The sequence below is a fragment of the Neoarius graeffei genome, chromosome 9 (genome assembly GCF_027579695.1).
Source record: "Neoarius graeffei isolate fNeoGra1 chromosome 9, fNeoGra1.pri, whole genome shotgun sequence".
In the NCBI taxonomy this organism is placed as follows: domain Eukaryota; kingdom Metazoa; phylum Chordata; class Actinopteri; order Siluriformes; family Ariidae; genus Neoarius; species Neoarius graeffei.
The window spans coordinates 32,928,665-33,000,753 of NC_083577.1; the positions used below are offsets into that span (position 1 = coordinate 32,928,665).

The 72,089-nt window shown below is 41.7% G+C and overlaps 2 protein-coding genes across 3 annotated transcripts; one reads left to right on the forward strand and one right to left on the reverse strand.

Moving 5' to 3' along the window:
* Positions 1 to 32,725: 32,725 nt before the first annotated feature.
* Positions 32,726 to 59,045, reverse strand: mrasa (muscle RAS oncogene homolog a). 2 transcript variants are annotated; one of them, XM_060929316.1, is made up of 6 exons: positions 58,628 to 59,045; positions 48,608 to 48,814; positions 43,815 to 43,968; positions 43,596 to 43,695; positions 40,374 to 40,453; positions 32,726 to 33,332 (listed from the first exon to the last, which is right to left on the reverse strand). In XM_060929316.1, exons 2-6 carry the CDS (start codon positions 48,798 to 48,800, stop codon positions 33,233 to 33,235), a joined length of 627 nt encoding a protein of 208 aa, XP_060785299.1. In that variant the 5' UTR covers positions 48,801 to 48,814; positions 58,628 to 59,045; the 3' UTR covers positions 32,726 to 33,232. The 2 variants fall into 2 exon arrangements, with proteins under 2 accessions (XP_060785299.1, XP_060785300.1); XM_060929317.1 differs by lacking the exon at positions 58,628 to 59,045 and adding an exon at positions 50,096 to 50,158.
* A 5,009-nt stretch (positions 59,046 to 64,054) lies between these two features.
* Positions 64,055 to 66,468, forward strand: tmem177 (transmembrane protein 177). The gene is made up of 2 exons (XM_060928658.1): positions 64,055 to 64,116; positions 64,574 to 66,468. Exon 2 carries the CDS (start codon positions 64,597 to 64,599, stop codon positions 65,527 to 65,529), a length of 933 nt encoding a protein of 310 aa, XP_060784641.1. The 5' UTR covers positions 64,055 to 64,116; positions 64,574 to 64,596; the 3' UTR covers positions 65,530 to 66,468.
* The last annotated feature ends 5,621 nt before the right edge of the window (positions 66,469 to 72,089 follow it).

Here is a 72,089-nt window from a genome sequence, read left to right on the forward strand (position 1 = left end):
CAGGGTGTACCCCGCCTTTCGCCCGTAGTCAGCTGGGATAGGCTCCAGCTTGCCTGCGACCCTGTAGAAGGATAAAGCGGCTAGAGATAATGAGATGAGAATTTTAGAAATGAATTTGTAGTGGCCTACATTTGAAACGCTCACCTAAAGGCGATTCGGTACTGTAACTATTTTGGGGTGCGTGTACAGGGCCTGTACCGGTACTTGTCCGCACCCGGAACAAATGCCGCTTTTCCACTACCAAAGCGGCTGAGTCGGGCTGAGCCGTGCCATGCTGAGTTGGGCTGAGTCGAGCTGAGCGGGGCTGTTGGAGTTGCATTTCGACTACAACCACGCTGAACCTTGCTGGCTGGAAGTGGGTGGACACATTGGGTGGAGTTAGCGAAAGTGGGTGGACATCAGGTGATGTCGTTATGCAGCGCAAACAGTGACATCAGTGACCTTTTAAGCGGTAGTCTCACAACCCGGAGAGTAAACAATAAACATGGAGGACATGGTGTCGTTAGTGTTGCTGGTCTTGGTGCTGTGGTTTGTCGTCGCCGACAACGCCAACAGATACTGGCAAGAGCGTATAGATGAGGCAAGGCGCATAAGGCTTCATAATTCTCGTAATTCGTAATTCTCCTTCTTCCGGGTTTACGGTGTTTACAGATCCCAGCGTGCTCGCGGGGCGTGTGTGGGCATGTGAGGTCACTCCTCCTCACCAATCAGTGCACAGGGGAGTGTCTCCTCACGCCCCTAGCCTCACTCAGCTCGGTTTGGCTCGCTTCAGCCCCACTCCAAAACCATGCGAGTTTTGGGGGTTGAGCAGGGCTGAAGCGAGCTGAGTCGTGCTGTTCTTAGATAGTCGAAACGCGAGCCGTGTCGGGCTGAAGTGAGCTGAAACGAGCTGAAGTGAGCTGAAAAAGGGTAGTGGAAAAGGGCCAAAAGTGTCCCTCATTTGGATATGAGAAAGTTGGCAACCCTACGAACATCCCCAGCAAATAGATACATTGTAGATAATCAGAGTGTGAACGTGGATTTAGCGCCATGAATCACATCCTTACTGATGAGCGCAACAGAATGAATGTATCCACACTGAACAGCCTTCTTTTCCTCGCTGTCAATGGTCCAGACGTGCGTTCCTTCCCTGCTGAGAAATTCGCAGAAATGTGGATTAAAGAAGGGCAAAACGCGGCGGATAGCGCACCGACGGGAAAGTAGAAAAGGCCACATAAACTGCGCCATCAGAGCAAACTGTTCATTTAGTATTCATGTATTTCAGTGATTTTCGAGTCACTGTCCATTTAATCTGGAGGGAGAGAAACATCACAGCAATGCGACAAGCAATGCGAACTTTGTTGTGTGTTAGCGTTCGTGTATTTAGTCAGAGAGATAGGAAGATGAATTTACTATCTCTGGTTTAGTGTTCGTTTTATTTTTAGTGTTATTCATTTGATATCATCGGATGTTATTGAGCTGTTAGCCTATTACCTTAATTTTGTGACGTTTCATGATTTTAAAAAAATCCATCCCCCCTTCTGGTTTTTTGACAAATCGCACCCTGCTTATGACCATACTGGTCCACAGTGATCAGACAGGTTTTATACATCAACGTCAAACACAAGATAATATACGACGAACTTTACATATGTGGCCACTGCTATAACAAAAGTGACTACGCCACTCTCAGTTTCAAGGATGAGAGAACCCTACAATAAGGCACCTGGATTTACTTCCCCACAACAGTTCAACATAAATAACTGAAATACAACTGTCATATAGTCATATAAAAAGCTTTTATTTTCTTTTAATTTCTCTTTTTAATTTAAAACAAGACTACTCATGGGCACTAGGCTCTCAGCCACATAGACAGAGGGTAAGGTGACAGTGTGCCTATTGGCAACAGGAATGTGCAAATAGCAAAAAATAAATAATGTATGGTATAAATAGTATAGGTGTTCATGAGAGGAAAACCAAAAGACAATACACAGCAAATGTATTAATCAACAAGGCACAAGAAAAAAAATAAACAAAAAATACAAAACCACAAACCCAAAAAAAGAAAAAAAGTTACTGCCACGTGGGCACAGTCTAATTTGTTAAATGGTAACACAACACACACACACACACACACACACACACACACACACACACACACACACCTGCACACACACCTGCACACACGTACTACTCTAAGAATACTTAATTTGGTTTCCCCCAATGGTAGCCTAAATACTACTAAAAGGATGGAACTACAGCCCATAGGCTGCACACTTTAAATGCACAAACCTAATACCTAGTCACGACACACAGGATCACCAAAGCTCAATTTCCTAATTGCCCAGAGTATTAAACCAACAAAAAGAAAATTGATTAAAACTCAATAAGGAAAAAAACAGTGGTGCCCCATCTACCGTTGCTGTAGCACCAATGGTGATGACGATGTGTTCCTGCATGTTTTTAACAAGAAGGTTGCTATTAGGAAAATACTATGGTTACCCACTTACATAAAAAAACATTGACCACTCCCGCATAGCGCTGGGCACCGTAGTACTTTCACGAGATATATTACAAAACAAAGGCAACATTACCTCCCGCTTGGACAGCTACACAGAAACGAATTTTACTCATAGAAGGTCAGGTTCCAGCTGGGTCCACCCCATCAGTAATACTGTGATAAATTCAATAATTAAAATCAACAACAAGAAAACATTGTTTAAATTTGGCTAAAGTCAGACATGACGTTACCTTCCGTTTGCTCGTCAAATCGCATGAGCTGTTACCCACACACAGGCTTCCAGCTGTAGGCCACTGGCAATACTTCCGTTTGCTTGTCCTGGCACTGAAGTCACTACACACACAACCAGCTGGGCTCACACCACCAGCTTCTTTGTAAAAAAAACAAAAATAACAACCACGGAGAGGAGACACAACATATACCACCGCAGGTGCTCAGCATCAACTCGGCGTCTCTTCCCAGGTGAGCTAAAGACGTGACGTTTTAAACTCTATGTGAGACCAACAGGGAAAACAAGGGGCCAGCTGCCGTATCAAAATAAAAGTGCAGTGCTCCCATAGGCTACATTCACCGCCACATCGGAAGGGAACCGTCCCGGTGACCCACCCTCTCTATACTGACCCACTACAACTACGCCAGTCTAAGATTTCCCCCCCAATGGGTGAGCTGCCGCCCCTAACCCCTCCCCAATCCCCACTGCAGTCACAGACTGTGGTAATCGATGGGGGTTAGAGTGATGGCCCCGTTGTGCTCTGGACGACCGTCGAAGAATGGCCTCGACTGGGATGTCACTCCCCACAGGCCGTCTCCCTAAGGTCTGTGGCAACAAGACTGGGGCCTGCAAGGGCTCACTGGGCTGGCCTGTGCTGAGGGCAGGTGACGTGTCCTGTTGTAGGATCGGGCCTCCTAGGTTGCCATCCATCCTGAAGGGGTTGGTCCTTGTCACAAGGTTTGGGGCACTGGGCTCAACAGACCCCTGACCTTGAGGCAATGTTGCGATGAGCAACAACTCCGTATCCTCTTCGGAGTCGACTTCCTGGTTGGACACACCTGGCTCGGTGTGCATTTCTATCGCACTTGGGTCCGCCTCCGATTCAGGACAAAAGTCAGTTGGGGAGACCCGTAACTCCGTCCGATGGATGTTCTTCACTGGTCCCTCACCATCTAAGGGACTGATGGCATAGACTCTTCCCTCATCATCTAAGCACCTCACCACTTTATATTTAACTGGACCCCATACGTCCTGGATCTTATTGCAGCCTTGCACATAATTGCAGCGATAAACAACTATTCCAGGAGGAAGAAACTTGGCATTGGCCTGGCGCTGTTGGACCGCTCTTTTGACTGCAGCCTCTTCCAGGTGGCGCCCTGCGAGATCATACACCACCCGGAGGCGTTCTTGGTGTTCTTGCACCCAGTCCTCTATTGAACCCTCCTCAGCACAATCCTCTTGAAAGCCTAGCAAGGCATCCACAGGCAGAAAAGGTTTGCGCCCAAACATGAGCTCATAGGGAGAGTACCCGGTAGAAGAATGCACTGTGGTGTTATAAGCAAAAACTACTTGAGGTAAGTGTTTTGGCCACTGTCTCTTCTTCACCGCTGGGAGAGTACGCAGTAGGTTGTGCAGGGTGCGGTTGAACCGCTCGCATTGTCCATTCCCCTGAGGATGATAAGGGGTAGTGCGGCTCTTCCGCACCCCATAGAGTGTACACAGATTCTTCAGAAGGTCACTCTCAAAACTTCGCCCCTGATCTGAGTGGATGCATTGCGGAACGCCATAGATGTAAAACCATTTCTCAGTTAGAATATGGGCCACGGTGTTTGTCTTCTGGTTAGGTGTGGCATACGCTTGGGTAAACTTGGAGAAAACGTCCATAATTACCAACACATTCTCTTGGCCATCACTGGCTCGCTCTAACATGGTGAAATCCAGTGCTACTACTTCCAATGGCCTGGAAGCCAGGAGATGCCCCAGGAAAGTTCTCAATCTTGGCTGGCCCGCCTTGGCCACAGTGCACCACTCGCAGTTCAGACACCACTGCTCCACGTCTTTTCAGAGTCCAAGCCAGTAGCAGCGCTCTCTCAACAGCTGAGAAGTTCTCTCACATCCCTGATGGCCATGATCATTATGAAGGGCAGAAAGCACCTCGCTGTGCAGAGATTGGGGTAACAGCAACTGGAGGACATCGATGGCACCATCTGGTGATTGTACCAGCCGGTACAGAACCCCATCCTGATCCCGGATCCTGTCCCACTGGCGCACTAACTCCTTAACAGCTGCGGGCTCCTGCTCACGTTCAGCTGCGGATGGTACCGCTCCCCTCTTCCAATACTTCAAAAAGGAGCCCAGAACTGGATCAGCAGCTTGTAAGACTCTAAGTTCTTGCTTTTCTCAAACTGGAAAAGCATTAATGGCACCACAAGAAGCACTGTGGGTGATAGCAAGAACAGCACTGGCCTGCTGGATAGCCAAGGGAATGGCTGTGCCTGGGACTAGCTCTGACATGGACGTTGGAGTGGGTTGGCCCGGCAACCGGGATAGAGCATCTGCATTTCTGTTCATAGTCCCTGGGCGATACTTGATGTCAAAATTGAACAGCGCTAACTGAGAGGCCCAGCGCTGCTCAACGGCACCAAGCTTAGTTGTCTGCAGGTAGCTAAGGGGATTGTTGTCAGTATACACTGTGAACTTAGCACCTAGCAGATATTCTCTGAATTTCTCCGGAATTGACCATTTCAAGGCGAGAAGTTCAAGCTTCATAGCACTATAATTAGACATGTTATGCTCTGATGGATGCAATCCCCGGCTTGCAAATGCTACAGGCCTCTTCTTGCCTTCGTATTCTTGAGAGAGTACTGCCCCCAGACCGGCATGACTGGTGTCTGTTTCCAAGATAAATGGCTTGGAAAAGTCTGCATATTGCAGCACAGGTGCGCTTACTAGCTTACTCTTCAACCCCGAAAATGCAGCCTCACAGGCATCGTCCCAATGTCCGTCTAATGAGCCAGACTCATGCTTCTTCTTGGAGCTTTGCAACACCCCAACTACCTTATGCAAAGGAGCCGCCAATCGAGCAAAGCCCTCCACAAAGCGCCTATAGTAAGAAGCAAAGCCCAGAAAGGACCGCAGCTCTGTCAGCATCTGTGGGCGCCTCCACTCTGCCACTGCCCTAATTTTCTCTGGGTTGGTCGACACTCCTGCAGCCGAGATGACATGCCCCAGATACTTCACTTCGGACTGGAAGAAACTACATTTCTTTAGTTTCAACTTTAGGTTATGGTGCTTCAGTCTCCCCAAGACAAGCTCTAAACGCTGCAGGTGTGATTCAAAGTCGCAGGAGAACACTACGATGTCATCCAGATAAAGCAGTAGGAAATGGAAATGCTCATCTCCAAAAATACGTTCCATGAGACATTGAAAAGTCCCAGGAGCGTTGCACAGCCTGAATGGCATCCTATTAAATTCAAACAATCCGAATGGTGTACAAAAAGCTGTCTTTGCCTTGTCATGCCCAGCCATTGGCACTTGGTTGTATCCAGAGGCCAGATCAAGGGTGGAAAAGAGAGTGGCCCCGGTCAAGGCATCTAATGACTCCTCTATACGGGGGAGAGGAAAAGCATCCTTTCGAGTCTATGCATTTAGCTGTCTATAGTCGACACACAATCAGATGGTGCCATCCTTCTTCTGCACGACCACAATAGGGGAAGAATAGGGACTGCAGCTCACCCGCACCACCCCCCTGTCTAGAAGCTCACCAATGTGGGCCCTAACGAGATCGTACTGTGAAGGGGGAAGTCTACGATAGCGCTGTCTCACAGGTGCAGTGTCTAGTAATGGTATTTCGTGATGTATGAGGTCAGTACACCCAATATCTTCTTCACTCTGGCTAAACACACAACTGTACTGCTGGAGAAGTGCTCTACCCTCCTGATCTTGACTGGAACTGAGATTGGGCCACGAGATGGCTGACAAGTCGAGGGGACTATGTTGAGCCTGAAGTGTATTAACCTGCACAATACATGCTGTGTCCCCTGCTCTCTCCAGTGTAATAGCACTACTGTTGGTCTGCAGTTCTACAACAAACAATTCACCTAGAGTGGCTCGGCATGGCAGCCAAACATCCTGTACCCCAATATTAACTATAGGCACCCATACCCTCCCCCTTTCCACCGAGAGGTAAGCCTTGGAAGCCAAAAGGCCAGCTGGCAGCCTGCTAGTGGGTTCAAACAAAGCGGAGTGAAGAGCTCGACCAAAGTGTGTGGCACAAGTGGCAGCTACCATCTTCAGCAACCCAGCTGGCACAGCAACAGACAAACGCCCACTCATTTTAACACGCCCCAAAAGCCCCGTTTCTGGCAGGCAGTCTAATTTGTGGCACTCAAACAAAGCATTCCTCCAACCCTCACTTGCTCTTTGTACGATAGGAGACTGAAACAGAGTGGAACCATGTTGAAAGAGTTCCCCATAACACCCACTTATTATATTCATGCCCAACAGACCAGGGACCTTGGCTGCACCATCTGAGTGGGGGTGATCACGGACAACAAGAACACCCATGCGTGGCAGGGCCTTACCTAGAACTCGAACATCGAGCTCCAAGTACCCCAAGTATGGGATGTCTAGGCCGTTAGCTGCCCTAAGCTGAAGCCAATTGCACTCTCTTAACTGTTTGTCATCCCAAGATTGAAAATGGCAATTAAAAAAACTCTCACAGATGGTTGTTACCATTGAACCTGTATCAAGTAGACATGGGACCCGAACCCCTCCCATCTCAACTTCGACTACTGGACAAGACCCAATAAGCTTTAAATATTTTGCGGTTATGATTGAGCCGTTAAAATCCCCTTCTGATGGCCGACTCTCTGCACCAGAGGGGGCTAATTTCCCTGTGGCCCAGAGACTGCAGCTGCCACATCCGCTTCAATTCCCTGCACAGCCACCCTTCCTGGCATGGTTGGCCCAGAGCTGCTAGCCAGTTCTGTACGGCAGAAACAGGCAATGTGTCCCGGTTGTTCACAGCGCAAACATATGGGTTTACCGTCTGGTTGAAAACGATAAGGCCTATGGGGAGGTCCGCTTGGGCCCCGACTCTGCATGTTGGGTGAGTGTGAGGAGGCCAATTGCTGCAATATAGCATCCAACTGTGCTTACTGTTTTCGTAAGCATTCTTTCAGTTCTGCTAGTTCGTCATTAGGTTTAGCAGTGACTACATGGCTATCAGCTCGACACTCACCCACTACCAGAGCTTGGGAATCACAGGAATAAGAACAAGGTCGTGACACACAAACACGCTCCCCATCCTCCACCCAACGAACAGCCTCGCTGCGTATGGAAAGAAAAGAAGAACGTGGGTTAAGCCTAACCAACTTCTTCAGTTCCCGTCTCAACAGCCCATCCCGTACATGCTCAATAAATTGATCCCGGACTAAAGCATCTGAGTCTGAAATGCCTCTGGGATTGTTACGCTTTATAGCCTCCATCAAGCCCAACAAGGCATGAGAAAACTCACGAATGGACTCCCCCCTCTAATTGTTTACGCTGGAAAAACTGTTTTTGGAGAGAAATAAACGATTTAGAACATCCATAGGTATCAGTCAAAACTTGAAATATTCTGTCTGGATCATTTCGCTCTATGGAAGGGCGGAACTTTATCTCATTTTTTGCTTCGCCATCTAAGAGGTCATACAAAAACAAAGCCTGCTCTGCCCAGGACATATGTCATACTTCCAGAGATCTACGGGCCTCCTCCACCCACTCCTCTACTGGCAGAGTGTCTGTGTCTTTCCCAGAAAACCTAGGACATTTTCTCTCCCTTGGCAAATATATGTAACATTCAGATCTATGAGATACATTAGCAATACCAGCCCCTGAAGAACCACCCCCATCATTCCCACTAGAGCTAGCATAAGCATCAGAAATGCCAGCCCCGGAAGTACCAGCCTGACCAAAAGTAGCACGCAAGCGGTCATTATCAGCCTGCAGCTGTTGAATGCGTTCATTTAAAAGTCTAAGATGTTCATCAGGGTTCACTTCTGTATCCCTATTACTCATGACTGATTACCAACAACAATTAGACAAAAAAACAAAACCAAAAAGCACTAGTTCAGAGGCACAAAACTTCAGCTTAGCAGAAAAAGCAGATCTTTTTAACCTTGCCGTTCGTCTAGAGGGCTGGTCGTCTGCAGGGCTGGTCACTTAGAGGGCCTTTCGTTGACTGGAGGCAACCACTGTTTTTCTCCAAAAAAAAAAACACAAATACATACAAAACCAACTTAACTCTGAAACTTCATGACAGTTGCACTCAGCTATCCTGCTGACTACGCCAAATGTGGCCACTGCTATAACAAAAGTGACTACGCCACTCTCAGTTTCAAGGATGAGAGAACCCTACAATAAGGCACCTGGATTTACTTCCCCACAACAGTTCAACATAAATAACTGAAATACAACTGTCATATAGTCATATAAAAAGCTTTTATTTTCTTTTAATTTCTCTTTTTAATTTAAAACAAGACTACTCATGGGCACTAGGCTCTCAGCCACATAGACAGAGGGTAAGGTGACAGTGTGCCTATTGGCAACAGGAATGTGCAAATAGCAAAAAATAAATAATGTATGGTATAAATAGTATAGGTGTTCATGAGAGGAAAACCAAAAGACAATACACAGCAAACGTATTAATCAACAAGGCACAAGAAAAAAAATAAACAAAAAATACAAAACCACAAACCCAAAAAAAGAAAAAAAGTTACTGCCACGTGGGCACAGTCTAATTTGTTAAATGGTAACACAACACACACACACACACACACACACACACACGCACACACACCTGCACACACGTACTACTCTAAGAATACTTAATTTGGTTTCCCCCAACGGTAGCCTAAATACTACTAAAAGGATGGAACTACAGCCCATAGGCTGCACACTTTAAATGCACAAACCTAATACCTAGTCACGACACACAGGATCACCAAAGCTCAATTTCCTAATTGCCCAGAGTATTAAACCAACAAAAAGAAAATTGATTAAAACTCAATAAGGAAAAAAACAGTGGTGCCCCATCTACCGTTGCTGTAGCACCAATGGTGATGACGATGTGTTCCTGCATGTTTTTAACAAGAAGGTTGCCATTAGGAAAATACTATGGTTACCCACTTACATAAAAAAACATTGACCACTCCCGCATAGCGCTGGGCACCGTAGTACTTTCACGAGATATATTACAAAACAAAGGCAACATTACCTCCCGCTTGGACAGCTACACAGAAACGAATTTTACTCATAGAAGGTCAGGTTCCAGCTGGGTCCACCCCATCAGTAATACTGTGATAAATTCAATAATTAAAATCAACAACAAGAAAACATTGTTTAAATTTGGCTAAAGTCAGACATGATGTTACCTTCCGTTTGCTCGTCAAATCGCATGAGCTGTTACCCACACACAGGCTTCCAGCTGTAGGCCACTGGCAATACTTCCGTTTGCTTGTCCAGGCACTGAAGTCACTACACACACAACCAGCTGGGCTCACACCACCAGCTTCTTTGTAAAAAAGACAAAAATAACAACCACGGAGAGGAGACACAACATATACCACCGCAGGTGCTCAGCATCAACTCGGCGTCTCTTCCCAGGTGAGCTAAAGACGTGACGTTTTAAACTCTATGTGAGACCAACAGGGAAAACAAGGGGCCAGCTGCCGTATCAAAATAAAAGTGCAGTGCTCCCATAGGCTACACATATTATGAATCAAATTCAGAAAACCAAAATGGAGGCACTAGTAGTTAGCGTAGATGCTGAGAAAGCTTTTGACTCAGTCAATTGGGCTTTTCTCTATAGAGTCCTACATAGATTTGGTTTCCATGACAGGATTATTAAAACTATACAAGCACTATATACTGGTAATAACCCTACAGCAAGGGTCAAGGTTAATGATTACTTATCAAATAGGTTTACCCTGGAAAGGGGATCAAGACAAGGCTGTGCTTGGTCACCACTATTATTCGCACTTTTCCTAGAACCACTTGCCCAGTACATAAGGCAAAGTAAAGAAATCAAGGGAATCCACCTTGCAGAAAGAAAGCATAAGCTGGCATGTTATGCAGATGATGTGCTTGTTTATCTCAGTCAGCCAACATATTCTCTGCCCCAGTTGATGCTGGCACTTAAGAAATATGGGGAATTATCAGGATATAAGGTTAATGTGAGTAAAACCCAAGTGTTAACCTATAATTATGCCCCACCATTGGAAGTAGAGAGCAAATACCAGTGGTCATGGTAAACGAAATCCTTAAAATACCTGGGCATTACTATTCCAAATGATCTCTCAAAATTATCTGAATACAATTACCTACCTATATGTAAAAAGATTAAAGAAGATATTACAAGATGGAACCTCATTCCTTTCCTTGGTTTCAGCTCCAGAGTACAATCTATTAAAATGAGCATATTACCAAGGTTGCTATATTTATTTCAGACCCTACCAGTAGAAGTTTCCCAAGGTCAGTTTAATGAATGGGATAAGCTGCTGTCTAGATACATATGGCAAGGCAAGAGACCAAGGGTCCGTCTCAAAACATTGCAGCTTGTGAAGGAGAAGGGAGGATGGGGCTTACCATCCCTCAAAGAACACTACCTTGTTGCTCAGACAAGACCTATACTATGTTGGTGTAATCCATCTTACATTGCACAGTGGAAAGATATTGAAGAAAGATTATTTCCGATTCTGACGACTTGTCCAGGGTGTACCCCGCCTTTCGCCCGTAGTCAGCTGGGATAGGCTCCAGCTTGCCTGCGACCCTGTAGAACAGGATAAAGCAGCTAGAGATAATGAGATGAGATGAGATTATTTCCGATTCCTATACAAGCAATTGTAGCTGACTCAAAATTACAACACTACATAACCGGTACAGATAATCCATGGGTCAGACTCACCCTAAAAGTGTGGAAAAATATTGTGAAAGAATATAAATTGGAAGGAGATCTGCTTCCTCTTAAATGGTGTGCATATGACTCAGACTTTGCACCAAATAAAATGGATACTAGATTTAAAAAATGGAGAACTAATGGAATAACAGCTTTAAGTAATCTTATGAAGGGAAATATACTCTGTAGTTTTGAGATGCTTCAGGAAAATCACCTATTGGAGAAGCAGGATTTCTTTAGGTATCTGCAGTTGTGACACTATGTCAACATAAAGATTAAAAATGTAACAGAGGCAAACTCCAGCCTCTTAGAATTGTTTAGAAGAGCATATAGATCAGATCTTAGTAAAGGGATAATATCAGCCACATATAAGCACCTATTAGATCTTAAAACTCATTCTACAGCATATGTTAAAACAAAATGGGAAAGGGAATCTGGGATGGATATATCTGAGGAGGAATGGACAATAATATGGCGATACCAATTGGAATTGTACTAGCTCAATGACCTGGCGAGAGTTTAACTGGAAAAACTTCATAAGATACTTTATAACACCATCTCAGACATCTCATTATAGTGATAATATCTCTGTTTGCTGGAGAAAATGTGGTCAACTATGTGTGAACCATTATCACATTTTTTGGGACTGCCCCAAGATTAAAGGACCCATGGCATGGTGGTTTGTTGATGCTTTAAACGGGCTCGTGGAGGTTTCCGGATGTTATATCCGCAGCCTTTCTCGAAATGAACCCTCAGCACGTAGATATAGCCTCCTGGGAGAAAGCCCCATTTCAGCCCTTTTCCCAGTGCGTCGTTTTGCTAATGAGAAGCATGGAGGCGGGGAAGAGTAGAGGATGGGGGCGGGCCATGGGGGGAGGGGGAGGGGCTTGACCAAGCTGCGGGCATGCTACCTGTGTGTGAACAGTAGCAATGGCAGGTCAAGCAACAGTCCAAGCTTTCGCTTTTGACCCAGAGTCCGACCCTGGTTTTGTAGCGCAGAGTACCTGGCTAACTGCAGGAAGCAGTTAGCTGCACAGCTAATGTAGCCATTGCAAGGCTAACGCACCGATTTTAAAACACAGCAAAACAACTTAACAGTTATACACTTACTTGTTCGGTGTTTGTGGCTGATGCGGCAGGGATGCTTGGTACGGACCCAGGCTTCAGTGACAGTTGATGTGCAAAACCTGTCCTGTACTGTCCCAAGTTGTGGAAACATTCATCAGGAAAATGCTTCCGACAAACATACACCGTCTTAGGTAGACTCGACGGCGTATTATTGGAGTAAATAAAATTAAGCCACTGCGTCTTCAGGGGCTCTCCCGTCGGCAGTAAAAACAGACTCCTTTCTGTGTTGTCACATCCATGTACAGCGCAATTTCCATGTTTCGCTTGCTTAGGTGGTGCCATGTTGTTGTGTCCTCTATGGTCTCCTCACTACAAAATTGAAGTGACGTATCTATGGTGGCAACTTTTGAGCTGGGCGGGCAATCCATACAGTGGGTGGGAATCCGGGGGGGGGGGGGGGCGTGGGGATCATCTCCCTTGCTGACGTAGTAAAGGGAAGAGCCTATCAACGCGCCATTTTGACGCGCCATTCTCAAATGTTGACAAAGGGTGGACATAGTTTGGTTTACACATTATGACATTTCTAGCCACTGGGGTGACTTAAGAAGGTCAGAGGAACTCATTTTAACATTAAAAAACCTCAGAAAGTGAAAATTTCATGCCATGGGACCTTTAAAGACTTTTGGAAGGAGATACATAATGCTATACAAGACATTTTTCGAGAAGACATTCCTTTGGACTTTAAGACTATATTTTGGATGTATACCCCAAAGCTGGCTGAAAGGGGACAAATATCTAATGAATATAATGTTGGTGGCCAGTAAAAAGACCATTACCAAGATGTGGTTACTACCAGAGTGCCCTATGATCAGTGTATGGAGATATATGGAACATATTACAGCTCATGTCAATCAAAGAATGGAAACTTTTCTGAAATACTGGTTAAAATGGTATAATTATGTCACAGCCAAATGGCCTGAATGTATTTCTTTACTTTATTGAATATATAGTACATGTATGTGAATTATTACTCCCTGTTTTGTGTTATTGTGTTGTATTTGTTTGTAGTTTTTTTTCCTTCTCTTTCTGTTTTTCTTTATCTCAGTTATTTTTCTGTTTTTCATACTGGAATAACAGGAAATTATGTATATCAATCATCATATACAGAAAACACCAATAAAATATAAATTATTTAAAAAAAAAACCTTTATGGATGTGCCAGAAGCCAAACCATGCATGCAGGCCATTCTCACTCAAAAGGGATTAATGATCCAAAAGTGGAGTCTGCTCAATTAACACAAGAATTCATTGCCATGTTTCTGTACAGCAAACAAGCAAGTTATTAAAACCAAGAAATACACTCAAAAGAAGTGGATATAGAAACCACTCACTGGGATTAGATCCTTACATGCTAACAAAGAAGGATTTTTCCTATGAAAGAAAAATTTACTAGCTAAATTTGACATTAGTAGAATGAAGTTTGATCCTGTTGTAGCCATACCTAAATACAAAGACAATAGTTATGCATACTATTAATGAATGTGAAGATAATTAACAGATAATCAACAGATTTTAAGGTTTTTCAAAGATTGTGTATATTTTTAGTCTTTTCTATTTGTAATTATTTGTAGCTGTACATGCACGACCCCACCAGCTCTGCTGATCAACTTATCATGTTTAAATAAAATTATTCATTCATTCATTATGAGTTGGAAAATTATCCATCCGTTGAGCTCCCCGAGATGCTGCAGACATCATTCTACACGGACACACAGATGAAAACCTGGAAGAGCATGGAGGAGAACAACTTTTTATATGTGGCTGGGTTAAAGATCTGGGGATCAGAACACTACAAGATAGATGGCGGTAGACGGATTTAAGTGCAGGAAGAGTGTTCATTAGCAGGCGTGATATTTACAAATGCAAAACAGAAAGCAGAAGCATAAAGCAGAGTATTTAAACAGCATTATAAACATGGCTAGAAACAAACGTGACCGTGATAATGATAAAGCCTCTGTGCAAACAACGTCCGTATCTGCACGTGCTGATTGTGCTCAAATCAGTATCAGGTGTTTCCCATAATGACTGGGTCCCAAGCACGTGCACAAAGTGAGCACGGCCGCTCGAGCTGCACCAGACTCAAGCGCGCAAAGGTGTGACAGTAAAGTGTTCACCTTCTGTCTGACCACAACTTTTAGCTCACATGTATATCGCCATCGAAATGCCTCATTTTCTTTGATAACCCACTGCAAAGCATCGCGAGCTGTAGTGTGACTGTAACTTAATGAATCGAACATGGGATGCAACCCAGCAGTTGTACCCGACTACAAGTAAAAAATTAACTTCAACTTGAAAAACAATTCGCGGCCCACTAGATGGTGCTTCGCGGCCCACTAATGGACCATGGCCCAATGGTTGAGAAACACGTGAGTACAGTATTCTATTATTTATGTTACATTCATATTCTCTATTCAGACAACAATGTCATGCACTGTATTCAATGCAATTATACAATGACAATAAAGGTATTCGATTCTATTCTGTTGTACAAAAACAACAATGGGATGAAGAAAGGAAAAAGCACATTTGGACTAAAAATCACCAAAAACATCGGCCCTCCATTGATGTCAGTCTGATCTTTGGCTGTAGAGCAGTACTGTTGGATCTGAGAGTCAAGGTGAGGTTATATAGTGCTTATCTGTGAAAGAATTAACGAGTGTAATAGTTGTAGTGATGTGTGCAGAACATTTGGTATGAGTAAGGACTCTAGCAGCTGAAATTTGGATATATTGGAGCCAGTTTAGTTCTTAGCAAAGTTTCCAAACTTGAGGGAATTACAGTGATTAAAGCATGAGGTTATTAAAGGAAGCATTAACCAGGGTTTCAAGTAGCTTTCAAACTAAGAGTCAAAACCAGGCAACTGCAGAGCAGCTAAAAATAATTTTTGAGTGGTCTAATGTATGGGTTCAAATGCAAATGTGTTGTCAAATATTATAACAAGATTGTGAACATTGTAGAAAATCTAAGAGTCCACATCAACTGAAAATTCTGCAATGTTAGAGAGCAAGGAGTTAGTTTAAGAAAGATAATAAAGTTCAGTTCACTCAGTTAGCAAGTTGGGATGAAGAGCTAAATCAATAGAATATAAAAAGGACAGAACTGAAGACTGATCTTTGAGGGACACCTTGTATGACAGGGCAGTAGAGGATTTGTGTTTACCAGTGTTTATCGCATTCATGCACCAGTGCTCTTGCAATTCTCTAGTAGGTGTGATCAGCCTACACTTTGAAAAACACTTTGGTTGTCTCACAGAAGTCATGTTAAGATCTCATGCATGATTAATCTTACTTTAGATATCTCAGCCCATGTTGAGACTGCGGCAAGTATTGGGAAAAGGCAAACACACAGTGGATTCACTCGAGACCTAATAAGACTCTAACAGCATCAACTACAATATTACAACTCGCTTCTCACATCTCAGAGATGCTTTGAGCTCTACTCTTTGAGTTCTAAGTAAATGTTAAACAGCCTTTTTTTCCTGAATGCTTCTTTACACAACTGAGCTGTACATTTAAATGACAAATTGTTGGAAATAAATGCAGCATAAACTCACACAGTCACAGTTCTCACACTCACACACACACAGGCACAAACCTAATAATACAGAAGCGCTTCACTGTACCACCTTCAGTAGTGAGAAAACATAAACGGCTGCATTATTTATGGATTTTGTGGCATTCACTCACAACCCCAAGAGGAAGCAGATATAAAGCGATGTGCTTTATATATGGATGAGCCAGAATCTATTTATATATTTGCAGCACAAAGGACGTCTCTATCTGTTCATCAGCTAAGCCACAGCTTATTCATTCGTATTGGACTGTTTCGTTATACATGTTCTTTTGTTGTTGTTGTTGTTGTTGTTGTTGTTGTTGTTGTTGTTGTTGTTTTTCCTGAGCCAAAGAAAAGAACAAATCCCACAGATCATATACTTGAAATCAGTCAACAAAAATTCTGCGGAAATAAAAAAAAATGGATTGTACCCTTTATGCACACACACACACACACACACACTATTATTACCACTGGATGAAATAATTCAGTTATTTTTCTAATAACTGCCAGCTGGCAATCTGAGTCTCATGCAACTAACAAGCTCACGCATCTTGCCTCTCTGTGTGCTCTCTTCCATATTTCTTGCATGCATAAAGATGTCAGCAACCATTTCAGAAAAAATTCAATAAAGCTAGAGACAGAACAGGAATGACAGCTCGTTAAAAATTCCCCAGGTTTGGAATTGCCATCATGCCTGTGTAGCTGCACATCAAAACTGGGTCATATGAACATGCATTGAAGAAATCACCAGCATGTGTCAGGTTCTCATGCTTGCTGGAGCAATGTGTACCCAAACACCTTCATACAATTATGCCCTAATGAGCTGCACATTAGTCCTTCAGCCAGCTATCAACTCTTCCTGGTTTTTTTTTTCACCCGTGTTCACCTGGCGTTCTCTTGCTCATTCCTATTGTGTCTCTTGAAGCTGAGTCAGAGAGCACAGAAGGTTGCATTGAACAAAGGTGCACTTGCAAATTGTGAGGGCTGGATGTGAATATTAAGTGTCTCCAAATTGCTTCTTCAACACTCCTCCAAACAGGGCTTGCGTGGAGCATAATAGGGTCATCTCCTGCAGGTTTTTTTTTTCCAACTAATTGTATGACACATATTTGCCTGTCCATAAAATATAAACTTCTACTCACATTGTTTTTATTATGTCATAAACTGACAGAAATAGTGCACATAGTCTTTCAGATGTCTGATGGCATCCACTGTGCTTTACTGCCTCTTCTACAAATATGCTGTCTTTACTTACATAAACTAGGGAAAATCCGCTTAATTAACAGGGTTTCTAGAGATCTATTTATCCTAATGCACAGGCATAGAAGCTAAGCAACCTCTGTAGAGATTTTGGCGACAGTTGCACAGTGTAAACTGGCCTCAAATAAACAATGTAAAACTTGTGAGATTTTTGTGCTCATAACCAGAACGTACACATTCTTACAGGGATAAATTAGCTTAACAAGTCTAGTGTCTCAGTGTTTTCTTGTGACACTGAATCTCAGTATAAAGTCTGCACAAAACTCAAAAGAATCTCACTTGGTCATTTTTGTTCGTATCAATTACAACCGTTTTAAACTCATTTTGAAGCCTGAAGCAGAAACATACTGAAACATCTTATGACTCGCCATGAGTCACATTAGTGTTTTCCATCAAATTAAATGGATTTTACCTTCTGAGTGCATGCAAAAGTTGAACGCCTGAAGCTAAAATCATGATTAGAGAAGGTTAGAGAAGCAGCCTTGGGCCCAAAGGGTTGCCAATTTGATTTCCAGGACCAGCAGGAAAAATGTGAGGGAAGTTGAATGAATGAACAGCACTTACCCCTCACTCTGTATCATGGCTGAAGTGCTCTTGAGCAAGGCACCTGACCCCCAACTGCTCCCCAGGGCACTGTAGCATAGCTGCCCACTGCTCTGGGTATGTATGTGTGCTCATTGTTCACGTGTGCATGCATGCGTTCACTGCTTCAGATGGGTTCAGTGCAGAGGAGGAATTTCACTGTGCTTGATTGTACATGTGACAAATAAAGGCTTCTTCTTCTTCTTCTTCTTCTTCTTCTTCTTCTTCTTCTTCCTCTTCTTCTTCTTCTTCATTAACTCAAAGAAGGTATAGATGACTGAGAATTAACTATAATTAGAACATATCAATATTGAACCAATACAAAAGTATATCAATATCTATTAGGGGTTAATTATGGGCTTATTCATTGCTCAATAAATGTAAATGGTTTATTCACTATGAATTAGACTTTATTCATAAACACTTGTACTGGTTAATAATTGATTATTTGTTGTGTGAAAATGACTAATAAATGCATTATAAATTGTGATAATGTGCAATAAAGGTTCTGCTAATGAGTACGAATTTATCCTGAAAATCATCTCTCATTAATATACATTCCCCTCTGAAAATATTGGAAGAACAAAGCTGGATCTTTTGTTTTTGCTATACATTGAAAACATTTGGTTTTGATATCAAAAGATGAGTATGACATGACAAATCAGAATTTAGATTATTAAACAATGAAACAAATTAAAACATGGCACCAGTACCTTTTGTTTAACCCATCCATTTTTCAAGTGATCATAAATATTGGAACATATGACTGACAGGTGTTTCTTGCTACCTAGTTATGCCCTGATACACTGATGATTTAAACATTTAATAGCTTTGATTGTCTACTTTTGGTTTCAGCCCTGGGTTTCACCTGTGAAGACTGCTTTGGTTGTTGTTGTTGTTAAAAAGGATAAACCAGCATGAAGACCAGAGAGCTGTCAATGGGGAAAAACTCAAGTCATGGTGAAGCTGAGAAAAGCAGGAAAATCAATGAGAGCCTTTGTGTAAACATTGGACATAGCCAAGACAACAATTTACAATGTCCTGAAAAAAGGAAGAAGCCACTGGTATACGAACAACCAGACATCCAAGAGGTTGACCAAGGAAAACAACAGCAGTTGATGACAGATACACTGTGAGAGCTGTGAAGAAAAAAACCCAAAGGCAATGGTCAGTGACGGTGGCACGGTGGTGTAGTGGTTCGCTAACCACTACACCACCGTGCCGCCGTTACTGACCGTTGCCTTTGAGCTCTTACCTCACAGCAAGAAGGGTCTGGGTTTGAGCCCAGTAGTCAATGTGGGCCTTTCTGTGTGGAGTTGGAATGTTCTCCCCATGACTGCCTGGGTTTCCTCTGGATGCTCCGGTTTCCCCCACAGTCCAAAGACATGCAGGTTAGGCTAATTGGTGGCTCTAAATTGACTATCAGTGTGAATGAGAGTGTGAATGGTTGTTTGTCTCTATGTGTCAGACCTGTAATGATCTGGCGACTTGTCCAGGGTGTACCCTGTCTCTCGCCCACTGTCAGCTGGGATAGGCTCCAGCTTGTCCGCGACCCTGAACAGGATAAGCGGTTATGGATAATGGATGGATGGATGGATGGATGGATGGATGGATGGATGGAACAGTCAGTGACATCACCAACAGTCTCCAGAGGACAGGGCAGAACAGGTTTGTGATGTCAGTGGGTCGTCCCACTGCAACCATGTATTATGTGTTATTTACTTTTTAGCTTGGACTGCAAATTGGCCTAGTGCTTAGTGTGTCCGCCTCTTGACCAGGAGACCGTGAGTTCTACTCACGGTCGGGTCAGGAGGTGGACACACTAAGCACTAGATGTCAGTATCAGGAAATTAAAGTTGCAATTATGATCTATTGTCTCATATTCATCTTTCAATCTCAAACCCAAATGTCTTCCGTGTTGAACAAAAACACAAGAACTGGCTTTGCTGTTCCAATAGCTTTGAAGGGGACTGTATAATTTTATAAATCTAATTTTGTTGTCCAGGTTGTGCATTTATAGTACCATGTCAGTATGTGTAGCTACAGTTAAATAACAAGTTATTAATCTAACAGCCTTCATTAAATAGTAAAGGGCATGCAATAAAATACAAGCTGCTATTCTTTAAATTTTTTTAAGGGTCAGGGGTGGGTTTCCTGATAATGCTGCATTTTAGGGCTAAAGAAGGAGTTTAAAGACACTGTTAAGCAATGAACGTTGTCTCTGCACATGATTTTCCCAAACACATTTCTAAGAAGGACTCTTAAGAGCAACTTTGCTAAGAGCTTCTTTGCAGTGCATGTCCTCGCTAAAGGCATGAGTAGTTGCTAAATCTAGTCAATGAGGTGATGATGAGGTGAGGTGTTAAAGAGTGATCCAGGTCCATCGTAACTTAAAGTGAATGTAATGTCCCTAAACCCCACTTTTTTCCTTGTACAAAGCAACAATCATTACGTTGATTGACTATGTGTTTTCAAACCACAGCTGATCCAAAAGGCCATAAATTGATGGAAAATCGATAAGATCAGCTGATTTTCATGGAATCTGCCGAGACTGATCCGGAAGATCCCAAAGGGGTGCGTGACATCACACGTGTAACAATTCAGGTATCAGTTTCGTTCATGTGCACAACAGTGGTGAGACCAGTCTCGATATGGAATCACATTTTGGAGAGAATCCTGATAATGATTGGGATTCTTATATGTTGGATGAAGTGGCAGATGATTATCAAAGATATTCCGGAGTAAATGGTTACCTTTTCGAGCCCCCGAGACAAGAAACAGATGCCAGTTCACTCAGTTCATGACAGTCTTCCTCTGTAGTGTGGGAGATAGATAGATAGATAGATAGATAGATAGATAGATAGATAGATAGATAGATAGATAGATAGATAGATAGATAGATAGAACCCCGATTCCAAAAAAGTTGGGACAAAGTACAAATTGTAAATAAAAACGGAATGCAATGATGTGGAAGTTTCAAAATTCCATATTTTATTCAGAATAGAACATAGATGATATATCAAATGTTTAAACTGAGAAAATGTATCATTTAAAAAGAAAAATTAGGTGATTTTAAATTTCATGACAACAACACATCTCAAAAAAGTTGGGACAAGGCCATGTTTACCACTGTGAGACATCCCCTTTTCTCTTTACAACAGTCTGTAAACGTCTGGGGACTGAGGAGACAAGTTGCTCAAGTTTAGGGATAGGAATGTTAACCCATTCTTGTCTAATGTAGGATTCTAGTTGCTCAACTGTCTTAGGTCTTTTTTGTCGTATTTTCTGTTTTATGATGCGCCAAATGTTTTCTATGGGTGAAAGATCTGGACTGCAGGCTGGCCAGTTCAGTACCCGGACCCCTCTTCTACGCAGCCATGATGCTGTAATTGATGCAGTATGTGGTTTGGCATTGTCATGTTGGAAAATGCAAGGTCTTCCCTGAAAGAGACGTCGTCTGGATGGGAGCATATGTTGCTCTAGAACCTGGATATACCTTTCGGCATTGATGGTGTCTTTCCAGATGTGTAAGCTGCCCATGCCACATGCACTAATGCAACCCCATACCATCAGAGATGCAGGCTTCTGAACTGAGCGCCGATAACAACTTGGGTCGTCCTTCTCCTCTTTAGTCCGAATAACACGGCGTCCCTGATTTCCATAAAGAATTTCAAATTTTGATTCGTCTGACCACAGAACAGTTTTCCACTTTGCCACAGTCCATTTTAAATGAGCCTTGGCCCAGAGAAGACATCTGTGCTTCTGGATCATGTTTAGATACGGCTTCTTCTTTGAACTATAGAGTTTTAGCTGGCAACGGCGGATGGCACGGTGAATTGAGTTCACAGATAATGTTCTCTGGAAATATTCCTGAGCCCATTTTGTGATTTCCAATACAGAAGCATGCCTGTATGTGATGCAGTGCCGTCTAAGAGCCCGAAGATCACGGGCACCCAGTATGGTTTTCCGGCCTTGACCCTTACGCACAGAGATTCTTTTAGATTCTCTGAATCTTATGATGATATTATGCACTGTAGATGATGATATGTTCAAACTCTTTGCAATTTTACACTGTTGAACTCCTTTCTGATATTGCTCCACTATTTGTCGGCGCAGAATTAGGGGGATTGGTGATCCTCTTCCCATCTTTACTTCTGAGAGCCGCTGCCACTCCAAGATGCTCTTTTTATACCCAGTCATGTTAATGACCTATTGCCAATTGACCTAATGAGTTGCAATTTGGTCCTCCAGCTGTTCCTTTTTTGTACCTTTAACTTTTCCAGCCTCTTATTGCCCCTGTCCCAACTTTTTGAGATGTGTTGCTGTCATGAAATTTCAAATGAGTCAATATTTGGCATGAAATTTCAAAATGTCTCACTTTCGACATTTGATATGTTGTCTATGTTCTATTGCAGTTTTTAAGATTTGTAAATTATTGCATTCCGTTTTTATTTACAATTTGTACTTTGTCCCAACTTTTTTGGAATCGGGGTTGTAGATAGATAGATAGATAGATAGATAGATAGATAGATAGATAGATAGATAGATAGATAGATAGATAGATAGATAGATAGATAGATAGATAGATAGATAGATAGATAGATAGATAGATAGATAGATGTGCAGAACACGGTGGTTACCTTTCATCATGTTTTCCTGAGCAAAACTAAAAACAAATCGAGTTTTGCAATATTGCAATCTGAGAGCATTTCACACGTTTCAGTTAATAATTAATGATCATGATTGCAAGTGCGCATTTTTCTCATCTCATCTCATTAACTCTAGTCGCTTTATCCTGTTCTACAGGGTCGCAGGCAAGCTGGAGCCTATCCCAGCTGACTACGGGCGAAAGGCGGGGTACACCCTGGACAAGTCGCCAGGTCATCACAGGGCTGACACATAGACACAGACAACCATTCACACTCACATTCACACCTACGGTCAATTTAGAGTCACCAGTTAACCTAACCTGCATGTCTTTGGACTGTGGGGGAAACCGGAGCACCCGGAGGAAACCCACGCGGACACGGGGAGAACACGCAAACTCCGCACAGAAAGGCCCTCAACGGCCATGGGGCTCGAACCCAAGACCTTCTTGCTGTGAGGCGACAGCGCTAACCACTACACCACCGTGCCGCCCAGCGCATTTTTCTTCCTGTTAAATTCATCAGATATGATAAGATCAGATGTTGCGAGCATGTAAATGTTGCTCATAATCCTATGTCTGGTGCACTGTGTGTGTGTGTGTGTGTGTGTGTGTGTGTGTGTGTGTGTGTGTGTGTGTGTGTGTGTGTGTGTGTGTGAGATAATAAAGGAATCAACAAACTGTCCAAATGTCAGATCAAATATAATTTATTAAATCAATGGGTTTCTTTTTGCTCCAATAATTCCCATGTGGTCATTCTGGTGGTGATGAACACTTCATGAATCAGATTTATTATTAGTAGGCAACACGAAATCTGCCCGCTTCGTTTGCACAGTCCTCACCCACTGTCACTTTAGATTAGTGTCATTTCTCGGAAATTCATGAACTGAATGTCTTGTTGTATATGGATTTGAACATCCAAACACAACGCAGCACTTTCCCATCATTATTTTTGTAAGATTCCATAAGCAATATCCAATTTCAGTGAGTAAACAAGCACAGAGTCAGATGAACCAAAATGATCCAGATAACCAGGGTTCCACGCATGATGTCATGCAAGATTAGCCCTGAGGCAAGGCTGCCTTTTTCCGGGATCCAAATGCCACAATTTATCGATAGTTTTGTGCTTGAAAATAAAATAACAAATAATTAATATTATTTTCCCCTCTGCTTTATTAATTCATTTTGGTCATTAGTAATGATAGATATTCATTTTAAAACGTTACGATAAGGCATTACATACACTTTAAGAGCAAACTAAAGTACCGCTTTGGCTACGATGGTGTTTGGGAAAACCACATTCTTAAGAGGCAATTAAAGAAGCTCTTAATATTAAGAGGCTTTTGGGAAACCCCTGATCACTTTTCATTTTATCTAAACATTTCATGTAAGCTTCTCTGATCTTCTCGAACTTTCATATTTCTTAAGAAACACAGTGATAGTGAAACTAAAAGATAAAACATGATGAAGAGTGCTATTGTAGGAAAATGATTAATGATGGCATGATGTGATGCTACTTAAGTGACCATTACAACACAAAATTTATTAATTTACTATAACAGCATGTCCTGAAGTGTTTTCTTCCTGAAAAACCACAGCAATTTGTGAACACTTACATTTTTATTCATTAAAGAATGACACATTATACTTTTAAATCAATTTCTAAGTACATTTAATGTTGTAGGAAACCCATGAAAGATGTTATGACCTTGTTAAGTTAAAAAATTGGGAACAAAGAGCTTGTTACTGACAAGCTCGAAAGGGCATAGTCCTCCATCCTGAAGATTTTCTCATTGCTGCTACTTAGCATTGGCACAGGGAAGCCCTTCCATAAATCTTAAATTTATGTTATTTTTGCGAACAGAAATCTTCACCATAGCAATGATTATTTAACAATTATTCACGGAAGGTGAAGTGAATGTCTGTGAATAATAACTGAGATGAAGTCGAGGTTATTATTCATCAATATTTATTGAGGCTGAGGCGGATAACTGTTTTAGTAAAAAATGCACAGGTGATTATTTAAAAAAATAAAAATAAATCTTTTTTTAATCATTTATTTCAACCTTTAAAAGCAGAATGCAAACGTTATGCACGCAGACTTATGTCACTCATCTATGCAAGTCACATAAAATACCGTACTTTGTTTTGAAATTGATAAAATAAATCACAATTCCACCTGATCTTTGAATAGTTTTAGACCAAACTATATAGCATCTTTAGTGATTTTAGGAACAGCATTTTCTTTCATAATTTATAATTCTTCCTCTCTGATGGTGACAGAGCAACTGGCCGCCATTTTGCCGAATCGCTCAAGGTGATTATCGAGAAATAGTCTGAATTTCCCGACCAATCAGCGCGTGCAATTTTCTGTTGTCACCTCTGTATTTACACTAAATATCTTTATTACATAACAACCCATTTTTAGATGTGTTTATTATATAGTTTAGATTAAGCCATGATGAATAAGCTGTTACTAGAGAAATGATAGCATACTGAGGAAGCATATTCACATCAATCCATCAGTCATCCATATCGAGCCATGCTGTTATAGAAAATTAATCAGTACCCTCAGACAAATCAGTGGTCCCATTTGTCACATTTGTAAATTTGTGTATATGAACCACCAGTATGCATAAGCAACTCATTTATATATATGTATATAACTATATAACTATATAAACTCTAAGAAATGTGATTGTATAAATTTGTATTGTTATATTCTGCAGTTTGATTTCTGTGAATCTTGTTGTTAATACTTCTTGATAATAAATGTGTTGAATTCATAAATAGTGTATTATTGTCATAAACTAGGAGTTTGCATGTTCTCCTCGTGTCCGTGTGGGTTTCCTCTGGGTGCTCCGGTTTCCCCCACAGTCCAAAGACATGCAGGTTAGGTTAATTGGTGACTCTAAATTGACCGTAGGTGTGAATGTGAGTGTGAATGGTTGTTTGTCTCTATGTGTCAGCCCTGCGATGACCTGGCGACTTGTCCAGGGTGTACCCCCGCCTCTCACCCATAGTCAGCTGGGGTAGGCTCCAGCTTGCCTGCAACCCTGCACAGGTTAAGCGGTTACAGATAATGGCTGGAAGGTTCTCAGTCATCCAGGTCATCATAAACCGTAAGTGCTCAAGAAGACAACTGGACTTGCTTGAAATTCTTGAAGACGTTTCACTTCTCATCCGAAAGGCTTCTTCAGTTCTATTTGACTAGTGGGGAGTTCCAGGTATTTATCCTCTAGTGGACCAAAAACAAACCTAAGGAGAGTCATTTAGGTTACATTGGTCGTTGACATGCTCAGTCATCCTGTAGGTGTTAGGGTCCCTGGAGACCGGGTGTGAACTGTGTGGTGGTGAACCCTAACACCTTCAGGATGACTGACAGTGTCAACGACCCATGCAACCTCAATGACTCTCCTTAGGTTTGTTTTTGGTCCACTAGAGGATAAATACCTGGAACTCCCCACTAGTCAGACAGAACTGAAGCAGCCTTTCGGATGAGAGGTGAAGCATCTTCAAGAATTTCAAGCAAGTCCAGTTGCCTTCTTGAGCACCTACTGCTGGATGGATGGATGTCATAAAGTAATTTTGTGTCAAATAACACTTTTTCAGGGCGGCACGGTGGTGTAGTGGTTAGAGCTGTCGCCTCACAGCAAGAAGGTCTGGGTTCGAGCCCCGTGGCTGGCGAAGGCCTTTCTGTGTGGAGTTTGCATGTTCTCCCCGTGTCCGCGTGGGTTTCCTCCGGGTGCTCCGGTTTCCCCCACAGTCCAAAGACATGCAGGTTAGGTTAACTGGTGACTCTAAATTGACTGCAGGTGTGAATGTGAGTGTGAATGGTTGTCTGTGTCTATGTGTCAGCCCTGTGATGACCTGGCGACTTGTCCAGGGTGTACCCTGCCTCTCGCCCGTAGTCAGCTGGGATAGGCTCCAGCTTGCCGGCGACCCTGTAGAACAGGATAAAGCGGCTACAGATAATGAGATGAGAGATAACACTTTTTCATGTAGGGTTTGAGGCATATTTTTTAACACAATGTGTGTAGCCAAGGACAGCACATACTGTGTTAATATTACACACGTTTTCACATGTTCACGTTAACCTTCTGACACATACGTTGTGTTCAAACCATTTATATAGTGAATGTGTCAAAATTAACACAACAAGCATTGTCCCAAAACTCACCCATTGATGTATAAGAATTTAACACAGTTTGTGTCACTTTTAACACATCCTTTCTAAGAGTGTGTGATGACGCTTGTTCTCTGTTGGAGAGTCAATATTAGGGTAGAACAAAACTGTTGATTGCTCGGTTTCCTTTTCTTTAACACCAGCTCTGCTCTGCTCAAGCCTGCAATCACTGTGATCCCTTGGACCTTGTGATCAGTCTGAAAATACAGTATATTATTGTTGGGTTTTTTTGTCCAGCTGGTTTGTGATGTTTTGCCAAAGTCAAAGCTGCTTGATGCTTGTTACCTTTGTACTACCTTACTGTGTTAGGATTTTAATTTATTCCTTCGTATTGTTTCCAAGTTTCTTGTTTTTCTGTATTAGTTTCTCTTCAGTTGTTACCTCTGCCTGTTTTTTTATTTTCTTTATATATATATTAATCATCAAGTTTTTTATTCTGACCCTCTGACCCAGAAGCCTAAGAGACTTTATACTTGCCTGAAACAGAGTAAAGTACAGTACAGCTGAGCTACTGATGCTGCACTATAGGCTTTTATTCAGTTCTTAATCAGCATCTTGAAGTATTAATGAATTATTTTGGGGGGCTTTTTTCACCCTTATTATTGGATAGGACAGTGTAGAGACAGGAAATGAGCGGGAGAGAGAGACGGTGAGGGATCGGGAAATGACCTCGGGCCAGAATCGAACCCGGGTCCCCGGATTTATGGTATGGCGCCTTATCCACCTGAGCCACAACGCCCCAATGAATTATTGAGTAACTACAGCAAAACTAATACAAAGTGTCTCTGTTATGCGAGTGAGATACAGCTCCTGGAAGTTTAATGGATATACAAGTTTAAAGGGGGGGAGCCATTTTTAGTTTATTGTTATTGCTTTGCATTTGGTGATGCAGAGTTTAGCACTGTCACCTCACAGCAAGAAGGTTCTGGGTTCGAACCTCGTGGCTAACTGGGGCATTTCTGTGTGGTGTTTGCATGTTCTGCCCAGGCCTGCGTGAGTTTCCACCCATAGTCCAAAAACATGTAGATTAGGTCAACTAGCTACTTTAAATAATGTGAATGGCTGTTCATCGCTATGTTAGCCTTGTAACAGATTGGCAACCAGCCCACTAGCTCTCGCCCATAGTCAGCTGGGATAGGCTCCAGCTTGTCCACGACCCTGCACAGGATAAGCGGTTATGGATAATGGATGGATGGATGTTATTGCTTTGCAATATAGCCTCTAGAGACAGTATGGAGTAGGGTTGCCTCCTCACAGCTCCAGGGTCAATCCTAAATTGTTCTCTAAATTACCCCTAAGTTTGAGTGTGTTGTGTGGGTGTGTGGGTGTGTGCGGGTGGGTGGGTGCTCTGGAATGGACTGGTGATCAAAATGTATTCCCATCACTTGCCTAGAGATCCCATGATTGACTCTGGAGCCACCGTGACTCTAAGCAGGATAACACAGTTACTGAAAATGAATGAATGATGAAAGATTCAATCCCTGTCCTTGCATCCAGGCAGAGTTGAAGCTTTGCTTCAGACAGTAACTCGAAACCCAATCTAAAAGAAGAAAATGTCTCAAAATTTAGAAAATGTTTCAACATGATAGATTCTGCCAATATGTATTTGAGAGGTTTTGCCATTTCTGCTTGTTGAAGAAGTGTAAGGTTTACAGAATTGTAGATTAGGTGTGGTCATTGTATAGGTCTTGGAGAAGAATGGTATAACTGCAGCCACCAAACATGCAAATGAACTGTGAATCACTGCTGCTACCTAGTGGTCCAGAACAGCTCTGTCGCTCAGCTTCTACAACAGAATGGCAAAACTGATCAAAACCACATTATTTTTGAATGGAATCCTGTGAAATCCTGTAAAATTATACTGAATATAGTGAAATTTAAACAAATGGAAATAATATTAGTACAATGTATAGACTATAATCTAAAACATTTAAAAGTTGAACAATACCTGATTGCCACATTACTGTAACTGATGTGTTATTTATGCATTTGTTGCTAAATTATCGGCATTGCAGAAAATCTTCACTTTATTCCATATTAATGCTAACATTACCCGAAATGTGTTCTGAAATCATATTTTTTTATGTTGAGTAATAATTACTGTACATACTGCCATAATTAGAGAGCTGACAAAAAGCATAGAAACATGCCTAAGTTTGATCTATATGAACAATCCTAAACCTAGCTCCACTGTACGGCCAAAAGCTTGTGGACACCTGACCATCACAACCGGGATGTGCTTGTTCAACATCCTGTTCCAGATTTAATCTTCCTTTCCAGTTTCATAAACGCCACTGTTAATGTTAGAATGCACTAAATGTTAGAGTGTGGCTGTGGGGATTTGTGTTCATTCACAAGAGTATTAGTGAGGTCAGGCACTGATGTCAAGGAAGAGGGACTGGGGTGCACTCAGCATTCCAGTTCATCCCAAAGGTTTTCGGTGTTCAACAGGACACTCGAGTTCTTCCACTCCAAATTTAGCAAACAATGTGGTACTTGACCTTACTTTGTGCACAGTAGCATAGCTGTAACAGGTTTGGGTGTGGTGATCAAATGTCCACAAACTTTTGGCCATATAGTGTGTACATATGTGTGTGTGGCCAAAAAGTTATAATCAAAAAGTTTGGGGTCACCCAGACAATTTTGTGTTTTCCATGAAAAGTCACACTTTTATTTACCACCATAAGTTGTAAAATAAATAGAAAATATAGTCAAGACATTTTTCTGGCCATTTTGAGCATTTAATCGACCCCACAAATGTGATGCTCCAGAAACTCAATCTGCTCAAAGGAAGGTCAGTTTTATAGCTTCTCTAAAGAGCTCAACTGTTTTCAGCTGTGCTAACATGATTGTACAAGGGTTTTCTAATCATCCATTAGCCTTCTGAGGCAATGAGCAAACACATTGTACCATTAGAACACTGGAGTGAGAGTTGCTGGAAATGGGCCTCTATACACCTATGGAGATATTGCACCAAAAACCAGACATTTGCAGCTAGAATAGTCATTTACCACATTAGCAATGTATAGAGTGGATTTCTGATTAGTTTAAAGTGATCTTCATTGAAAAGAACAGTGCTTTTCTTTCAAAAATAAGGACATTTCAAAGTGACCCCAAACTTTTGAACGGTAGTGGATGAACATATTTCATGAGTGAGCGAAGTGAACGAGTGAAAGCATTTTCAACACAAGAAGATAAACTTCATATCTTCGTGCCACCGTGTAATGTTCTTTATATTATACGGACACATCCACCAAAAAAAAAAAAAAATGCAAATTAATGAAAATAATTTTCATTTTGAACCGGTTCACCATTTTCACAACATGTCTAGTCAGTGGGAAAACACTGAGAGTGGTGTCATCAGAGTGAAATATCACAAATTATTATACATACAGGACACTTTTTTGATGGAATAAAAACATGTATTCTATTCCCTTCTAATGGATTTCATTCATCTGGTTTGATAGCATGCAATATTGTTAGCATATCACTTATCCTACGTGTATTACACCACTCTACCCAATGGAGAATGAGCACTGAATATGGTTTAAAACTTCCATGCTAGCGAGCGACTGTGACAATTTATAAATAAACATGACCACCAGGTTTGCTTCGTTAAATATGGAAGATTTTGAGAGAAGTTTGAAAGAGAAAGATGCATTGAACGCTCAAAAGGAATATATAATAATATTATTATTATTATTATTATTATTAGCTGGCTTTTGTTCATGGTATATCATATATATTCCATTCAGTTAGCATGAGCGTGAACTCATATTTGACTCATTCACTATTATGCTAGCTGAATGGAATATATCTGATATACCACTCAACACCAGCCAATGTTATTTAAATATGTCATTCAGATCCGTGATGTATTTCGTCTGAAAAATGCAAGTTTTTCAACACAAGAAGATACACTTCATATCTTCAAGCCAACATGTAATTTTATTTTTATTATATAGACACATTCACAAACAAACAGTACCCAAATTTATCAAAATAATAAATCGCTTTCCTCACGAGTGACATATAGAAATTTATGTCACAGTTTTGGATCTCCATGTCCTGGATGTAGCTCATATGAAAAATATGAGTGGTGTATTTCCCAATTTATATATTGGGACTCCATTTAGGCTTCGGCCACATTTACAGTTCAGTAAATCAAGTGATGCCGCTGATCGTTAAGAGTTCTTTATTAGGAATAACAGTGAAATAAATAAAGAGGAATGGGAAAATACAATTGACACAATGAATACACCCTGAATACAGATGTACCAAAACATAATTGCTTCAAACTTTGCGTACATATTTAACATGTAACAAACAATGCACAATAGCACCTTCTCTGAATTTCTTTTGGAAAGGTTGTATAGGTTTAATGGTACGTCACAGTATTATTTTAATACTGCAAAGTTGATTAAGGACACATTTAAATAGGATCACCAGAGTTTATTCGAAAACGTGTAGACGGAGAGAAACGATGTGTTTGTAAGTCACGTCCTACATGTATAAATCTCATTTCAGGGAGGAATTATGACAGCTTATTGTCTTGCAAAAAAGGAGGTCTTATATTTATATTGCGGTTTATATTGCATTTGTTCTGGAAATAATAACACAAACATGTAATACATGGTACTTTTTTTTTCCATAAAATGGCTGTATGGGGACAATTCAATGTATTTGTACACCTAAAGATTATCGATTCTTTTAACAACAGTACAATTTTAATGTCACAATTTTAACCTTCACATATTGTATTCACAACAATGAAAACATACAAGGTTTGTGTGCTCCCAGATACGTAATTACATCATACCTTAGCCTGTGATCTTTATGTTCACTTCACTGTTCCATTATAAATACTAAATCTAAACACTGGCCATTTGTTATAATGTTAATGTCTAAGCCATGGAGTCTTTGGGTCCTGGTGATCGGTGCCTCACACCAGTGTAAGCACAAGGCTTATATTTCCTAAACACTGCCTCTGATGCTCTTGGTGATGCTGAGAAAGGACAGGTAGTTTTCCTCTGAAATGATGTTACAATCCATCACTCAGTCCTGATATAATCTCATGTCAACATCCTGCTTTTAGCCTTGAGAAAGTTTTATAGCATATACCAAGTCCAACAACAATTAAAATAAAAAAAACCCTTCAATATAATATTTGATCCCATATATTTTCACTTTCCATATTTAGATCCAACAGGCATACAGTGGCGTTGATTTAACATGTGTTAAGCATGATTCTTTACATTTGTGCACCTACTGGGTCCCTAATTCAGAGGAGTAGTGTGGCAGTATTACAGCAGCATCACTTCTGGTGGATGCTTTTATCAACTTGATTGAAGCAAAATCAAATCCAGATGCTCTCTGGCAGCTGTGAGATTTGAAATAACAATCTTCAGGGTCACTAGCATAGAACGTCAATCACTGAGCTAAGCAGAAGCGATTTATCCTTCATAACCGGACTTACTGTATTTAGATTATCCCCTTTGGACACAAGGAAAAATGCTATGGAACTTCATGCTATGGAACTTCATGTGTACAATTATACACATTATGTCCAAAGGGGTTAAAGCAAATTTAACTCACCAAAGTTAGAGACAATTTTTTAAATAAAAAAAAAATTACAATAAAAATAAACACTTCCTAACATATTTAAGCTGGTCTGATAATAAAGATGGAAAAAGGAAAATATACCCCCCTTCTCCCCAGGGTTTAGGGGCAACATATGAAAGTTGTTAGTACAGCGAAAAACTGATGTGATAAAACTGAATAAGAAATATATCCTTAATATGAGACACAGCAAGAGATAGTAAGGTCTAAAAATACAAAAGAAAAGGACGTTAATATAAAACTGAATGAGCAGCCTACATAAGTGCAACATAATCCATATCTTTTTTTTCACGGTTTACAGCCAAAGCCTTCAGCAAAGGCAGAAATGCTATCATTTTAATACGTTGACTGCATGATATGATATTTGTGCAATCTCAAATCTCAAAGTGCAAAAAGGTCCAGTCCAGTTTCAGTCACACCTGTACATTTGTGCTTAACAGTAAAGGTCATGTTGAGGAGGTATCCCAAATTCCCAACTCAGCATTGGCAATCTTCGGTGCTAACAACTGGCTTTTCTTTGGCCAAGCTACTTCATATCAGTACAGAGACGCAAAGCGATAAGGCAAAATGCTGTCCACTCCCACTGAGCGCTTGGAAGGAAGCCAACATCCTTCATGCTTGTGACAATCAAGTGACGAAAAGGACTGAATGACTGCACGCCAATAACCTCTTCTCCATTCGTCTCTGCACGTGTGCAAAACAGCTGCATCTTTGTTAACCTTAACCTTAAGAGGTCTTGTCAGCTTCTCCTTGGCCTGGCTGTTTTTTTATTTCACAGCTCTGTGAGACTGAGAAACCATTCTGTATTGAGCAGATAGAGCAGGCGGTCACAATATAATGCAGCGGAGTTTGGGAGAAGTGGCAGCTCGGTCTCCTCGCCATTTCATCTTTTTCTTTTTCTTCAGATTCCTCTCTGGGACTTGTTGCCTAACAGAGAAAGCAGGAAGTCAAAAAGGAAAAAGAAAGAAGAAGACGGGGTGGAGAGATAATGGGGTGATAGAGGGTGAGGAAACGATGGTGGTTGCAGTAAGATAAATTTCCTTTTCGGCTCTGCCAGCCATTCCTGTACTCTGGTAAACTAGTCCCTTCGACAGGAAAGAGGACATTCCAACAATGTGTAAAATTCTCTGCATAGTTATTACACAAAACGGTTACATCCATGTTTCCTGATGTCTTAGAGACTATTTTACAAGAACTTGTAATCAGTTTTTGTATTGGTATTAATTAGCATCATTTGGTTATGTCCTGTGCGCAGTGTGTCAGTTCAGTCCTCAAATCACTGGGCTTTTTCACAGTGGTCGTTTTCACAATGATGAATCTGTCCCTGTGTCAGAAATCACTCACTACTCACTATATAGTGGACTGTATAGTGAGTTCGCCATTTTGTAGCGCTGTCCGAATGTATCGTGAGAATTATTACACCTTATATAGTGGACTCATAGTATCCTACAAAGCACCGTGAAAAGTAGTGTACAACCGATGGTCACTAACCAAGCAATATATCCCATCATGCATTGCGGTCACACTGGAAAAAAAAGTGTGTTGGGGTGAACTGATGGAGGAAGAAACACATTATAAACAGACATTCAAGTACAATTAAAAATAGTAAGAGAATAGAAAATAAGCTAAAATAGAATAAGACAGATAAAATACAAGAATAAAAGTTACAGTGCGGAGCGAGGAATTAATCAAAAGCCTCAAATTTGATTTAATAAATCAAAAGGCAGCGTCAAAGAAGAAATTGTTCAGCCTTGATTTAAAAGAACTGAAAGATGCAGCGGCGGCACGGTGGTGTAGTGGTTAGCGCTGTCGCCTCACAGTAAGAAGGTCCTGGGTTTGAGCCCCGGGGCCGGCAAGGGCCTTTCTGTGTGGAGTTTGCATGTTGTCCGCGTGGGTTTCCTCCGGGTGCTCCGGTTTCCCCCACAGTCCAAAGACATGCAGGTTAGGTTAACTGGTGACTCTAAATTGAGCGTAGGTGTGAATGGTTGTCTGTGTCTATGTGTCAGCCCTGTGATGACCTGGCGACTTGTCCAGGGTGTACCCCGCCTTTTGCCCGTAGTCAGCTGGGATAGGCTCCAGCTTGCCTGCGACCCTGTAGAACAGGATAAAGCGGCTAGAGATAATGATGAGAATGAGAATGAAAGGTGCAGCAGACACAAAGTACTTTGTCTTTATTAATGTGGGCAATATGCTCAGTATAATATGGATTTATCACAAAAACACATGCATGTATTTACCGTATTAGTTTGAAAACCCACCAGCCGGCTGATCTGGCACGTTTTAATTGTGCGACAGTAATGACGTAAATAACGGCGCGGCGGAGTAGTGTCTGAAAGTGTTTTTTCCATTTTATCAATGAGCTCACTATATAGTCCTCTATATAGTAATTCCCTAGATAGTGAGTAGGGAGTAGTGAATGAGTGAATGATTTCGGACACAGCATGTTACCATTCATATTCATTTGGTCATTAAGGTGAAACGGAATCTGCAGTCTTAGGACTGTATTCAGAGCTGATTAAAGGTGATATATTATACCTCTTTTCCACAAGTTGACTCAGTTCCCTGAAGGCCTCTGCATGCTCTTGTGACAAGGCTTTCGCAGATAGCTTTTCGCAGACAGTTGTAATTTATCGTTGAGCGGGGAGTATAGGCGTGCGCGATGTTATTCACCGGCACAACGCAAGGGGGCGCGAAGTCGCTAGGAGTAGTTGGTGGGTGTGGTTAGTGGAGTGTTTATCCTCCAGTTACTTATAATGACTAGAACTTTTTTTTTTATAATGACTAGAACTGGAGTCGTATAGATGTACGTACTTCCTCGATCAACCGCTCTTCATGCTGCTCCATCTTCACTCGTGTTTTTAAAAATGCCGGTCGTGAAAACAAAACAAACCGGGAAAGTAGGGAAGCGGAAGTGCGTGTACAGCGGATGTAGAGTGGACCAATCAGAGCCCTCTTGTCTGCGACGCTGTCTGCGAGGCTTCTGCGGTGGTCACAATTTTTGGGAGGTGCGCGCAGAGCGTCTGCGAAGGTGGGGGGCTACGCAGACACTATCTGCGACACCGTCTGCGAGGACTGGGTTGTCAGCATAAATTGGCCTTGAGGTCTTAAAGAAATCTCTGTGACATGTTTTGGTCAAAGTACCACAAGGATAAAGCACCACAGCTCCCTTCTCACCCTGCCTAAACAGCCCTGTTCAAAACAGCCGATTTGAGCGTCTGTTCCTTTAAAGGGATCGTCCCGTGGATTTATCTCATCTCGTCTCATCTCATTATCTCTAGCCACTTTATCCTGTTCTACAGGGTCGCAGGCAAGCTGGAGCCTATCCCAGCTGACTACGGGCGAAAGGCGGGGTACACCCTGGACAAGTCGCCAGGTCATCACAGGGCTGACACATAGACACAGACAACCATTCACACTCACATTCACACCTACGGTCAATTTAGAGTCACCAGTTAACCTAACCTGCATGTCTTTGGACTGTGGGGGAAACCAGAGCACCCGGAGGAAACCCACGCGAACAACATGCAAACTCCACACAGAAAGGCCCTCGCCGGCCACAGGGCTCGAACCCGGACTTTCTTGCTGTGAGGCGACAGCGCTAACCACTACACCACCGTGCCGCCCCCCCGTGGATTTATTCTCAAACTTATTTTAACCAAAAGTAGTCGCAGATTTCAAAAATCAGAGTTTCATTTTTGGAGACCAAATAGTGTTAAAAGAAAAATGAATTTTCTATAAAATGTCAGATGTGCATTCTGCGGTGTTGACGTATGCGATGACATCATGTAGTGGTCACTTGGAGCAACTCAGCTGTTTATATTCTCTGTTTACATCGTAGTTTTGCTAGTTTTACAATTATTTTATGGAATTTTTCAGTTTTTAAATAAGCATGCCTCATTGTGTAGCATATAAATGCCACAATGATGCTAAAAAGAAAGCACAAGGTGGAACTAGACTGCATTTCTGCAGAGAAAATGCAAAGTGTGTTTGCTCAGCTGTAGCAGAGGCTCACTGACAGAAACTGGATTAGACATGAGACTTTGCATTTTCTCTGTGAAAGTGCAGTCTAGTTCCAGCCTGTGCTTTCTTTTTAGCATAATTGTGGCATTTATATGCTACACAATGAGGCATGCTTATTTAAAAACTGATAAATTCGGCAAAATATTTGTAAAACTATCAAAACTACGATGTAAACAGAGAATATAAACAGCCGAGTTGCTTCAAGCGACCGCAACGTGACGTCATCGCATACGTCACCACCGCAGGAAGCCATGAATTTTATAGAAAATTCATTTTTCTTGAAGACTATTTGGTCGGCGGCATGGTGGTGTAGTGGTTAGCGCTGTCGCCTCACAGCAAGAAGGTCCTGGGTTCGAGCCCCGGGGCCGGCGAGGGCCTTTCTGTGTGGAGTTTGCACGTTCTCCCCGTGTCCGCGTGGGTTTCCTCCGGGTGCTCCGGTTTCCCCCACAGTCCAAAGACATGCAGGTTAGGTTAACTGGTGACTCTAAATTGAGCGTAGGTGTGAATGAGAGTGTGAATGGTTGTCTGTGTCTATGTGTCAGCCCTGTGATGACCTGGCGACTTGTCCAGGGTGTACCCCGCCTTTCGCCCGTAGTCAGCTGGGATAGGCTCCAGCTTGCCTGCGACCCTGTAGAAGGATAAAGTGGCTAGAGATAATGAGATGAGACTATTTGGTCTCTGAAAATGAAAGTTTGATTTTTGAAATCTGCAACTACTTTTACTTAAAATAAGTTTGAGAATAAATCCGCTGGAGGATCCCTTTAAATGATAATGAGCCAGTGCTCACCCCAACCCTCTCTTTTGCCAGCCAATCAGGTAGCACTTTCCTCATGAATATTCATTCACAAATGCGGTTCTCAAACCATGAGTGGAGATACTCAGATGACAGGGATGCATAATTCTAATGTACTCCATTTATGACACAGAAAGAGGAGCCAAATCCGAACACCTTGCTGAAGCACACCTTTTCTGAACCAGGCAGCCCAAAAGAAACTGACTGGGTTGTTTTATTTCAGAGTTTATGGGTTCGTAGGCACTCCAGATTCCCAAATGTATGTTTTTCATATGTCCCCTTTAAGCATGGATCGTGAAGAGTCCAAACTGAAATGCATTGTTATTCACACCGCAGGTGTAACTATAGACGTAACTATTATTTTGAAGTTGTGCATGCAGGGTGGCTCCAGAAACAGAGACATGTGGCAGTTGTAGTTAGTTCTGACGTCGCATGATATAGGCTCAACTGAGGTCTCATCTCATCTCATTATCTCTAGCCGCTTTATCCTGTTCTACAGGGTCGCAGGCAAGCTGGAGCCTATCCCAGCTGACTACGGGCAAAAGGCGGGGTACACCCTGGACAAGTCGCCAGGTCATCACAGGGCTGACACATAGACACAGACAACCATTCACACTCACATTCACACCTACGGTCAATTTAGAGTCACCAGTTAACCTAACCTGCATAGGTGCAGTATTAAATTCAGCACCACTGTCTTGACATTTTGACGTAACCACAATATGTTGTGATGAAACTTTAGGTTTTGGGCTGTACCTATACTTAAAACAAGGAATTAAACCCAATATTAATTACATATATATGGCACTATTAATTAAGAAGTATTACACTCCCTTTTATAGTCAACGGAATTTTTTTTTATTATGTTTTTTTGCATGGGTGACAATGGATGACATCAGAGAATGATTTCGTATAGAAACCATATTTTGTATAGTTTGAGCAGCAAACTTAAGTGAACTTAACTGATGGATGCTTGGTCAGCTTCCCCCGAAACTATGGCCATGATATCTTTATAGAATTGTTTTTAATTATTATTATGTCTTTAATTAAGTGTTGCTTTTATGTATTATGTATATTTGGGGGAAAATACTACCTGATTCTTCAGTCCACATTTTCTATACCCTGGTTTTTTTACAGGCTTAAATTTTTTAAGACTTTATTCATCATATTTACATTAGAACACAGCAAAATTCTTTCTCTGCGTTTATCCCATCTGGAGACTCGAACAGTTCAGAGGTTAGGTGTTTTGCTCAAGGGTACTTCAGCCATTTTTCCCTGCTGGTCCAGAGAATTGAACCAGCAACCTTTTGGGCCGAAAGCTGCTTCTCTAACCTTTACCCCATGGCTTCCTCCAGCCTTAACCTTCATCCTACCAAGTGGGGTCCATCTGGACCCCGCACCTATATGTTTGTTTGCCATTTTAAAAATATGTGACATACTGCTTCACCGTTTTATGAATTTGTCGGAATTTATGTCTTAATTAAAACACTAAAGCACCGGAAGATCAGCTTTTTGCATTGCAAAGGCATAATTAATTTGTTACTGGGGTCCAACCGGACCCCAGAGTAAAGTTTATCTGTCTTTCATTTTATAATTGAATAGCACACTGAAAGTAACTTCTTTTATTTCTTTTATGTTCCATAATGAAACTACCAAGGCATTCCTTCTTGGGGTCTGTGTGGACCCCACTGCTGCAATAAGCACAGGCTGCAAAACAAAAGCCCTAAATTATTTTACAATTACTTTTTTGTTTTAAATTCTGTAAGAAAAGACCTAAGTTGTAATCCAGAATGTTTTACAGCTGCATGAGCTGCAAAAATCATGTATATAATGCCAATTTTTTTTGTGGCGCTATAATTTGCTACATGTATGCTAGTTATTGCAATATTATTGTAATGTTATTGCATTTATAATACATCATTGATATTCAGCCATAGTGGATTTTGTTCTTCAATAAAGTTATGTCTGTTTGCTGCATTGAATTGGTTCTTACTGCATTGATTTCAAGGTATTCCCTCCTGGGGTCCATACGGACCCCGCCTGGTAGTTTGTGTATGTAAAATTGGTGGTAGGATGAAGGTTAAGTGTGTTCTTTATGCCTTGGGCCCTTTAGTGTATTGCTGTTATTAATACAAGATGTTCTGAACAAAACTCATCTCATCTCATTATCTCTAGCCGCTTTATCCTTCTACAGGGTCGCAGGCAAGCTGGAGCCTATCCCAGCTGACTACGGGCGAAAGGCGAGGTACACCCTGGACAAGTCGCCAGGTCATCACAGGGCTGACACATAGACACAGACAACCATTCACACTCACATTCACACCTACGGTCAATTTAGACTCACCAGTTAACCTAACCTGCATGTCTTTGGACTGTGGGGGAAACCGGAGCACCCGGAGGAAACCCACGCGGACACGGGGAGAACATGCAAACTCCACACAGAAAGGCCCTCGCCGGCCCCGGGGCTCGAACCCGGACCTTCTTGCTGTGAAGCGACAGCACTAACCACTACACCACCATGCCGCCCTGAACAAAACTTATCTGGTGATTTTGTCTTTATAAGCTTTAATTTTAAAGAAAAGTATTAGGGTCCAAACGGACCCCACATGGTAAGATTAAGGTGTAAAATAGCATGGTAGGATGAGGGTTAAAGGGCAAGTGCTTGGTGTTTAAAGATGGTGTTCTAGATACTATTGAGAAAAAAAAATCCTACAAAAACATGCTTCTATTTATTAAGAAACATCTGGCAACCTTTGAGGCGTGAACTTAAGCAGCTGCATGAACAGGCACTGAATATATGTAACTTTCCTCATGTAAATATTGACATACTTTTTTATGGCCCTTTTTTATGGTACTTTTTTAATGTGTTAAAATGTTCAAAACCTTTTAACACAGTGCAACTGGTTTGTGTTCTGTAGCTGATAAAGTTCAGGAATAAAAATCCCAAGTTGCTGCAATAAAGAACTACGATGATACAAATTTGCCTGTTGTGACTTATAGTCCGAATAGTCAGATTACGGAAACAGTATTGTCCAATGTTACACTGTTGTAGGATTCAGTTCAAATATACAGTATAATAAGCTATATTCATTCATCCACACACTGCATCTGAAGCAGGACTATGATAATCACACTATTATGAACCATTTACTTACCTAATTACTCTGACCAGTTCATGAAAGGCTTTGTCCACGTTCATTGGCGGATCCTTAGCGCTTGTCTCAATGTAAGTGATCTGTTTTGTGAATGAAAGATTTAATTTTAAAAAAAAAGACTGCATGCAATTTTCATACACGATGACTCATTCCATCTATAAATAAGGCAGCTGAAAATAATGGGGCCCTTTTCGATTGGCTCATCACGTAGGCAAACAGGGCCTTAATCACAGCCTGTTTTTAGGGGTGAGTCAACACAGGAGCCTGCAATTCACCACACACACTAAAATAAGCCTCTGGTTCTGCGTCTGCCAATCCCACTGGTCTTCAGCCTCAGGGAGAAAAGCTCTCCAGATAGCTCGCTTCTTGTGCTGGTTTCATATTTGCCAAAGAATTGAGACTTCATTTGAACTTGCTCATCATTTTCTAATTAAAGACAGAAGCAGTAGCAGCTGAGCTGGAGGAGTGTTATAAAGAATGCCAAAGCATTTTAGAGATCCTGCAGTGGGTGAGCTGTGACGTGGATATTTTGGAATTCGAGTCAAAACTACTGATGAGACAGATGAATTCTGTATTCTCTATATTTGCTTTTACAGTAAATATCATTCATATTGGAGCATGGGTGCAGATCCCGGGGGGACGGGGGGACGGGGGGGGGGGGGGGGGGGGGGGGGGACATGCTCCCCCCAATTTCTGAAAAACATGAATTGTCCCCCCCCCAATAAAAATCCCCTAAATTATTCAAAATTGTACAAACAAATGTATTTTCAGACTTCACATTCTTCACAATTTAGATAGAAATGGTGGAACAAATAATGTTTGACAAATATATTTCTGACTCTGCATTCCATCTCTGCATGGTATGAGTTGCATACGGGCAAAAAAAAAAATCACTTTTGTGTCCCCCCCAATCCTGACATCAGATCTGCACCCCTGTATTGGAGTGTCCAGATAAAGAGGCAGAGAGTCTACACCTACTTAGATCAAAAGGTGCAGGCTATCTACTGGTACCTCATATAGTGAAGGCTACATCAGGGGACAGAGCCTTTTCTTGCAAAGCCCCACAGTTATGGAACAGCCTTCCAAGTAGTGTTCGGAAATCAGACACAGTCTCAGCGTTTAAGTCTAGGCTGAAAACATATCTATTTAGTCAAGCCTTTTGTTAATAGTGTTTATGAGGTAAAGGTGTAGATCTGGAGGGTCCTCAGGCATAGAGTGTTTTGGTAAACTGGGATGTATGGATGCTGTCAGTCCCCCACTCACTTGTTCACTCGAGTTTGTTGACAGTGTAATGGCTGGCTGCTTTATGTCCCGGGGCTTCCTCATGACTGTGTTACCTTCTGGCTTTCCCCTTTTAGTTATGCTGTCATAGTTAGTTTTGCCGGAGTTCTGCTTGCACTCAGTGCAAAATGTATACTGTACCTACTTATTCAGGTGACATTGGGCATACCTAACAACCTGTGTTCCCCCCCCCCCCCCCCCCCCCCCCCGTCTGTCCCTCTGAGGTACATGTCAATCCTGAGATCAAGGTGCTGACCTCTTCTGCTCCTCGGACCTGCCTGATCCATCCTGGTGCCCTATGTCTGGTTGGAGTCTCATCACATCGCTCCTGTAGAGGACGGCTCCATATGGACAGTCAAAAGTCACACTTGGAGGACGCTCTGGACACTTACAATAATGCTTTTATGGCTGAGGACTACAGTTGACTTGCTAACTTTAGGACTACAGTTGTCATGAACAGTTTTGCATTCAAGTTTCCATCAATTGAAGAGTTTATAACTTCAACGAAACTGACTTCATGTTAAAACTGTTAATGTTATAATCATGTCTGTTGTCGCCCAAATGAGGATGGTTTCCCTTTTGAGTCTGGTTCCTCTCAAGGTTTCTTCCTCATGTCGTCTGAGGGAGTTTTTCCTTGCCACCGTCGCCACAGGCTTGCTCATTGGGGATAGATTAGAGATAAAATTAGCTCATGTTTAAAGTCGTTCAAATTCTGTCAAGCTGCTTTGCGACCATGTCTATTGTTAAAAGCGCTATAGAAATAAACTTGACTTGACTTGAGAGTCGAGCGTGCCTGTAATTTGTGCTCGCAAAAGAAAATTCTTTCACAGTTTCATTAATGTCCCCTCGCATGATTTACATTAACAAACAAGTGTTGCCAGGCAAAACAAACCTCACCCGGCAGCAATTATTTTATACCTATATGTTGATAATGGAAATATTTCTCAATCATCAGCAGTCAGGTTATAGTCCTATGAAAATCCATGGCCTTGAGTCTGACATTTCAAAGCCATTCAAGGTGCCAAATGAAACCCCATATGGCACTTCCTATAAGCTGATAATGGTAAATATCTGTCTACCATTAACCGTTTTCAAGTTACAGCCTTCTGAAAATCTGTGACCTTGAGTTTGACCTTTCAAAGTCAAAGATCATGGTGCCAAATGAAAGCCCATATGGCACTTCCTAGAAGTTGATAATGGTAAATAACTGTCTACTATCAACTGTTTTCAAGTTACAGCCCTCTGAAAATCCATGACCTTAAGTTTGACCTTTCAGGGTCACTCAAAGTCAAAGATCATGGTCCCAAATGAAAGGCCATATGGGAGTTCCTATATGCTCATAATAGTAAACATCTGTCTATCGGCAACCATTTTTGAGTTCTAATGGAAAATATGTTATTTTGACCGAAAGGTTGACCTTTCCGGTGACCTTGACTTTCACCTTGACCCGATTAGCCCCTAAATTTAATCGGGTAATCTATGGACCATTGCCCACCTATCCGAAAAATTTGAAGTCAATCGGTGCAACCGTCTAGACGCTAGATTGTTAACAGACAGACACACAAACAAACAAACAAACCGCACTGATTACAATACCTCACCCCGTTTACTCTGTCGCGGGCGAGGTAATCATTAACTTCAGCTTTAACACACCAGGCGTGGCACAATGGCGCAATAGATAGCAGTGTCACATGACCAAGATAAAGTGGTCACTGAGAGTGAGTGAAAGTGTCAGAGCTTTCCTTCAAGTTTTCCATGTTTCTGTCTTATTAACTTCAAGACAAAGTGGGAATGACTGTTTATAGGTGATATAAGCGATAACAAGAACTAACTTGTGGACCTTCGTCATCTTCTGATGTAACTATAAAGAGTTAAATGGTTAAACTATAAAATTAAAGGTCAGAAAAAAAAAGATGACGTTAAATGTATGTTCAAACCTACATTGTGTTTGGCAGCCATCTCACAGCCCTGTTCATTCGTCACCTTCCTCAAATGAACCAAGTCCACTTTATTCGCTACAAGGATCATGGGAAAGGACTCTCTGTCAGAAAGAAAACAGGACAGAAGGTTTAACAACATGAAATTAAAACCACAAGCTGTGAGATGCTCTACTTTCAGGTGTAAAGGTCTCGGTGGAGAAGAGACAAGCAGCAAGCTCACCGATCCTTCACCCTAAGGATGAGCTGGTGAAATCGGTCCACATGCTCGAAGCTGGCTTTGTCTGTGACGGAGAACACAATGAGGAAGCCGTCGCCTGTCCTCATATACTGCTCACGCATGGCACTGAACTCCTCCTGGCCTGCTGTGTCCAGTACTGAAAAAAAAGAATGCAGCGGCACACTGGGTCATAGGATAGATCTTATCTTTTTTTTTTTTTTATTGCTTTATTGGGCATGACTTCTCACATCAAATTACAAAAATACAAAAATAAATGAGCAAAAAAATAAATAAATTAATTAAAAATTAAAAAAAATAACTGACAAGAAAGCCACCCAAAGGGGTCGGCACGAACGGGACCCGAAAGTACCCATGCGAGGCACCGCCCAAATAATTAAAACTATGTATAAATGAATAAACACAATTAAGATAAGCTAAAAAAGGACAATTAACATGATACAGATATTAAACTCTAACGATGACAAGGGCACGATCTCACAAACGACCAAGTGCACGGCCGATCGACATCGAAAGTGTTTTCCAGAAGGTGGAACAAGGTTTGCCTGACGTAGGTTTGAAAAGAGGTCGGAGTAGAAAAACAGATTTTAGGGGCATAGTTACAAGTAGAGTTCCACAGTTTGACAATTCTATTAAAATAGGAAGCCTGAAAAGTAGACGTTTTGCAGGAAGGAGTCTTCAAATTTATTCAAATCATACAGTATAGAGGAAACAGTAAAATCCTGTTGTGTTGTTTCGAGTCGTTCTACAATAATTTTGATTGAAACTGAGTTAGGATTCGAAATACACATTTGTTTTATCTTGGGCCACAACAACCAGGTTAACACTTAGTACAGCTCGCTTGTGTTTGCACTTGCACTGCTAATAGCTAACATGAAGCCTGTGACGTAGCATGTAATGCCCAGGTCAGATGGCAGAAAGATGCGTGCTGCGACCTGCGATCAGGCGGACGCAGGCGTTTTGCATCAAATCCTTTGTTGTGGTCAGACGTACCGTATTGCAAGACGCAGAGTTTTTGAGCTGAATCTTGTCACGAGCCAGCCGGGAACATCTAGGTCCTTATCTGATCTTTCACCCCATTCCCTGGTTTTCCCCGAGCTTTCCCCATGCTGCGGCCAGCACACCTGTCTCTCATCAGCTCATCCATAACTCTATATTATACCACTCAGATATTCATTCAGCACTGGATTGTCGTTGCCTCAGGATATGGTTTTTCACCCCCTTTCCCCCCCCTGGTTTTTGTATTCTATTATTTTGTTACTTTGCTGTGTGCTGTGGAGTATTTCGCGTTTCTGTGGATATATTTTATTGAGACTGTGAACGTGTTGTTTTCCCGACGCAGAAGTGCTTTGAACTTTTGAACTTCTGAACTATGTTCTTTGAACTGAGAGCTCTTTCCCGTTGCGGGGCTGCATTTCTGGACTCCGTCGTGCTTTTTTCCTTTAGCGCTTGTTTGGCAGCTGATCTCTAATCTCCGTTTTTTTTTTTACCTAATTACCCGTTCCTGTATTTCTCCTGTCGGCTCCTCCCCTCTACTCCTCTGCCATCTGGATTAAGACCTGCCTCTACATGCATCAACCTGCTATTCGCACTAATTGGAAGTGAATCGCAGCTGAAATACGAACGTGATCCACTTGCGTCAACCTGCCTCTACTAAAGACCCTCTGCAACACTCTGGCATCATCTGCGTTGTCGCGCGTTGACGCAAGACCAGTCTTGTATCTACAGTACCTGCGATTTTGTTATCGCAGGTAGACGCAAGTAGTTGAAAACTAGTTGCAGCCTGCCATCTGACCTGGGCAGAACCCGAACAACAAACTTTAGAAAACAACTAGGTCAAGAAAGTTTTAGATATCTAGATGTATGATGGGGCGGCACAGTGGTGTAGTGGTTAGCGCTGTCGCCTCACAGCAAGAAGGTCCTGGGTTCGAGCCCCGGGGCCGGCGAGGGCCTTTCTGTGTGGAGTTTGCATGTTCTCCCCGTGTCCGCGTGGGTTTCCTCCGGGTGCTCCGGTTTCCCCCACAGTCCAAAGACATGCAGGTTAGGTTAACTGGTGACTCTAAATTGACCGTAGGTGTGAATGTGAGTGTGAATGGTTGTCTGTGTCTATGTGTCAGCCCTGTGATGACCTGGCGACTTGTCCAGGGTGTACCCCGCCTTTCGCCCGTAGTCAGCTGGGATAGGCTCCAGCTTGCCTGCGACCCTGTAGAAGGATAAAGCGGCTAGAGATAATGAGATGAGATGTATGATGATGGTGCCGTTGGAGAGTGTGTGTAGCAGTACGGTTAGCTTGCACTGCTAACAAAGCTAATACAAAGCCTGGCATATAACATATATTACAAAGCAAATGTCCATACCTTTTCCACTTGTTTAAAAGATTACAATTGATTTTAAGTATGTTTTAAATACAAATAAATTGTGTACTGTAACAAATGTTGTGCTCTAAGCTACAGATTGTGTGCAAATTGTGCGCTCTTTAGGCCACTACGCTTTCTCATCGGAGCTGAAAAAAGTTGGATACACACCAGTAGAGCTCGCTCCATGCCCACAAGAAATAAATTACAAGCAACACGAGTGACTCGTTGAACTCCAGTGTGAACGTAGGGTTAGGGGTGCAACAGCTGCTTTCTGGTAGTTCTGGGATTTAAAATAAATAATTTCCCAGTCACATTTTAAAAGGCACTGACCAGTAACCTTTTAAACTCCCACTCAGAGGGGCCACACTTATTTACTCTCATAATTACACACCTTTCTTAGTAGTTTTTACTGTAGTAAATAAATAATCCACAATACACTGTTCAGAAAAAGGTTCTGAATCTAAAACTTCAAACCCTATGTAGAAGTCTTAAAGTTCATTGTAGAGCCTTACAACAAATTGTTTCTCTATCACAAGGACTCCAAAAGAACCCTTTGAAGAACCCTCAAAGAACATAGAACTAAAGTGAAGCTGCTGCTGTGACATGTTGTCCTTTTAAGTTAATATTTTTAGCACAGGCTTATTCAAACTAGACAGCTGAAGATAAAAAAAAAAGACCCAGTCTTTTTACAGTCTTTAACTGTCCAGTTTGGGTGAGTCCGTGCCCATGATAGCCTCAGATTCTTGTTCTTGGCTGAAAGAACTAGAACCTGATGTGGTCTTCTGCTATTGTAGCTCATCCACCTCAAGGTTTGATGTGTTGAGCATTCTGAGATGCTTTTCTGCTCACCACAGTTGTAAAGAGTGATTATTTGAGTTCCTATAGACTTCCTGTCAGTTTAGACCAGTCTGGTCATTCTCCTCTGATCTCTCTCATGAACAAGGTGTTTCAGCCTGCAGACCCTCTGCATACAGGATGATTTTGTTTTCACACCATTCAGTGGAACCTCGAGAGACTGTTTTGTGAGAAAATCCCAGGAGATTAGCAGTTTCTGATATACTCAAACCAGCCCACCAACAACTGTCCGACAGTTAAAGTCACACAGATCATTGTGATCTCTTGATGTATTGTGCTGCTGCCACATGATTGGCTGATTGGATAGCTGCAAAAATGAGCAAGTGTGCAGGCGTTCCTATTAAAGCGGATGGTGAGTGTACGCCAATTGGAATTGGAATTATGTGGTAAACAAACGAGATTGTCAATGACTGCGTAGCTCACTCTGGCCCCGTCTAGTCCAGAAAGAACAATCTAAAGTGGGCCACTTTGCGCAATAAATGTTGCAAGCTATATACAGTACATACAAACTATATCTAGAAGCTATATACACCCTAGGAATACCTACCTGTTTGCCAGAAAGAATCCAAAACGGCGAGAAATTGACCGAGAAGAAGCGATTTTTGTTGAACTGCTCATTAAGGCTTAATTAGTCCATAACTTCATTAATAATTGTAATTAAGCAAATCTGGGTAGACGTTATATGCACCCTATGTGCTCCTACCTTCATGCCTGAAAGAATCAAAATCGGTGAAGAATCGAGGGAGAAGAAGAGATTTGTGTTGAAACTGCTCATTAGGGCTTAATTACTCCATATCTTCATTATTAATTGCAATTATGCAAATTTGGGAAGAAGCCATATGCACCCCAGGCAGACCAACCTTCCTGCCAAAAATAATAAAAATCTATGAAGAATTGAAAAAGAAGACGCGATTTTCATGAAATGTGGGCGACGCTGGATGGACACCGGACGACAGACGGACAACGGACAGCACATGATGGCATAAGCTCAACGTCTGTCGGCCGGATGAGCTAAAAAGCGTTTAAAAAAGTTTTATATTTTAGATTCTTCACAGTAGCCAGCATTTACCTTGATGACGCTTTGCAAGCTATTGGCATTATCTTAACCAGCTTCATGAGGTAGTCACCTGGAATGCTTTTCAATTAACAGGTGCCTCGTCAAAAGTTAATTAGTGAAATTTCTTGTCTTCTTAATATGTCTGAGATCAAACAGCAAACAGTAAATAATAAAAATACAGTAAATAGCCCTATTCCACAACCGTAGTAATCCATATGTCAAGAACCACTCAACTAAGTAAAGACAAACGACGTCCATCATTAATTTAAGACATGACGTGACTTTTAATTCATAAAAATAAAGAAAAACCATTGAATTAGAAGGTGTGTCCAAACTTTTGACTGGTACTATACATTAGTAGCTATAACACCAGGCCTACACTGGATCTGTCGCACCAGTGTGTAGGCTCAGGCTAATATAACTGAATAAAAAAAGAAAAAAGCAACATACATATCAAGGGTTATTATACGGTTATACGATAATTAATTTTGAAGCGTTGGCAATCTTACCGTCCAGAATTGCCCATTGGCCATCGATCTCAGTGTGCTTCAGGTAGGAGTCCTCGATGGTCGGGTCGTAGTCAGGCACAAAGATTTTCTGGAAGAACTGGATGGTGAGGGCGCTCTTTCCCACACCACCGTCGCCCACCACCACCAGCTTGTAGGTGGGGAGGTTGTCGCTAGGCACAGCACTGGTCGCCATAGCAACAGCTAGACCTGCGAGACAGTGGGCAAGAATACATTGCTACTAGACTGCGTCTTGGTGATGGAAGGAGGTATGAGAACTTTCCTCAAATAAGTTTTAAAGACACATTTGAGGTTTTTCCATTTGAAGAAGAGCTACAACAATTGTGGTCCTGTAGTCCCACGGACTGTGGTTTGGTTTTATGTTGTCTCCTCTCGGCAGGCTGCTCCAGTGAATGTTTTTAAGCTTTTTAAGGAGCGTTCTCATGTGAGCTTGTTGTTTTTTCACTCAGCATGGGTTTGCTTTTGTGTATTTGATACCAATATGAAGCTAAAAGTCTGTAAAAAAAATTTAATTCACTTGTTTTTAATCATTTAAGATTTAATGACAATGGTGAAAGTGTCTAAGTGTGAATGATGCAAGCCATACAAAAAAAAAAAAGAAATATAACTGGTACAAAAAGCAATGACTGCATTGATTATGAATAAAACTTGAAAAGGCGTTCTGCCTTCTGACCGGATATTTGCAGTCGGCACAACTGAGCCAACACAGCTAAAGAATTACAGATGTGGAGATGGGATCTGGAGCAGCTGTGCAGTAGTAGTTCTTCAAGTCTGACTCCCCTGATGGCAATAATAGCTCGGATCTCTACTGCTCTCTGTCATTTAAAGTGGGATTTTCCATTGCTGGAATGAAGAAATCATACAAACTTCCCACTACATAGTTATGGCTTAGACAATCTTTTAATGTCAGACAGAAAGGCTAAAATGTTTTGTAGACAGGTCCAAAAAACTTCTAGATGCCTCCAGGTCTTACCGGTAAAACTTGAGTAAATGTACATTTTTTTTTCAAGTATTTATCTAGTATAGTATATATTTATCAAGTTTTTCTCTTGTTCCACTTTTTATACCAAGTACCCTAGACATTATGCTACGACAACACAGTATTTATATTTCATCACCAGCGTAATTACTATGTCACTATCACTGAAATGAAAGCACCAAAATCCAGCGACTGATTATCGGAGGTTTACTTAAAAAAATGACTTACTCACATCTCAAACTGTTTTGACTTGTACTTTAAATACATATCCTCCACGTCAAGTCAAAATGCAACAAATGAATAAGTCTATACTTACAAATTCCACTGGTAAACACATACTACAGGCAGTCTGAAACATCCAGGTTCATACTTTCATACACAAAAACATCCAACATGTACTGTACAATACACCTTAACAACATGCTCATGTCAAAGTGCCACTTCTTTTTTCAATTCCATGTCAAAATCTGTTCGTTTCATTTTATTCTTACCAAAAAAGGAGGCAGGTCTGTCGGTTGAAGTGATCACTGACCCACTAACACACTCTTGACAGCAGCTGTGACTGGAGAAAAGTCTCCACCCCAGAGTGTGAATATGAACTGCTCCGGGAGGAAACGCCTGTCAGCGGGTGATGGCTGGCCCTTCCCGCACTGCACAATATGAGGAAACACTGTGTTTCCTTCCTTCCTAATTCCACTTCACATTCACCTTACTTCGTGAGGGAATCGGAAAGACGTCTCACTCTCACAGGCATCCAAGACAGGGACCGATGAACTGAAACCCAGCGTTCTCGCGCCGAGCAAAATGTCTTGCAAAATGAAGAGACTTTGAAGCAAAGTGATTCAAAATCTACCATAGGTGTTTGGCTTTTATTTATTGGTCAAACCTATCTGTAATTAAACATGTAATACTTTTTTTATGTAGTTAAAGAAAGGTCAGAGTTTCCAGTATTGCAATTATATATGTGTCAGACCAGGAAAACCCGATGTCAGTGTAGCTGAATTCTGAAGAAAATGAGTTTACCTCTCAATAATATACTTTGGAAACAACATGGATTTTTTTACAGTACTTTCTAATCTTGCCTTCATGTCTGTCTTCAGAGATCATGCCAGATAATGAGTCAGTATGACAAAGGAAAACTTGGATTTGTATGGAATTAGGAATGAGTTTTCCACACTCATTCTCAAATAAGACTGACACAATGCGCACAACTTACATCTGAAAAACAACAAGAGTGCTCTGAGAGCACAATATCCCCCGCTGGCAACTACGCCATAACTGGTAAAATGTGACTGAATTGAACGAAATTACAATATGCGTATTACCAACATATAACAAAGAATCCTGTCAAGTTTCGTGAAATTCCTCCAAAAATTGTGAGAGGAGTTGATTTCAGAAGGTGAGTACAGACGGATGGACGGACATCGCCAAGATATAATCCCCCTTCAGGCCTTTCAGCCAGCAGGGAATAAAAATTGTGAGGGAAGTTGATTTCAGAAAGCAAGCACACCTTGATGAAATTGCCAAAGTACAAGTTTGTTAATAGTCAAGGGCATAACTCTGGTAAAATTTGCCCAAATTAAACGAAATTTCAATATGTGTATAACTGTCATATAACAAAGTCTTTTGCCAAGTTTGGTGAAATTCCTCCACAAATTGTGAGAGGAGTTGATTTCAGAAGAACGTACACCCTCAGGAAATTGTCAAAGTACAAGTTACGTAATCAAAGGTCAAAACTCTGGTCAAATTTTCACAAACAAAATTAAATTGCAGTATGCGTATTACCATCAAGGCCTTTTGCCAAACTTCGAGAAATTCGTCCAAAAATTGTGAGAGGAGTTGATGTCAGAAGGCGAGCACACCTTCATGAAACTGTGAAAGTACAAGGTTGTATATTCAGCCACAACTCTGGTAAAATGCGACCAAATTGAACAAAATAACAATATGCGTAGTATCAACATATAACAAGGCCTTTTGCCAAGTTTGGTGAAATTCCTCCATAAATTGTGAGAGGAGTTGATTTCAGAAGGAAAACATACACTCATGAAATTGTCAAAGTATAATAAGTTTGTTAATCAAGGGCTGTAACTCTGGTAAAATGCGACCGAATTTAACAAAATTACAATATGCGTAGTACTGATATATGACAAAGAATCCTGCCAAGTTTCGTGAAATTCCTCTTAAAATTGTGAGAGGAGTTGATTTCAGAAGGTGAGCACCCTTCCTGGGATGGATGGATGGATGGATGGATGGATGGATGGATGGATGGATGGACGGATGGACGGACGGACATCGCCACGACATAATCCCCCTTTGGGCCTTTTGGCCAGCAGGGGATAACGATATTGCTTGCAAATTGGAAAGAAGTAGAAACTTCTTTCGAAAGACCAACACATGCCAGCCAATTGCATCTTTTCAAACTGCTGCATCACAGGGCAGTGTAACACATTCCACCAAAAGTGCTATCTACCCTCTTCTACGTACATAAGTTTACAGACGCCCATGAGTTACTAGGATTGCTATGATTGACAGGAGATAGAAAGTATGCCATCTCTCCTCTCCCATTCAAACAGCATGGCTAATTTTGCTCTCTTGTCTCCTTTACTGTGGGACTGTTGGGATTCAGCCACCCATAAGCATAATGCATGGTTTATATCCATCAGTGTTGTAAGACAGCGCCCTCTCTTAGTGATGAATTCATTTATCCACACAGTCGAGCCATGGAATGTGATTCTGCGGCTGAATACATTTTCCAAAAGCAATGCATTAACAGTGGCGTTGTGAGGAGTAAATGACTTGTAAGTGACACCGAGATGCAATTCATGCATGCTGTGCCTAGTTTGGCTGTGTGTGTTGTCTGAATTGCAACACAAAGATCAGTGTTAAGCATCACACTCTCACACTCACGAGCACTCTCTCTACAAGATAAGCCGATCTTAACTTACTGGGCGGGCCTGACATATTTTCCGATCTGGTTCAGTGATGTATTTTGTGCCACGAATATGTATGACTTTGAATGACACAACTCAAAGCATGCACTTGAACCTAAGACACAAATCAATGCGCCAAAACCCCAACAATCCAGACATAACTGTTTAACCTTCATCCTACCAAGTGGGGTCCATCTGGACCCCGCACCTATATGTTTGTTTGCCATTTTAAAAATATGTGACATACTGCCTCACCGTTTTATGAATTTGTCGGAATTTATGTCTTAATTAAAACACTAAAGCACCGGAAGATCAGCTTTTTGCATTGCGAAGGTATAATTAATTTGTTACTGGGGTCCAACCAGACCCCAGAGTAAACTTTATCTGTCTTTCATTTTATAATTGAATAGCACACTGAAAGTAACTTCTTTTATTTCTTTTATGTTCCATAATGAAACTACCAAGGCATTCCTTCTTGGGGTCTGTGTGGACCCCACTGCTGCAATAAGCACAGGCTGCAAAACAAAAGCCCTAAATTATTTTACAATTACTTTTTTGTTTTAAATTCTGTAAGAAAAGACCTAAGTTGTAATCCAGAATGTTTTACAGCTGCATGAGCTGCAAAAATCATGTATATAATGCCAATTTTTTTTTGTGGTGCTATAATTTGCTACATGTATGCTAGTTATTGCAATATTATTGCAATGTTATTGCATTTATAATACATCATTGATATTCAGCCATAGTGGATTTTGTTCTTCAATAAAGTTATGTCTGTTTGCTGCATTGAATTGGTTCTTACTGCATTGATTTCAAGGTATTCCCTCCTGGGGTCCATACGGACCCCGCCTGGTAGTTTGTGTATGTAAAATTGGCTGGTAGGATGAAGGTTAAGTGTGTTCTTTATGCCTTGGGCCCTTTAGTGTGTTGCTGTTATTAATACAAGATGTTCTGAACAAAACTTATCTGGTGATTTTGTCTTTATAAGCTTTAATTTTAAAGAAAAGTATTGGGGTCCAAACGGACCCCACATGGTAAGATTAAGGTGTAAAATAGCATGGTAGGATGAGGGTTAAACATTTTCAAGAATCTGGAGCATACTCGGAGGTTTTGTTTGACAATGCTATGATTGGAGCGTAACCAACATGGATTTCATCATACATGTATGAATCATAGTTCGAAATATCTGAGCAAAACTATATCTGGATTCTGAGGTATGTCGCACAGTGAATGTAAGAGACTAGACTCTGTGAGAGTGTTAGTATGGGATCAAAATCAAGTACCAGCTAATGCCAGGGAGCTCCCATATCGTTAACATATCAAAATCCATTTGAAAAAGACAACAGTGAAGCATTACAGACTGGACTGCACTGCTGACCAAAATGATTTGTCTTTCATCTGGCACATCTGGTAAACATGATCCCAGCACAATATAAACCTTTAGTGATTGGATCGCTTGTATCTTTCCAAGACTACAATAATGATTAAAGGAAACCCCATGCTGAAACGCATGAAATGTCTTTACACCGACATACTTTGATGGGTTTTGTGGTTCTGATGCTAATTTGATGGTTGAAGCTGTATTTTTGATTATTCCTGTGAGAAGTTAATGGTCAAGTTCTGCTCTGATGTCACAGGAGGACAGTGCTAGTGCAGATACAATGGCATTTAGAAGAAGAAGAAGAAGAAACTTTTATTTGTCACATGCACACTTCAAGCACAGAGAAATTCATCCTCTGCATTTAACCCATCTGAAGCAGTGAACACACGCACACAAACCCAGAGCAGTGGGCAGCTATACTACAGTGCCCAGGGAGCAGTCAGGGGTTCGGTACCTTGCTCAAGGGCACTTCAGTCCAAGGCCGCCCCACGTTAACCTAACTGCATGTCTTTGGACTGTGGGGGAAACCGGAGCACCCGGAGGAAACCCACGCAGACACAGGAAGAACATGCAAACTCCATACAGAAAGGCCCTCGCCGGCCACGGGGCTCGAACCCAGAACCTTCTTGCTGTGAGGTGACAGTGCTAACCACTACACCTAATTAGCATTTTTTTAAAATATATTCGGGCGGCACGGTGGTGTAGCGGTTAGTGATTAGTGGTTTTCACCGATTTAGGCTAATCAGTGAAAACTTTTCAGCAATCTCAAACATAAGGGACAACAGGCAGGTTTTGCTGTTAGCTCCTAAACATAAACACACTTCTGTCCACACTCATCAATTTCCTGTGATTTTCGATGTCGTATTACTGAAAAATCCGACGTAGAAGTCGTGGACACGTCAGACCCCAAGCTTCAGAATGCAATGCAGCTATACAGCACAATTGAACTGTTATGGCTAGTTCGCAATCTGTGAGATGATAAGTCCAGTAGCATTGGTGATATGACTACGAAAGTTGAAGCTTTAGAGCCTTATCTGTTTGAGCAGTGTGTACAGATGACAAGGAAGAGATTAAAGCACCGCTGCATCGCTCTCTTTAGGTAGAGATGAACTTCCACTTGTGCCTAGATCAGCAAATAGATGAACATCATTGTGGATAATATAAGAAACCTTTAACCAAAGGGAATTTTTTTTGTATAATTCAAGATAGCATCTCATCTCATTATCTCTAGCCGCTTTATCCTTCTACAGGGTCACAGGCAAGCTGGAGCCTATCCCAGCTGACTACGGGCGAAAGGCGGGGTACACCCTGGACAAGTCGCCAGGTCATCACAGGGCTGACACATATGCTGCGTTCATGTGCTATGGGAATTATGGTAAATACCAAACGCCGACATGGAAAGCACATATGAACGCCCCCTCTTGTGGTATTTTCCACTGGGCAACTCGTAGAAAATTTTGATACACGAGTTGCCGAGATGAGATGAACTTTAACCTTTTCAACATGGCGGCGAGCGGTACAAGACACTTGAATGTTAAGCACTATACGCTACTAAAGGTTTTTTTTTACTAGTACTAGTGGGTAGTTTTTGTGTCTATGCAATGTTGCGTCATTAACAAGTGTAATATAATACGCTAGAAATCTGTTTCCTTTAAAAATGTGTTGTTATGGTTTGTTTTTACCTATCCAGAGCAGACGCTATTGCTAACGATAGCTAACTAACTATTGCTAACTTGAATCTGGTCCACCATCTTTAATTTGTCAACAACAACAAAAGCATGTGAACACAACACACTGGTAAATACCACTTCCCAAATGGAAAATATCTTCTTCCCATAGCACATGAATGCAGCAATAGACACAGACAACCATTCACACTCACGGTCAATTTAGAGTCACCAGTTAACCTAACCTGCATGTCTTTGGACTGTGGGGGAAACCGGAGCACCCGGAGGAAACCCACACGGACAACATGCAAACTCCACACAGAAAGGCCCTCGCCGGCCCCGGGGCTCGAACCCAGGACCTTCTTGCTGTGAGGCGACAGCGCTAACCACTACACCACCGTGCCGCCTCAAGATAGCATATTGATTATAAATCAGCATGGTGGTATAGTGGCTAGCACTGTTGACTCACAGCAAGAATGCTCTGGGTTCAAGCCCAGTGGCCTTTTTGTGTGGAGTTTGCATGTTCGCCCCGTGTCTGTGTGGGTTTCCTCCGGGTGACAAATATGTGCGATTAGGTTAACATGGAGCAGCTATGGGCTGAAGTTGGGCTGAAGTGTTCTTGAGCAAGGCTCCTAACCCCCAACTGCTCCCTGGGCGCTGTAGCATAGCTTCCCACTGGTCTGGGTATGTGTGTGTACACGTGTGTGTTCACTGCTTCAGGTGGGTTAACCCTTTGGTGACTGACCCCTTGAAAATGGTTCCTCCAGGAACGATGACGTTTCAGTTGTCAAGACAACGGAAAAACTAAAATACAAAAACAGAAAGATACGTCACAATGCTCTTGTGCACAAAACAAAATGCTCTTGTATTTGTATTTTAGTTTTTCCATTGTCTTGACAACTGAAATGTCATGGTTCCTGGAGGAACCATTTTCAAGGGGTCAGTCACCAAAGGGTAACACAGAGAGGAATTTCACAAGTGTACGTGTGATAAATAAAATTGTTGTTGTTCTTCTTTTTCTTCTAAATATTGATTTGCATGTCATTCAGGGTGGAGGGGTTTTTTTTCTTTAAAAATAATAGATTATTCAAACTTCTTTGACCATTCAGATGCTCTGGTTTTAAAGATTAGACTCCTTTGTGAGGTATAATAAGGAACAACCACTTCATCAAGCTACGAGCTGATGTGTCACCGCACTGAGTGATCATCAGACATGACAACAATACTTCTTTTGTACAACATGACCACATCTCACATTTGAGCTGTTCTGCACATTTTAAGAACTGAATGCTGCGTTGTATTTCCCTGAAGAATCAACATCTGTCTTCACTGTCATGTACGAGCATTATTATTATTATTCATCTCATCTCATTATCTCTAGCCGCTTTATCCTGTTCTGCAGGGTCGCAGGCAAGCTGGAGCCTATCCCAGCTGACTACGGGCGAAAGGCGGGGTACACCCTGGACAAGCCGCCAGGTCATCACAGGGCTGACACACCATGACAACCATTCACACTCACGGCCAATTTAGAGTCACCAGTTAACCCAACCTGCATGTCTTTGGACTGTAGGGGAAACCGGAGCACCCGGAGGAAACCCACGTGGACACGGGGAGAACATGCAAACTCCACACAGAAAGGCCTTCGCCGGCCCCGGGGCTCGAACCCAGGACCTTCTCGCTGTGAGGTGACAGCGCTAACCACTACACCACTGTGTCTCCCCTTTATTATTATTAGTAGTAGTAGTAGTATTTCCCAGTGGGCGGCACGGTGGTGTAGTGGTTAGCACTGTCGCCTCACAGCAAGAAGATCCTGGGTTTGAGCCCCGTGGCCGGCGAGGGCCTTTCTGTGTGGAGTTTGCATGTTCTCCCCGTGTCCGCGTGGGTTTCCTCCGGGTGCTCCGGTTTCCCCCACAGTCCAAAGACATGCAGGCTAGGTTAACCCTTTGGTGACTGACCCCTTGAAAATGGTTCCTCCAGGAACCATGACATTTCAGTTGTCAAGACAATGGAAAAACTAAAATACAAGAGCATTTTGTTTTGTGCACAAGAGCATTGTGACGTATCTTTCTGTTTTTGTATTTTAGTTTTTCCGTTGTCTTGACAACTGAAATGTCATCGTTCCTGCAGGAACCATTTTCAAGGGGTCAGTCACCAAAGGGTTAACTGGTGACTCTAAATTGACCGTAGGTGTGAATGTGAGTGTGAATGGTTGTCTGTGTCTATGTGTCAGCCCTGTGATGACCTGGCGACTTGTCCAGGGTGTACCCCGCCTTTCGCCCGTAGTCAGCTGGGATAGGCTCCAGCTTGCCTGCGACCCTGTAGAAGGATAAAGCGGCTAGAGATAATGAGATGAGATGAGTATTTCCCAGTCTTCTTTGAGTGGTTTTCACCCAAAATGTCGAAAACTAGCACTCTGCTCCTTGGCTGCCTTCTCAAAAGTTTCCATTCAGTCTGGGTTGCCAGATTGTGACTCACAATTGTGGACGTTATTCAACCAATTGATGGCTTGATGGATAGGGTCCAAATATTTAGCTGTTATATATGGAGTGATCGTTAGGGAATGTTATTAGGAAGTTTAGATTTATTTTACAGGTTGAGAATATACAGTAGTTAGAATCAGATCTATTAATCTGGCAACCCTGAATGTGGGTATGATGGGAGACTCTCACAGGAGCAGCTGGTGTAAGGTTTACAAGAAAGAAAGAAAGAAAAGCAAAAAGATATGTGTCCTGTCTGACATTGATTGATAAACTATATGTTGGACAAGCAGGCTGTGCCTTTCTATACTGTTTACCGCACATTTTTAGTGTTTATTTAGATGTATGTATGTATTTATTTATTTATTTATTTATATCTGATCTGACAGCTGCATGCCAAAGAGTAGAGAGCCGGAAACAGACACTCCTTCAAGTTTCAAGCTGATCTCTCTCTCTCTCTCTCTCTCTCTCTCACACACACACACACACACACGTCTGTCTGTCTGTCTGTCTGTCCATCCCTAATAGTCCTGTTAGTCGAAACAAGCTTTCTGATCAGAGAACTTACCAGAGATCTTGCCTTGTTGAGAAGGGCTGTGTTCCAATCCCTTCCCCACATGCCCTTAATCTCAGTGTAGACGTTGTTTATTCAACAGGTTCTCCTTTACACTCGAGAGCACCCAGCACTGTCTCCTTCTCCTCCTCCTCCTCCTTCTTCTTCTCCTTCTTCTTCCGCTCTCGTCAAATTACTCTGCAACAAATCTTCACATCGCAACTGCAGATGCTATAAATAGAAAAAGACAGAATGGGCTGGACGACACAACGCTCCACTTTTCTGCGAAATTACAGAACAGTTTCCGCTCTGCTCTTTTCTTTCTACATCCTTCAAACACAAGCTACAGTGTAATTACTGTGTACAAGCTACAAGCTACAAGCTAGCTCTTCCCCCGACAGTGGTGTTCACCAGATGTTCCAGCTTTCCCCGCTTGACAAAGTGGACTATTCCATTTCCATCTCTCTCTCTCTCTCTCTCTCTCTGACCAGTTTTGATATGAGCACATTTGGCTGGTCCTCATTATACCCTCACTGGCCACTTTAATTAATTAATAGGAACTTGTTCTTCATTCTAAGACTCCTGTTCTCGGCTGCAGGAGCGGAACCCAGTGTGTTCTTCTGCTGTTGCAGGCTGAGATGCTTTTCTGCTCACCACGGTTGTAAAGAGTGATTATATGAGTTACGACAGTATATCCTTCCTGGCAGCTCGAACCAATCTGGTCATTTTCCTCTGATCTCTCTTATCATTTGTTTTCATTGTCAGTCATTCGATGTTTTTTGTTTTTCGCACCATTCTGTGGAAACTCTGCAGACTGTTGTGTGTGGAAACCCCAGGAGATCAGCAGTTTGTGAAATACTTAAACCAGTTCATCTGGCTCAAACCAACACCCAGCACTGTCTCCTCCTTCTTCTTCTTCTTCTTCTTCTTCCGCTCTCGTCAAATTACTCTGCAACAAATCTTCACGCTATAAATAGAAAAAGACAGAATGGGCTGGTTGACACAACGCTCCACTTTTCGGCGAAATTACAGAACAGTTTCCGCTCTGCTCTTTTCTTTCTACATCCTTCAAACACAAGCTACAGTGTAGTTACTGTGTACAAGCTACAAACTACAAGCTAGCTCTTCCCCCGACAGTGGTGTTCACCAGATGTTCCAGCTTTCCCCGCTTGACAAAGTGGACTATTCCATTTCCATCTCTCTCTCTCTCTCTCTCTCTCTCTCTCTCTGACCAGTTTTGATATGAGCACATTTGGCTGGTCCTCATTATACCCTCACTTTAATTAATTAATAGGAACTCGTTCTTCATTCTAAGACTCCTGTTCTCGGCTGCAGGAGCGGAACCCAGTGTGTTCTTCTGCGGTTGCAGGCTGAGATGCTTTTCTGCTCACCACGGTTGTAAAGAGTGATTATATGAGTTACGACAGTATATCCTTCCTGGCAGCTCGAACCAATCTGGTCATTTTCCTCTGATCTCTCTTATCATTTGTTTTCACCCAAAGAACTTTCAGTCATTCAATGTTTTTTTGTTTTTCGCACCATTCTGTGGAAACTCTACAGGCTGTTGTGTGTGGAAACCCCAGGAGATCAGCAGTTTGTGAAATACTCAAACCAGTTCATCTGGCTCAAACCAACACCCAGCACTGTCTCCTCCATCTTCTTCTTCCGCTCTTGTCAAATTACTCTGCAACAAATCTTCACATCGCAACTGCAGATGCTATAAATAGAAAAAGACAGAATGGGCTGGATGACACAATGCTCCACTTTTCGGCGAAATTACAGAACAGTTTCCGCTCTGCACTTTTCTTTCTACATCCTTCAAACACAAGCTACAGTGTAGTTACTGTGTACAAGCTACAAGCTAGCTCTTCCCCCGACAGTGGTGTTCACCAGATGTTCCAGCTTTCCCTGCTTGACAAAATGGACTATTCCATTTCCATCTCTCTCTCTCTCTGACCAGTTTTGATATGAGCACATTTGGCTGGTCCTCATTATACCCTCACTGGCCACTTTAATTAATTAATAGGAACTTGTTCTTCATTCTAAGACTCCTGTTCTCGGCTGCAGGAGCGGAACCCAGTGTGTTCTTCTGCTGTTGCAGGCTGAGATGCTTTTCTGCTCACCACGGTTGTAAAGAGTGATTATATGAGTTACGACAGTATATCCTTCCTGCCAGCTCGAACCAATCTGGTCATTCTCCTCTGATGTTTCTTATCATTTGTTTTCACTGTCAGTCATTCGATGTTTTTTGTTTTTCGCACCATTCTGTGGAAACTCTACAGGCTGTTGTGTGTGAAAACCCCAGGAGATCAGCAGTTTGTGAAATACTCAAACCACTCCATCTGGCTCAAACCAACACCCATGCCACCAAACAACCCATTCTGATGTTTGAACATTGTGAACATTAACTGAAGCTCTTGATTTGTATCTGCATGATTTTGTGCATTGTGCTGCTGTCAAGGGGTCGTCTGATTAGAGAACTGCATCAAACAGCAGGTCGATGGGTGTACTTAATAAAGTGGCTGATGAGTGTATATATATCCATCCATCCATCCATTATCTGTAGCCGCTTATCCTGTTTTACAGGGTCGCTGGATCCTATCCCAGCTGACCATGGGTGAGAGGCGGGGTACACCCTGGACAAGTTGCCAGGTTATCACAGGGCTGACACAGAGACAAACAAACCAACCATTCACACTCACATTCACACCTACGGTTAATTTAGAGCCACCAATTAGCCTAACCTGCATGTCTTTGGACTGTGGGGGAAACCGGAGCACCCAGAGGAAACCCACGCGGACACGGGGAGAACATGCAAACTCCGCACAGAAAGACCCTTGCCGGCCACGGGGCTCGAACCCGGACCTTCTTGCTGTGAGGCGACAGTGCTATATGTGTGTGTGTGTTAAAACTGTATTATATATATATATATATATATATATATATATATATATATATATATACAGTGGTGCTTGAAAGTTTGTGAACCCTTTAGAATTTTCTGTATTTCTGCATAAATATGACCTAAAACATCATCTGATTTTCACACAAGTCCTAAAAGTAGATAAAGAGAACCCAGTTAAACAAATGAGATAAAAATATTAAACTTGGTCATTTATTTATTGAGGAAAATGATCCAATATTACATATCTGTGAGTGGCAAAAGTATGTGAACCTTTGCTTTCAGTATCTGGTGTGACCCCCTTGTGCAGCAATAACTGCAACTAAACGTTTCCGGTAACTGTTGATCAGTGCTGCACACCGGCTTGGAGGAATTTTAGCCCGTTCGTCCATACAGAACAGCTTCAACTCTGGGATGTTGGTGGGTTTCCTCACATAAACTGCTCGCTTCAGGTCCTTCCACAACATTTCCATTGGATTAAGGTCAGGACTTTGACTTGGCCATTCCAGAACATTAACTTTATTCTTCTTTAACCATTCTTTGGTAGAACGACTTGTGTGCTTAGGGTCGTTGTCTTGCTGCATGACCCACCTTCTCTTGAGATTCAGTTCATGGACAGATGTCCTGACATTTTCCTTTAGAATTCGCTGGTATAATTCAGAATTCGTTGTTCCATCAGTGATGGCAAGCTGTCCTGGCCCAGATGCAGCAAAACAGGCCCAAACCATGATTCTACCACCACCATGTTTCACAGATGGGATAAGGGTCTTATGCTGGAATGCAGTGTTTTCCTTTCTCCAAACATAACGCTTGTCATTTAAACCAGAAAATTCTATTTTGGTCTCATCTGTCCACAGAACATTTTTCCAATAGCCTTCTGGCTTGTCCACGTGATCTTTAGCAAACTGCAGATGAGCAGCAATGTTCTTTTTGGAGAGCAGTGGCTTTCTCCTTGCAACCCTGCCATGCACACCATTGTTGTTCAGTGTTCTCCTGATGGTGGACTCATGAACATTAACATTAGCCAGTGTGAGAGAGGCCTTCAGTTGCTTAGAAGTTACCCTGGGGTCCTTTATGACCTCGCCGACTATTACACGCCTTGCTCTTGGAGTGATCTTTGTTGGCCGCCCACTCCTGGGGAGGGTAACAATGGTCTTGAATTCCCTCTATTTGTACACAATCTGTCTGACTGTGGATTGGTGGAGTCCAAACTCTTTAGAGATGGTTTTGTAACCTTTTCCAGCCTGAGGAGCATCAACAACGCTTTTTCTGAGGTCTTCAGAAATCTCCTTTGTTCGTGCCATGATACACTTCCACAAACGTGTTGTGAAGATCAGACTTTGATAGATCCCTGTTCTTTAAATAAAACAGGGTGCCCACTCACACCTGATTGTCATCCCATTGATTGAAAACACCTGACTCTAATTTCACCTTCAAATTAACTGCTAATCCTAGAGGTTCACATACTTTTGCCACTCACAGATATGTAATATTGGATCATTTTCCTCAATAAATAAATGACCAAGTATAATATTTTTGTCTCATTTGTTTAACTGCATTCTCTTGATCTACTTTTAGGACTTGTGTGAAAATCTGATGATGTTTTAGGTCATATTTATGCAGAAATATCGAAAATTCTAAAGGGTTCACAAACTTTCAAGCACCACTGTGTATATATATATATATATATATATATATATATATATATATATATATATATGAACACAGGGTGGCACGGTGGTGTAGTGGTTAGTGCTGTCGCCTCACAGCAAGAAGGTCCTGGGTTCGAGCCACGTGGCCAGCGAGGGCCTTTCTGTGTGGAGTTTGCATGTTCTCCCCGTGTCCGCGTGGGTTTCCTCCGGGTGCTCCGGTTTCCCCCACAGTCCAAAGACATGCAGGTTAGGTTAACTGGTGACTCTAAATTGACCGTAGGTGTGAATGTGAGTGTGAACGGTTGTCTGTGTCTATGTGTCAGCCCTGTGATGACCTGGCGACTTGTCCAGGGTGTACCCCGCCTTTCGCCCGTAGTCAGCTGGGATAGGATCCAGCTTGCCTGCAACCCTGTAGAACAGGATAAAGAGGCTACAGATGATGAGATGAGATGAGATGAGATATATGAACACACTTAAAACTGTGTATATATATATATATATATATATATATATATATATATATATATATATATATGAGAGAGACACACGTCTATCCTCACTGACACACTTTAAGATGCGTCAGTACTCGTCGTGTGCTGATTACAAAAGAAAATAAAAATTATTTTGTAAAGTATATATTTGCACGTTTTTATTATGAAATGTTTACACACAGATTCAAATCGGGTGCTGTCCTGAAAAACTGAATACCAAATGAACTTGTAGTGCACTAGGTGGGGTTCTAAAAGTCGTTAATTCATTCCCTAGTTAGTGTACACATATAGGGAGCCGTTTGCGATTCTACCAAGCTCAGTAGCGTCTGCCTTCCTTTTCTCTCCCCCGGACAGACGTAAAACTGACGTAAACAGTCCGACGCTTTACGGCAGTCGTTTGTTTTTGCTGGTGTGGTCCTTGCGTGAACTGTCCTTGTGGAAATGCAGATCTGAGCTCAAGTGCGTGTCAATTAAAGCTCATATAACTCATATTGGAAATGATTTTAAAGCTTATATGTTTGAACTATAGATCATGAACATTTTATGTTTTATTCTGTGAAATTGAGTTTAGTCTGATAGTACTATAGCTAAATTAGAGCCCTTGAAAAGTAGTGGCTTTGGTTAATTATCAGCAAACAGTCCCTAGTGAGTGCACAAGCCTACACCTGGAATGACGTAACGTCTCATGCACACTATGTAGTGCACTTTACATTCATTTGGAAGCCATTTGTGACTCCAGAATTAGATCTAGATATAGCTTAGAACTATTCCCAATTGTTGACTGCATCTTGCTTGTGAAATCCAGTACCATTTCTTGTTATCTGTTTATGTAATAATGAATCTTGTATTATTTTGACACCATCCTTAATATTCAAATCAATTACACTGAATTTAACAACACATTATATCTCTGCAGGGATACAACACCCAGAGAACGTCATGGCGTCTCGTTTTCTGAAGTTCTCAGTGCTGGTGCAGAAATATCGGACTCCTCTTCTCCTTGCCGGCTGCGGATGCGTCTTCACAGCCAACGTTTTCAATCACGTCTTTCCAGAAATCACGTACCGAAAGCTCTATCAGGCCTGGAGCAAAGGTGAGCCAAGCATCTTATCAGAAAAGCTGGAGGATGTATTCCAGCAGGTCCTGAAAGACTCAGCAGTCAGTTCTCCTGGTAACTATACGGCTTTCGCTGCTTACGGGTTCCATCCGGTTAGTGCAGGGATTCCATGGCTTCCCTCTGGAGCACAGATCGGCATCCCGTCCAACTTCAACAGCACCCCGGATGACCTGACAGGAATCACTAACCGCACCATTCTCATCAACGGTAAAGAGGTGGAGTGGGACAGTGAGACAGGTAGCACGCTGAAAAATGCCCTGGTGTTGTCTGAAGACGCACAGAAGTTTGCCATGGCACGTGAGGTGGCCCGATTAGAGTGTGCTGGCCCGGTGCTGCATGCTGTTGTGGCACCAACCTGTCTGGCTGGAGCCTGGATTTATAGCGTGGCTCTCAAGCAGATCTTCGGGCTCTTTGCTCGATCCGTTATCCTCAGAGCTGGCGTTAACATACTCGCTCTGGGTTTGGGAGCTGTGTCATACTTTTTAGCCTCTGACGCCGTGAACCAGTGGCTGGAGTTCCACTCGGACCAGCGGGCTGCCAGCCTTTCCCACAACTACGCAAAAGGTGGAGTTGAGTTCTATGAGAAGATTCTGGCGAGGAATAAGACTCTACGCGTTCTCATGGGGCCTAGAGGAGAGGAGTTGTACGCACCTAGCGGTAATCTGTTCCCTTCCAGCTTGATGAGTATGAAACATGCACCGTACACGTCGAGGCGAGACGGAATTCTGAATCTACTCAAAGAGCAGAAAGCCTAAAGGACGTTTGGTCTTTGAATGAATGATGAATTTGAATAAATGACCAGGCTGTGTTCACAAGGATTTTCTAATATCCAGCCATAAATGCATTCATATGTGTTGCTGTTACATGGTAGGTGTGTTTGAGGAGAGAGAAAGATCTTCAACTCAAATATATAGTACTGTGAAAAAGTCTTGGCACCCTATATTTTTTTTCATACAAATTTTATTGATTTCTATTTTATGACTTCTACATTATTGAGTCAGTACAAAAATATTTTAGAGTTCCAAATGTTCGTTTTCCAGCACAAAATTAAATGTTACGGGGAAAAAATGTATCTGAGCAGCATATAAGAGACCACTTTTCAGATTAAAAAAAGAAGGGTTTTGGTGCAGAATTAAAGTGTATGTAATGTCCCTAAACCCCACTTTTTTCCTTCTACAAAGCAACAGTCATTATGTTGATTGACCATGTGTTTTCGAATCATAGCTGAGCCAAAAGGCCATAAATTGACGGAAAATCAATAAGACAGCCGATTTTCACAGAATCTGCCGAGACTGAAACAGAAGATCCCGAAGAGGTGCGTGACGTCACGTGTAACAAAGATCCAGATATTAATTTTGTTCATGTGCGCAGCAGTGGTTAGACCAGTCTTGATATGGAATCACGTTTTGGAAAGAATTCTGATAGTGATTGGGATTTATATGTCGCATGAAGGGGCAGAAGATTATCAAGGATATTCCGGAGTAAATGGTTATCTTTTCGAGCCCCCAAGATGAGAAACAGATACCAGTTCACATAGTTCACGACAGTCCCGCTCATCGCCGATAGCACACCACCAGCCAGAGAGAATTGGAAACACAGATTGGTTTGTGGATTTTTATTCTAAGCTGGCCGCTGCAAAATATATGGAAAATATTAATGTACCTCAATAAATGCAGAAATATAACCTTTAAAAAGTACACTTATTCAGTGTAATTACTGAAAGAAAATATGAAGTGGGCGATAATGGGGGAATCGACGAACTGTCCAAATGTCAGATCAAATGTCATTTATGAAATCAATGACACTTGATGAATCAGATTTATTATTAGTAAGCCTAGTCATGTATAGATCTATGTGCAGTAAACAGTAAAAAAAAAAAAATGAGACCACGATAAATAATTTCAAAACTTTTCCCACCTTTAATGTGACCTATAACCTGTACAATTCAATTGAAAAACAAACAAATCTGTTACAGGGGAAAAAAATAAAAAATAAAAACATACAATAAGCTGGTTGCATAAGTGTGCACACCCTTAAACTAATACTTTGTTGAAGCACCTTTTGATTTAATTACAGCATTCAGTCTTTTTGGGTTCACACCTGCCATCAATTAAAATGACTCTGATTAACCCCAAATAAAGTTCAGACATTTACTCCGTTGCTTCTCCAGCAAAAGCCAGGGTTCACAGAGAGCTTACAAAGCGTCACAGGGATCTCACTGTTGAAAGGTATCAGTCAGGAGAAGGGTGCAAAAACATTTCCACGGCATTAGATATACCATGGAGCACAGTGAAGACCGTCATCAAGAAGTGGAGAAAATATGGGACAACAGTGACATCACCGAGAACTGGACGTCCCTCCAAAATTGATGAAAAGACGAGACGAGAACTGGTCAGGGAGGCTGCCGAGAGGCCGACAGCAACACTGAAGGAGCTGCAGGAATTTCTGGCAAGTAATGGTTGTGTACTACATGTGACAACAATCTCCCGTATTCTCTATAAGTCTGGACTATGAGGTAGGGTCAAAGAAAACCATCCAGGCCTGGCTAAATTTTGCAAAATAATACATCAACTCTCCCAAAAGCATGTGGGAAAATGTGTTCTGATCTGATGAAACCAAGGTTGAACTTTTTGGCCACAATTCCAAAAGGTATGTTTGGCGCAAAAACAACACTGCGCATCACCAAAAGAACCCCATACCCACGGTGAAGCATGGTGGTGGCGGCATCATGTTTTGGGGTTGTTTTTCTTCAGCTGGAACAGGGGCTTTAGTCAAGGTGGAGGGAATTATGAACAGTTCTAAATACCAGTCAATTTTGGCCCAAAACCTTCAGGTGTCTGCTAGAAAGCTGAAGATGAAGAGGAATTTCATCTTTCAGCATGACAATGACCCCAAAAAGTTTTGGAACGGCCCAGCCAGAGCCCAGACCTAAATCCAATTGAAAATCTGTGGGGTGACCTGAAGAGGGCTGTGCACAAGAGATGCCCTCGCAATCTGACAGATTTGGAGCGCTTTTGCAAGGAAGAGTGGGCAAGTATTGCCAAGTCTAGATGTGGCAGGCTGATAGACTCCGACCCAAAAAGACTGAATACTGTAATTAAATCAAAAGGTGCTTCAGCAAAGTATTAGTTTAAGGGTGTGCATACTTATGCAACCAGCTTATTGTACTTTTTTTTTTAATGTTTCTCCCCTGAACAGATTTGTTTGTTTTTCAATTGAATTGTACAGGTTATAGGTCACATTAAAGGTGGGAAAAGTTTTGAAATTATTTATCGTGGTCTAATTTTTTCACATCAGAAAAACCGATCATTTTAACGGGGTGTGTAGACTTTTTATATCCACTGTATGTGGTATATTTCAGGTGCCAGTGTGGTCATGTCAGCCAGTCTGAATAGTTGGCACACTTCCTGATTTCAAAAGGTTTTTTTTCTCTTCTGGCCTGTCATCTGTTCCATCAAGAACACATGTCCTTCATAGCTGTTCTTGTCGAAATGCTGCTCACAAATTCCCACTTGGCTCTTCTCCGGTGGCTTCGCCCGCTTTGTTTGCACAGTCCTCACCCACTGTCGCTTTAGTGTCATTTCTCGGAAATTCGTGAACCAAGTGCCCTGTTGTATATGAATTTGAATGTCCAAACACAACACTGCACTTTCCCATCATTATTTTTGTAAGATTCCATAAACAATATCCAATTTCAGTGAGTAAACAAGCACGGAGTCAGATGAACCGAAATGACCCAGATAAGCGGGGTTCTACACATGACGTCATGCGAGATTAGCCCTGAGGCAAGGCTGCCTTTTTCCAGGATGCCGCGATTTATCGATAGTTTTGTGTTTGATAATAAAATAACAAATAATTTACATTATCCCCCCACCCCCACTTTATTAATTAATTTTGGTTATTAGCAATGATGTATATTCATTTTAAACCATTACAATAAGGCATTACATACACTTTAAGAAGCGAGCGTGACAGCCAAAGTGTCCAGAAGAACTGCGGCTGGTTCTGTAAGACTACGTTCAGACTGCACCCTGAAACGACCCATATCTGATTTTTTTGCCCATATGCGACCTGTATCCGATTTGTTATTGACAATCTGAACGACACAGATCCGATTTTTTCACATGCGACCCAGGCTGCTTGGATATGTGGTCCTAATTCCGATGCATATCCGTTATTTTCACATGTGACTGCAGTCTGACCGGACAGGTCGCATTCATGCGACCTACACGTCATCAACAAGAGACGAACGTCACTATTCTGCGTTGGCTAATCCCGCCTCTTTGGTGGAAAACAACAACATTTGTACAGTTTTCAGAATTTAAATAGACTTTTATAGAATTGATCAAGCTAATGGTGGATTTGGTAGGGACCTGGATGTTGATCTGTTAGCCTGATTAAATAAAACAGTTTCTATAGCTGATTTATAACTTAAACCATCCTGTATTACAAGATTATAAGATTGTTCTGGAAATTTCCAGTAATTTGACACCTTCGGTCTCATTAGTCTGCTGTTAATCAGATTATTGTGCGAGTTCTGCCGCCGCCACAAAAACCACATCGCCAGGTCTCGCCTCATCTCCATCGCAAACTGCACTGGTGTTTCTGCACCTTGAGCCAGCGCTGAGAGAAGTTGCAGAATTCAGCTGTCTATAAACAATCTAAATAAATATTTATAAAAATGTAGAAAAAGTTTATTAATATGACGAAATAAATATGTGCAAATTATTAAGCCTGAATTAAGAGTTTGGTAATACAGCGGTCGTATCCCAAATGACTGCCTACTGAAGCTCGAGTGCACTATACAGAGTTTAAAAATCCATTACTTCCTAGTAACATGTAGTGCACTTATATAGAAATTAGAGAGACATTTAGGAGTCAACCCTCGTTACCAGGCTACACGTTTTCATTTCAGTTCAGAAACAAAAACACACACGAGACCTCACACTTTAACACTAACCAGATAATTAAACAAACAAAAAAAAAAAGAAATCATTAAACATGAAGAGTGCGCTTTTTTTTGTTTACGTATTACGTATATGTGCTTATTACATGTCAATTTGTGCATGCGGGACACTTTTGGGTCGTTTTCCGTTCATATTGGAGATCGCATACAAGTCTCATATAATTGGTAATGTGAACGGCCTAACAAAAAAATCGGATTTCACAACAAATCGGATATGGGTCGTTTCAGGTTGCAGTCTGAACGTAGTGTAAGATGCTCAGTAAAACCTACAGCTCACTTCCTTATAAAACTGCACTCGCTGTACCTGAGACTACCATGGTGGTGGTGGTGTTTTTTTTTTTTTTAAAGCAAAGGATCGTCTCACACCAAATATTGGGTTTGTTTCATTTATTATGGCTTACTGCTGTTTATAGTATTTTTTAATGTTGAATCTTTTCATTTCATTATTTTTTAAGCCATTTTTGGTCTACAGCATTTCTTTACATGTGCGTAAGACTTGCACAGTCCTGTATGTATTTGGTATTTTATAAAGACACACACACTGTGTGCAGAGTTAGGCTCGCCTAAAGCCTGGCTAAAACCATGTCCTGCTTGCTAACACATGCATACATTAGTGTACTTATTATGCACTGGCATGTGTTGATGTGAGCTGTCCTTCAGTGCCACTTTTTCAATGAATGAGTGGTAGGACTTCATTTTTTTATTTATTTATTTTTTTAATTATACACCCCCCCCCAACTGTATATAGGAATCACCCCGTCTGTCTGCCCGTCCATCCGTCTGTCCATGTGTCTTGTAAGCGCAACTCCTCCTAAACGGTTTGATGGATTTCGATGAAACTTTACACAGTTGCAGTATACCGCATGAAGGAAGATAATCCCGGTCCAATGTTTCAAAGGGGAGATAATTCAATTTATTCCCTTACATATGGCAATTTATTTTTTTCACGGTGCGGTTTCCATCAAATCCTGTGCTCTGATTGGCTGGCGAGTGGGTCCGTATCCTACGATACGGACCCCAGTTACGGACCCCGGTTACGGACCTCTGGCGACTCACTCATTCACAACAACAAACGTACCATTTTTTGTCAACATTTATCTTTTTTTTGATAAGATTTATTTACAAGATTATCAGAAATCTTATACATTTTTGCCAGCATTTCTCAGGAGAATTGCATTAATTTTAGAGCATGGACAGCGATAACGACAGTGTTCACAGCAAAAGCGAGTTTTACTACCCTGAGGAAGAAGAAATAAAAGAAAACATTTCAGGAGAAAGCTGAAAACCTCTAACTTGGTAACGCCGAGCAAAAACATGGCTGAATCCTGAATAACTCAATTTTGTATAAATAGGGGACTACATAGGTGACAAAATGTAGTTTTTTTCCTGCCATGGAAGTGCACTTGTATACCGAGGAGGAAGCCATTTGCATTACAGCCGTGAATGAGGATTCAAAATGGCGGCTCGGCTCGGTTTTCCCTTTCGGGCGCTCTTTATTTCTGTTAGAATTTGGTAAAGAAAAAAATATATATATTATTTACCAGCTTAAGGTTGGTCTGTATGGTGAAATACCGTGACCTCGGCCTTGAATACTGACCTCAGCCCAGAGGGCCTCGCTCAGTACTTTCAAGACCTCAGTCATGGTATTTCACCATACAGACCTCCCAGCTGGTAAATAACATGTATAATGATGACAGGCTCGTAAGCAGGGGGTATTCTATAGTGAGTTTACTCACAATTCTAGTTTTGACCAAAACATAATTGGGATACAAAAGACATCAGCACTAAAACAGGTTCAGAAAAATGTGCGATTGCAAAATTTTAAAAACTTCATGAAATACTTTGATAAAATCATATTTGCTCATGGTTCAAATGACAAGGTGTCTGAAAAGTCAGGAACCAATCAGAGTAAAACTACATATACTTAATTTTGTATTTAGAATTTACAACATAGTGTCTTGCAAAAGTATTCCCCCCCCGTTGGTCCTGTTTTGTCGCATTACAAGCTGGAATTAAAATGGATTTTTATCTTAAACTTATTGTTTGTGTCACAATAAAACAACAGTTTGCACATTTAAAGTGGTACGGTAGGCATGTTGTGTAAATCAAATGGTGCTAACCCTGCCGGAAATCCATTTTAATTCCAGTTTGTAATGTGACAAAACAGGACAAACACCAAGAGGGATGAATACTTTTGCAAGACACTTTATGTTCTACATGTTCACACTTACATTTTCTCTACCACTGTATCCCATTTTTGCGGATTTGGCTCAACATATAACTTGATTTTTCAGCACCCTGTGTTATTATAATATATTTAAAATATAATTATTGTGACATGCAAAAATA

Bases quoted from the DNA above. Each gene is read 5' to 3' on its own strand.
- mrasa (XM_060929316.1), bottom strand. From the start codon at position 48,800: ATGGCGACCAGTGCTGTGCCTAGCGACAACCTCCCCACCTACAAGCTG. The intron at 43,969-48,607 runs GTAAGATTGCCA...CTTTTTTTTCAG, and splicing joins CCAATGGGCAATTCTGGACG to TACTGGACACAGCAGGCCAG. The intron at 43,696-43,814 runs GTGAGCTTGCTG...TCTTTCTGACAG, and splicing joins ATCCTTAGGGTGAAGGATCG to AGAGTCCTTTCCCATGATCC.
- tmem177 (XM_060928658.1), top strand. From the start codon at position 64,597: ATGGCGTCTCGTTTTCTGAAGTTCTCAGTGCTGGTGCAGAAATATCGG.